This window comes from Triturus cristatus, chromosome 9, assembly GCF_964204655.1.
Source record: "Triturus cristatus chromosome 9, aTriCri1.1, whole genome shotgun sequence".
Taxonomy (NCBI): Eukaryota; Metazoa; Chordata; class Amphibia; order Caudata; family Salamandridae; genus Triturus; species Triturus cristatus.
Genome location: NC_140592.1, coordinates 753516557 through 753577504, shown reverse-complemented (window position 1 = coordinate 753577504; position 60948 = coordinate 753516557). Strand labels below are relative to the sequence as shown.

The window sequence follows — 60948 nt, the reverse complement described above, 5'->3', positions numbered from 1 at the left end:
CATGGAGGAGAGGCGAGACAGCAGTGGAAATCGTCTTTTCATTGGTTCGCAAGTTTGTGGTGGGGGGGCGGGGACAAGTTGGGGGGGTAGTGATAACGTGTAAATGGATATGCCTCCGTCCAGTCATTCATCCATCCATCCATCCATCTACACACTCAGTCACTCATCACCTATGAACTCGAATACTCCTCCAGGTACTCATGCATCCATCCATTCATTCATTCATTTATCTACCCTTCGACTCATTCTTGCATTCTCCTATTCACACATGTACAACACCATACACACAGCCTCAGTAAAGATGCACTTCCTTATATCAGCCAGAGCCACTGGCTTTGGAGAATGTGTTTTGTGTTTGTTTTTACTTTGCATGAATATTCGGGTAACTTTGAGGCTCGAGAACACAGCTACACTGGAGCTGTGAGTAGGCACGTTTGTAGGGCATCTGTAATGCAGATGCACATCCCCCATAGCCCCCCACGGACCTGCTCTCTCTCATCGTCAAAATGAAGGTTTGGAGGCCGTTCGGGTTACTGGTTCCTGGATAGATGCGAAAGTGAAACCGAAAGAGTCGTGAAAACAGGGAAGGCAGAAGGCCCCAGTGCTGGCCGTGCACTTCAGGCTTTCCCTCTCATCATTCAGTAACAAACATCTGCACGTTCCCGCTGTCCATGTTTATGATGCAGCGCCAAGCGCAAATTTACATATTCTCCCTATGTCACAGATTCGTAATCACAACAACTCATCCTTACACTCATTCATTGGTGGGGCCCATAACACCAACACGCACTCGTCTCATTCAAATCCGGACACCGGAGAAAAAGCGCTGGACATGGGGGGTACCTTATTACTATCAGGATTACATTTCCTTACATTATATACATTATATGCATGTGTACCTATAGAATCCTGACCTTAACATCAAGGCACACCACCACTTGGTCGATGGACCAATTAGTTGGACTGGTTGATGGTGAATTAGAACCAGCTAAAACACAATTAAAGCCTAGGAAACATTTGATTATTTTCTGTACTCAATTAAAGAATCACAAACTCATTTCTTATTAATTAAAATGTTGTTTATCGGGGCGCTAGGTGGCGCCGAACCAAGATGGCCGCACGGATGTGAGGCTCTGGACGCCCGACCCCGATATCCGACAATAATCCGCGTAAAGACCCCTCGCCCACGAGTACACTGCATGGTAAAGTGGACTCCCCGGGCAAATGCAGACTCGCTGAAAGTTTGGTGGCGCTACGCCATTGTACGGCGGAGATATCGAGCCCGGACCTGTCTTGGGAGAGTAGCGTACCTCTCTGACGGACGACCACTGCGGTTGCGGAGGCAACTCGAGAGCCGGTGCGGCCATGCGGCTCTGGGCCTGCCGATGAATTGTGCATGATACGCCTCTCCCGGATGGAGTGATCGCCGATGCAACAGAGAGGTGATAAGTGGGTGACGAGGCACTGACTGCCCCGAGTAGAGGCTTGAGAACCGAGAGTGCGGCGTTCAGAGCGGGCCCGCCCTGGATAATTTTGGGGACCCAGACAGTACGGAGAGGCAGCGGTGCCTGGCCCTCGGGCTGCAGGACATAGACTTGGGAGGCCTAGTGGAGATTTTATCAGTGCACGGTGGTGCTGTATTGCACATTCTCACCTCCTGATTGCAATACCGGCAAACCTGAGGGCCTCGGTGTGCAGGGCGGAAGCCCCACAAGGTGCAAAGCAACACGCAAGCACAGCGAACATAGCAGGAATGCAGTGGGCGTAGTGGATCCGACGCATTGGATGTCCCGTGAGCCCCAGAGGCGCTGCTGGGCCTAGAACGATTTGCTGTAGGGAATGGGTTTGCTGCATGCAGGGCACCCCCCCCCCCCCTTGGACATAACAGACACGCTGCCTGACCAGCGGGAGGCATCGAATTGGTCGGGGAAGATAGGCGAGGCACTTACAGGCGGATGGTGGCGCTGTGTAGCATATCCGCACCCCCTGCATACAGAGCGGGAAACACCACGACAACAGAACCAAATCACTGCCCAGCAAGAACACATCGCGGAGGCGCAGCTTGCGTAGACGGCCGGAGCGGCGGCGAACGGCTGACGCCTGGGAACGGGGCTCAGGAGGGCCGGTGCGGGAGTTTCGCTGCGCTGACGAGGTCTGAAGCGTCCTGCTGCACGGGAAGTCCGAGAGGCTGTCATCATGGGAAAGGCGGAGGCACGACAGTCCAGACTCTCTTTTGACTAGAAAAAATCGACTACGCGCCCTGTTACTGAAGAAGCGGGCGAGCCCGCCCCGGGATCATCGACCCCTCCTGTGGCCGCCCCAGGTGACAAACTAAAAACCATGCTCATCGCAATGCAGCAGAGCCTAAATGCCCTCTCGGGGAAAATGGACACTATGAACACCTGGTTGGACTTTCTGGTGCTGAAGGTGGATAAGCACGATGAGCAGATCAAAGAGGCAGAAAAGAGAATCTCTGCCACTGAGGACAGCTCCACAGCAATGGCTCGCCAAATGGCTCAAATGGATAAGCTACTGAAGGTGATTGCAGCTAAAAGCGAAGACTTGGAGGCACGCAGTCGACGAAATAACATATGCCTGGTGGGAATACCGGAATCCACGGCCACAGGGAGGATGGAAGACTACGTGGAGAGACTACTCACCTCCTCGCTGGGAGCGGACTCCTTCTTGGCGCATCTGATAGTTGAGAGGGCACACAGGGCGTTGGGCCCACGACCTCCGGCTGGCACACCGCCAAGACCGATAGTGGCAAGACTGCTTAATTATCGGGACCGTGACGTTGCCCTGCGCAGAGCGAGAGAGATTCCGAAACTGAAGTACGATGGCAATCCGTTCTCCATTTATCCAGATTTTACCCTGGCTGTCCAAGAAGCTCGACGGAAATATATACCGGTGAAACAGAAACTGCGTCAGGCGAACGTCGAGTATGCTCTGTTATACCCAGCCAAACTGCGGATACGACACCGTGATCGCACGACTATCTGCACCAACCCACAACAAGCGGAGGACTTCCTCAAGACCTTGCGACGACCGTCTCCGGCACACGGCGATAACGCTGCACGGTCAGGTTCGCAATCACCCAGCACTGATGATTGAAGGACACGCACCAACATCATTGATGAACTAGAACAGACGCAGTGTTCCACAACTACGCGCTACAACGACGCTAGGGGAAAGGACACCCCTGTGGCGCCTGGGGGCAGAAATGACGCTAAACGGTTTGGAAGGCGCCGGAGTGCTGCGCTGAGCCACCAGACAACTGCCTGAACGGAAGATGTCCTGTGCTTGAGCTGTCGTCGACAGATGAGTACCTTGCATTGTGTTTGCGAAGTCCTTTTAAGATGGTGTACTAGGGGGTTCCCTGGAGCAGCATAGACTGCGCTGTTCAGGTTTATGTCGAATTGGCCTGAACGTTAGCCTGAACTGGGCTTGAAGGGGTCTGCTTCACAGGGACGGGCTCCCTCGACTCTGACCCTCCTCCATTCCAACTTCACTGGGGAGGGAGCAGAGAGTTCTACTGTACGGTGGGACACGAGGGTTTAAGAGGCACACTAGCACCCCACTGAGGGAGGTCCCCTGCACCCACAAGTTACGGGCTAGAAAAGGTCTTGTGACCCGATTGCTCTTATTTTGTTTGAACGCTATTGTTTTTTTTTTTTTTTTTGATTAATGTTATGGGGGGGCTGAGGAGGGAGGGTTTTGGGATGCCGGCGCATTTGGGGCTCCGATGTGGGAGGGGAAGGGGGAGGGAGGGCTGCGGGAGGGCCTCACGGGGCAATGAGAGCTGGACACGATAGAGATAGACTTGGACACACTTTAGAAGCGTTGCTACACTGCATTACAGCGGCTAGTGCGACAATATACTGCACAACTCTAAGTATTGATGCGCCATGCTATGGACTAACACAGACGCTCCTCCTGGACACTGCTACACGACCATGGAGGGAGGTCGACGGAATAGACTGAAACTTTTATCATGGAACGTAAGGGGGCTGCGGGATCCCAGGAAGAAGCGGCAGATACTTTCTTACCTTGACCGACACGACATCAGCATAGTGGCATTGCAGGAAACTCACACTGACCCTGGATGTTCCCCCACCTTTGGTAGCAGATGGGCTTCTGATAGGATATTTTCTGCTTACTCCACATACGCGCGAGGTACGGCCATTTTGGTTAAGAGAGGGACCCCCTTTAGATGCGCTGGAACGCGTAGCGATGGGGAGGGCAGGTTCTGCATGATGTGGGGCGCCCTGGGCGCACAGTCAGTGGTTATTATCAGCTATCATGGCCCCAACATCGACAGCCCGGACACCTTAAATGTACTGTGGGGACAGATACTTGCAGTGGGGGCCACTCACATACTCTGGGAGGGAGACTTTAACACAGTCTGCGACCCTGTAATGGACCGCTCTTCACACCTGCCCCATCACTATACGAGAAGCCAGGACGCATTGAGGGGACTGCTGGAGGACGGCGGGCTAGTGGATTTGTGGAGACACAGACACTCAGCGAAGCGGGAAGGGACATTCCATTCGACAGTTCATGAGTCCTGGTCGAGACTGGACTACTGGCTCGGGTCCAGAGGAATGTGCCCCTGGGTACAGAATGTGGCTCACCTGGCCCGGACCCTGTCTGACCATGCCCCGGTGTGCCTAGCGGTCGACGTCCCGACGTTGAGTTGAATACCAGTCCCAGATGCTGGAGGCTTGCCCCGGAAGCGCTGCTTGATGAGGTGTTTAGGACGGAGCTGGGAGAGGCAATAACAGATTACTTTGAACGGAATAGGGGATCGGTCGAGCATATGGGCACACTATGGGAAGCGTTTAAAGTAACCATACGTGGGGTATGCATGGCCAAAAGCTTTGGAGTGCTGCGCGACATCCGCAGAAGGCTACATCTGCTGGAGGAGGCACTCAAAGATCTGGAGGCGGATATTTGGCGGAGGGGTAACGGAGAGGGCAGGGCCAAGATGAGGGAGCTACTGAATGAATACATGGACGCGGCGGACAGAGAGGTGAAGTTTAGAGGGAAATACGCCCAAGCGCGGCGATACGGAGAGGGGGGAAAGGCCCGGGAAAGCCTTGGCGCAAGACATCAGACAGCCTAGATATGCTAACTACGTACTAGAGGTGGAGGACGAAGAAGGTAATTGCCAGAAGGATAGTGCCTGGATACTGCAGACCTTCACTGATTTCTATGCGGAGCTTTACCGCTCCAAGGGGACCAATGCGGCGGACTTCCCGCATTTTTTGGGGGACATCACGCTGGGATACCTAGAGGATAATCAAAGAGAGTTCTTATGTGTCCCCTTTACGAATGATGAACTTAGAGAGGCGATTCTCCAATTGCGATCTGGTAAGGCGCCTGGGCCGGATGGGCTGCCGAGCGACTTCTACAAGTTGTTCATTGACCAGTTGGCCCCCATTCTGCGGAAGGTGTATGCAGAGGCACAGGAGACACAGGCACTGCCGCCCACAATGAGAGAGGCCCTTATGTCTATTCTGAAACCAGGAAAACCGGCTAACAAATGTGACTCTTACCGGCCATTGTCCCTAATTAATGTGGATAGTAAAATTCTCACTAAAATGATAGCTAATCGGTTGAACCTCCTGATGGATAAACTAATCCTGCCTGATCAGGTGGGATTTATTCCCGGGCGATCCACGTCCCACAACTTGCGTACCCTTTTCTCGATCGTCCAACAGGTTGCCCCACAATTGCCGTTGGCGGCTATCTTTTTAGATGCCACCAAGGCATTCGACTCGGCGGAATGGGACTACCTGCATGCAGTGCTTCGCTGTATGGGGTTCCCGGTTGGCTTCTCTGCCTTGATCAAACTGCTTTATACTGACCCGGTGGCCCGTGTACAGATCAACGGTCACACGTCTAGGGCGATATCGCTGTCGCGAGGCACCAGACAGGGGTGCCCACTATCGCCACTGCTGTTTGCCCTGGCGATGGATCCACTGGCGGCCAGGGTGCGCCAACACCATCAGGAGAAGGCCCTGAGATGCCTCTTGCGTCCCAGTCTGATTTCACTATATGCAGACGACGTCACCCTGTACGTAAAAGACCCGCTGCATAACCTCAATCCGCTCCTACGGGAATTCGTGCGGTTTGGAGGGCTTTCTGGCATACACATTAACTGGGCGAAATCTCAGATCCTGCCCCTCACTCCGGCTGCCGTCCCCTTTGCGGTTGATTTCCCCTTGGAATGGTGCGACTCTTCTGTTTGGTACCTGGGGGTGATTGTCACTATGGATCGGGAGGAGCTGATCCGCGATAATTATGGCGAAGCCATTGACGCACTACGCGATTCAATAACGAGGTGGATAGCTATACCATTGTCCATCGCCGACAGGATCTCCCTGGTTAAGATGACTGTGCTGCCTAAGTTTCTTTACTATTTCCTGAACATCCCCTATCACCCGGGCCGAACCTTCTTCTCCACATTGCGGACAGAGCTCCTACGCCTTATATGGGGCGGCAAACAGCCACGGATTAGCTGGGAGACACTGGCCAGTCCCTATGCGATGGGGGGCTTGAGATCACTAACTTTGAACTATATTACATTTGTGCACAAGCGCATTATGCGCATTACTGGTTTAATGGCCCGAAATATACGGCCCATGTGGCTACGGAGCACTGGCTGATGGAGCCCGTCCCGCTGGACACATCAGGCGGGGCAGCATGAACGAGATCCCACAACTGTAGACTGCACGGTGCGAGCATGGAGGTGGATTGCGCGCAAATTGCAAGCCCCAATGATCTACTCCCCCCGGCTGCCACTGACGTTTCATCCCCAACTGACCCTCCTGCAGGAAGGTATTTTTAAAAAATTTCCTGCGAATGCGGGGGACCCATACGTGGGGAGATATATACAAAGGTGGGAGGTTTGCTACCCTCCAGCAGCTGTGTGCTGAGCCCCCCGACTGTGATAGAAACATTCCTTTATGCCCGTCTGCGGGAGGGAATACGGGCCTGTACCCCGGACTACCCGCAGGAACCGCCTGTGCTCCCCCCAGCTACATGCCCTGTTGGGAGCGAAAACTGCGTCCCACTTGGTGTCCACCCTATACCGGTCTGTATATGTCGAACTTGGCACCTCCCATAGCCCAGCTCGAGCTAAGTGGGCTAGCGAACTAGGACAGGACATCACGGACCGGGAATGGCTCTATTGCTGCACACAAACGGAGAAGGTGTCTGCTAGTGGCAGGTTGCGCATCACGCATTTCAAATTCCTGCAACGATACTATTACACCCCTGCTAGGCTGTACAGATTTGGGCTGCGGGAGGACGCAAGATGCGCTAGATGCCGGACAGATAGTGCTGATATGCTGCACTTGGCCTGGAGCTGCCCGGCCCTTCAGCAATATTGTGAATAGGTTTTTGAGGCAGTAGGGAAAATGTTAGATACTTCGCTTCCGCCGTCCCCACTGATGGGCATATTGAGGTATACGGAAAAGCTCCCAATGCAGCATAGGAAATTCGCCTCGGTTTGCTTCCTCCTCGCTAAGTGGAGGGTGGCCTGTCGATGGGGCAGGGGGAGGGCACCTAAATTCAAAGATTGGCTAGAAACGATGGCAGGATCAGCTTGCCCTGTACTCTGACCTTCTTCCGCCTGTCTCCCGACCCCGGGACATATGGGACCCCTTGAAGACGTACTTACTGCTGAACCCGCTGCTACCTGACGAGGCGGTCCCCCTTCTCCCCGATTAGATAGGAGACTTAATAACGTGCAGAGGGGGGAGGGACGATCTTGGGAGTCCCTGAGAACTGGCTGCTGGTTGAGGAAACTAGGGACTCTTTTTTGACCTCCTGGGTTGACGAGAATACACACTGCTCTCACAGGCTTCCAATGCCCGGACACCTGCAGGGGCTTACTGGGAACTAGGAGACTTGGGGAACTCGCGTGGCCTGCTGTGGTTTTGGTGTGTTAGGGGGGCTACATAAAGAGTTGATTATGCTGTTGAGATTTGCACGGTAACGCTTACGCATTTAAGATTGAGTTCAACTGACCCAGATGCTCTCTGACTTGCTACGAGTTTTTTCATTCTCGGACTATTTTCTCTTAACGTGAGGCTAGTTGGTAATGTGTTATTTAGTCGTTATTTCTGACTATTGGGTTACTGTACCCTTGTTCTACTAAGTTGCAAAACCCATATATATTGTGACGTGGCCTGCCCTTTGGGGATGTTGGCAAACCGCTGTGTACATTTCTACTCCTTTGCCTATTATGATATGCTGCCGGCCCGACGTGGTTGTAGGCAAAATGCCATGTGATGACGTTATTTGCTAAATAAAGGTTTTGGGGGAAAAAAAATATATTAAAAAAAATGTTGTTTATCTAATAATAATTTTCTCTGCATTAGCATTTATGCACTACAGGTTCATATTATAATTTCGGTTTATTTCAAAGAGATATCGAACATCTGGTAAATGAGCATAGATTTAGAAAACACATTTAATAGTTACCAAATATCAAACGTTGACGACCCTCTGAGAAAAAACTGAGAATTATCTGCATTCTCTGGTACAATCTCCGGGATAAATGTCCGACCCACAGCAAAGATGAAACCATCAGACGAATCACTTCCCAAAAATCAAAGAAACCCAAGGCGAACCATGGAAATCTTCACCAGCTCACTGCAGACCCAACGCCATGAAAGATCAGCCCAATGAACCACCCCCCTGAAGAAATAAAAACCTTTTTAGGGGTTCACTGATACGCCTGGTCCTTTAACCCAACAAAGAAGAGATTGGCACAGAAGCTGTAATATCAAAGAGAAATATTTATTAACCTCACATGAGGGAGACTGCGTCAATACGGTACCCTCAGGCCAGTGTAGGAGGCAGTCTAAGGAGTGCAAAGAACAGGGGTCTTTTATACCCACATAGGGGGTCAAAAGGAGGCGGTATAAGTACACATGAGAAGAGTTACACAAATAGATGGTCATACAGAAAATGCACAGTCAACAAGTAGGAGAAGTAATGAGTTGCTGACATCAGCTAGAACAGCCTGACAGTTACAGTCTAAGGCAGGTGCATGAGCAGCTACAGACTCTTCTGAGCATCTGCAAGGCTCTGGCCCAGTGCTGAAAGAGTTAACTATATCACATGACACAAGCAGAATGCAAGGGCAGTCAACAGTGAAGAGGGAGAAAGCACATGGCGAGCACATGGCTAACTAAAATGGCTGCCACAAACGAAATGGCTTCAGCAGATGCTAATAGCTATTGCAGCTAGTTTTCCACAGATGGTCGTTTTAGCATCAGCTGAAGACATCCATTATGATCTAGAAGGAATATAGGAAATATTTTGCACATTTATTCTCATAAATTCATTAATATTCTGATCCATTGCTAGGTAGGCATTTTCATTCCTAAACATTTCATTAAGTGGGTATATATAAGGTATAAGCAGGAGTACAAAGGGAACAGAGCAGTGGGTCATAATTAACACACAGTTACCAGGAGAAGACCTATCTAATAAAAAACATTTTCAATAGACTTTTCCAATGTTCTTTTTATGAGGGCTAGAGTATCACTTAATATACTTAGGAAGAGGGCAAAGAAGAATTTATCGATTGTTTAGCAAAATGTTTCTCTTGCAGAATAAACATTACTAATGCAAATATTAAAGAAAATACAAAGATCATTACAAAAACAATCTTTGCTTGAGGGGACCAGGAGGACCAAATGGGGCTACGGGAATTAGGGCGAGGAGCCGCAAAGGGCTGCTCCTTCTCAAAAATGGGACGACCAAAGAGGTACATTGCTAAGAAAAAGAAGTCCTTAGGAAATTGAAGCCGCTGTACAACCAGCCAGAGGGGAGTATTCTCCCTGTGTCCGTTTGAGCCTCACAGGCAGGCTCCTATTGTTCATCCAACGGTGGAGCTGCACAACTTGGAACTCAAAAAAAAAATCGCGGCCCAGTTTTAAGGGAAAAGTTTCTTCTTTCAGGATAGGGCAATCACCTTCCGGGGCAAATGCCCTCAGCAATCCTGTCCAGTGTCTCAGGCAGTGCACCAGTTTTCTTCACTTTAATCTAACAGGCACCAAAGGCACAGCACCTGTACCCTGAACTCAAGTCCTTCCCTAACTCCTGTGTTCCTCCTCTGGCACACTGCTCTTTCGTTGGGGCCACAGATTGCACCCAGTATGCCCAGGCATCTCTTGATCAACAAACAAAGGTGTAAACTATCATTCAGTTTAGGAACAGGATTCAAAGGCCTGAAGCAACCCTTGTTTCAAAGGGCTCACCTCAAGCAAAAGCCTCCTTGCCGTCCTGATCGGTCTGGGCACCACAAACTGCATTCACAAAGGATCAATTCTCCATTCTGATTTTTGACCCCGTCTTTCGCCCAAGACAGTGGCAGGGGTACACACTTCACGTCCCAGTGCTTCCGGCCTTCCACCTTCCTTTCGCGGCCAAAGTCTCAGAACGAATCGTGAACACCCAGCTGACAACCTTCATCGAAGAAAACAACATACTGGACCCCTCCCAATCTGGTTTCCGCAGCAACCACAGCACCGAGACAGCCCTAATCGCGGCCACCGATGACATCCGCATGCTGCTCGATCAGGGACACACCGCAGCCCTCATCCTCCTCGACCTCTCTGCAGCCTTCGACACTGTCTCACATCGCACACTGACCACCAGACTCCACAACACGGGAATTCACGGAGACACCCTCAATTGGATCCGATCCTTCCTTTCCAGCAGAACACAGAGGGTCATGCTCCCCCCTTTCCTCTCCAAACCCACCGACATCATCTGCGGGGTCCCCCAGGGATCCTCTCTGAGCCCGACCCTTTTCAACATCTACATGGCCCCCATCGCCGCCATCGTCAGACAGCACGGACTCAGCATCATATCCTACGCCGACAACACCCAGCTCATCCTCTCCCTCACCAGCAACACCGAAGACACCAGAATGAGCTTCCAGGAGGGAATGAGTGGAGTAGCCACCTGGATGAAGGACAGCTGCCTCAAATTCAACTCCGAAAAGACCGAGGTTCTCATCTTCGGACCCAGCCCCTCGGCCTGGGACGACTCCTGGTGGCCTCCCGCCCTCGGCCCCCCTCCGACCCCAACAGACCACGCTCAGAACCTCGGCATAATCCTCGACTCCTCACTCTCCATGAACCGCCAAATCAACGCTATTGCCTCCGCCAGTTTCAACTGCCTCCGCACCCTATGAAAGACTTTCAAATGTATCCCCTCAGACTGCCGAAAGACTGTCTCACACGCACTCATCACCAGCAGGCTCGACTACGGCAACTCCCTCTATGCCGAAATCAACAAATCACTACTTCGCAAACTTCAAACCATCCAAAACGCAGCCGCCAGGCTCGTCCTAGGACTACCACGCCGGGAACACATGATGCCGCACCTACAAGAGCTCCACTGGCTCCCCATTGAGAAGAGGGTCACCTACAAACTACTCACGCACGCATACAAATCCCTGAACAACATTGGACCCAAATACCTCAACGACCGAATGAGTTTCCACAAACCCAAGAGGAACCTTCGCTCTTCCGACCTCGCCCTGGCAGAGGTCCCCCGCATCCACCGAAGCAGAGCCGGAGGGAGAGCCTTCTCCTACACCGCCGCCACAGCATGAAACGCTCTCCCAGTTGAAATAAGACGCTCGACTACCCTACTCACTTTCAGACGGGCACTCAAGACCTGGCTTTTCAACTGATCAGAGCTGCTAGACCTACCCCTCCCCCAGCGCCTTGAGACCCTTGTGGGTGAGTAGCGCGCTTCACCAACCTCTGATTGATTGATTGACCTTCACTGAGGTCCTAGTTGCCAGCAATGCTTGTGCTGGTTCCCTTCACCTTGGCTTCAAGCTGGACTGGTGCTGACTCCCCAAGCTGGATCTGATGTCCGGGCCCCTCTGGCAATGGTTGTAGGGCAGCAAGTATCTATTGGTGGACAGAACAAAAGGTCTTTAGACAAGGCATACAATTAATCTATCAACAGAGAGGATAGTCTCAGAATACCTTCTCAGTCTTGGGGCACCCCATACATTAGCAAGGCACCCAAGAACCACTTCATCTATCTAACATAGTATGCTTAGGACCATGCTCTCATGTTATAGGCGCAGTGGGAAAATCAAATACTGCTATTTTAACAATGATTCTTTTTACATAAAGAACTAAAAAACTCAACGTAGTGGGTACATACATTTCTCCAGCAGAACATGTTGTAACAAACAAACTCCTATGAAACAATATTTTCCTTAAAAAATGTTCGCTGAGGATCACATGGGCGTCTTCCCTGACATTATAATCCTTATGCATTCTACTTTTCACGATGTGGACTATGCAACATCATTTTCAAAGGAAAAAACCCTATTCACCAGCTCTAATAAGGGCTGTCAGCTCAATTACACAGACTAACTAATAAAAGACTAGCAATGCCCTTGCAAAACTGTATGTAGCATGAGAATAACATATAGTTTCCCCTTAAAGGTCAAATAAGGGAACAGCAATCTAGATTACTCATCCTTTCATAATTTCATCAGACAGGATGGGCAGTAACATGACGTATTTTTTATTCATTTTATTAATTCTAACAATTTTAAAACAGTATTACTGAATAGCCAATGAAATGTCTCATGGCCGTTTCATAGACAACTTAGACAGGCTCAAAAGAGAGTGAGAAAAAGAGAGAGAAAACATAAATTTGCTTACCCTTAATTTGCCCAGGAGCTAACCTCCTTCCCCCTATTTCAACAGTAGGAAACCTGAAACAGGTTAACTTCTGTCGACACTATCAGCTGGCAGCTGGGCACAAACAAACTTGTAGGAGGTAAATAGCACATTGAGCTAGCTAGAAAACATTAATAACCAACTACCAATTCCTTTAGCAATTGTACTAGTGTAACATGAGGGCGCATGAATGCAAACTGAATACCATTGCCTCCTTATTGTAGCCCTTGCACAGTAATCTTTAAACTAAAAGCATTAGTGCTATATACATGGCAGAGCTATTCTCTGCATATGACCTTCAAACGCTGCTATCCCTTGATAATGTTATTCAATAGGATAAACCCCATCTGTATATCTCCTACACTTGTATTATGTCTCAAGAAAACAGTGATATCCCCATGTGCTCTTAACAGAATATACAATATTTCCTTTAGCTAATGTTACCAAAAACAGATCTGTAGTGCTTTTCCCTACAATGTGAGAATCAGGACTGTCACAGTGGCTCACTGCGTGGAAATTTCATGTTCACTAGGGCCGGTCAGTTTCTAAAAACAGACCTTGGCCTTTGACCCTTAAACCTGTTGTCCCCTGTCAGTAAGGCTATTCCATGCGGTCTTTACAATTCAAAGCAACTCTGAAAAATCACAGCTGAAAGGCAGTCCTGTTCCGTACCTGTGGTCTAACAATTTTAAAGGTAGGATAATAACTTCTGCTGGTTTCTTTATACTTATTTTCATTTGTGTGCAGTGTGTGGTGTGCTGTCTAGCAGTTTAGAGGTCAGCTGCTTGTTCTATACTTGCATGTGTGCATTACTGAAGCCTGAGATCAGTTTGAAAACTGCCCTGAGTGGCAGAACTGCTTTTAAAAAGTAAATGTTGCCCAAATTCGACTTTGGTGGTAGGGGCACTTAAAAATGGATAACCTACAATGTTGTAGGATATTAGGGACCCCCAGGTTGTTCCCTAGATATCCCAGGGGTGGGGGATCAGAAATGTATAAGGTACACCCTTAAAAAATGAGTTTTTATACGCCTGGGTAAAGTGAAATTTCACTCCCTACATTGTTAAGTGCTACTTAAATTCAACTTTGATGCTAGGAGCTTATATTTTTCACAGTATGATTATTAGACATTACAAAGAAAAACGAATTTAGTGCAATTATCTTTAATAATTAAATTTTTTTCTTCATATAGTAATTTTTTTATTTTTTGTTTATAATGATCACCAACCCTTTTGATGTTTCCACATATGAAAAACAAGCCTCATTCCTTCCCTTTTGCCTTTAAATGCATTTATTTATAACACTAAGCACAGAAGCTTTACTTAAACCTAAAATAGCTTGCACCACTTTTTAAAGAGCAGTGATTATTTTACCATCAGATCCACAGATGTACTTATGTAAAAAGCTACAAGAAAGAAAATCCCTACTTTTAATCCTTTCACTGTTATCCAAAATAATGAAACAGTATTTTCTGACTTTTAAAATCAGCAGTTTTATAATGCAGGCTTTCAAACTATGTTTGCACTAACTTAAGATCTAGTTGACCCAACATTTTTCATTGTGGCTTGTGACCAGGAATAGCCATGTGTTATTTACTCAGCTGTGCTCTTTACGACCAGCAGGCGTCAACTTCTTAAGCTTTTTCAGGAGATAACCCCTTTTACTGTATTGTAATGTCCTGAAAAAGTTTAATCTCCTTTTGGTGTGTCAGACAGCTTCTTCTCAGTGAGACAGCTTAAACACATCTGTTTGAAAGCTCTTTTTCTGGCGCTGAAATGTAAGCACAGTCACAGTCTATTTTGCAAGCCAGTCAAAATCTATCGTTCTGAATGTTTGTACAAAAGAGGTGCTTTTATTTAACCAGCAACTAATTACTCAGATAATGTGAATTCCTTTTAATATCTAATACATTGTATCTAAGGAGAATGCTGTAACATTTTATATTGAGTCCTAGGTGTGTAAAGCACACAATTTCGTTTTTTCTTCCTTTCTATGAGGCCTATTTTATTCCTATTGATTGTGAATTCTAATTTATCTTTACCATTGTGGCAATTTGCACATCCAGACTTTGTTACTATTTTACTTCGAATGTGCTATTTAGCATATGTTACATAATTCATTTCTTGAATTTTAAAATGTAATTCTTTCAATGACATTTGCATAACAGAATGACAACAAAAACCCAACTGAACTTATTCCAAACATTTTCAACAAGGAAGTCATACACTCAGAACACACAACACTGCTTGGTTAAAGCAAGCCATTCTCACAAAAAAACATAGTCTGCTTACTGAAACAAGTACTTTCAAGCATGTCAGTCCACAACCAGTTACAACAAAAAAAATGTAACCCACAAATCAGCACTTAGTACAAAGCAAGAGACAGCCCTCAGAGTGTACTCGAACCAGACCATTTGTAAATACTAAGAGGCCCATTAGGATGGCGGGCGGAAAAATACCCCGACCGCCATGGAAGTGGAAAACCGCCCGCCGGCACCGTGGGAAAACTGGCAGCCAAATTAGAATTAACCGCAAAAAAAATCCGACCGCGGTGGAACGAGGCCAAGGAAAACCGCCCGTAGCGGGCGGTGATGGGCCAAATCCGTCCGCGGCGGTCGGAATCGCGGCGGAAAAACAACAACCCGCCGCAAGTATAGCGGAGACACCGCCCTGGAAATTAGGATATTCCTGACGGTCCCGCGGTACGTACTGCTGTCTCCGACCGCCGCGGTCGCACAATGGGATGAACACAGTCACCACGGCAGACGAACCGTCAAAAATATGGCGGACGAAGCCAAGACACCACAAGAAGGCCAAAAAGTGCACACAGAAAACTAGCCATGTCCCCCAAATACACAAAACACACCCCAATGACACGACCACATGGCAAAACGAAAAATACAAATCTCAGGACAACACACCTGTCAGCAACACCCCAATTGGACACACCCACATAGTTGAGTATATAACCAGCCCCTTCCCTGACCACAATCCCTTGCAAAACTCCAGGAGAGAAGGAACACATACCCCAGCTGACAGGAGAGGCAAAGGACACAACATCACTAGCCACACCACACACAGCACCATCACCACCTCCACACCAGCACAACTAACCCCCCTGCACAACACACATCATACACAGCACAACCACCACTCACACTCCTGCACCCACAATCACTTTGCACACCACGGCCACACAGAAAATGCCCAAATTCACTGAGAGTGAGTTGAAGGTCATGGTAGATTAGATAGTCAGAGTGGAACCACAGCTTTTTGGTAGCTTGGTCCAACAGACACCATTAGCCACAAGGACACAAATGTGGGCAAGGATAGTCCAAAGGGTCAATGCAGTAGGGACCACCCCAAGATCAAAAAAGGAGATCATGAAGCGTTGGCATGATCTGAAGAGGGTGGTCAAGGAGAGGAGGAGGAGCAAGAACCGTGAGCTGGCTCAGAGGACTGGCGGTGGCCCTCCCATTCCACAAAAACCGTTCACACAATGGGAGGAGAAGGTGCTTGCCATACTGCATCCAGAGAGTCTCACAGGAGTAGCCGTGGAAGTGAAGGCTGGTAAGTACAAACAAATGACTACTGCCACTCTGCCATGTACTTGCTTGCACAACTACAAAGCTACACCACCTAGGACACATACCATCCATCTGCACCATACACTCACAAAAACATGGCTCACAGATCCAACATTCACCCACTCCCATTCACCCAAAACATAGCTAACAACATAACCATGGGGGCATGTGTACAGGCAGACAGCACTACAACTCCCACCAGGCCCCCTGGCACACAGCATCAGCAAGAAGGATCCCTCCCCCCACCCCACTCAGAAGCATGTGTCAGCCATTACATAACCCACATCAAACTCCCAGGTAGGTAGCCATCTTCCCTGGGAGGGTGTCTGGGGGTGCGAGGCCTGTAACACTACTCCCACCATGCCCCCTCTCCCACACCTGAGCAGGATGGAGCCCTCCCGCACCCCACCCAGGAGCAGTTGGAAGCCATTGCAGTACACCAAACAAACTTACAGGTAGGTAGCCATCTTCCCAGGGAGGGTATTTGCGGGTGGGAGGCCTGTACCACTACTCCTACCATGCCCCCTCTCCCACACCTGAGCAGGATGGAGCCCTCCCGCGCCCCACCCAGGAGCATGTGTCAGCCATTACACAACCCACATCAAACTCACAGGTAGGTAGCCATCTTCCCTGGGAGGGTGTCTGGGGTGGGGGGCCTGCACCACTACTCCCACCATGCCACCTGTCCCACAGCCTAGCAAGATGGATCACTCCTCCACCCCACCCGGAAGCATGTGTCAGCCATTACATTACCCACACCTGAGCAGGATGGAGCCCTCCCTCCCCCCCCAGCATTTGGAAGCCATTACATCACCCTCCTCAAACTTACAGGTAGGTAGCCATCTTCACAGTGAGGGTGTCTGGGGGTGGGAGGCCTGTACCACTACTCCCACCAGGACCCTGTCCCACACCTCAGCAGGATGGAGCCTTCCCCCCCACCCCACCCAGAATCATGTGTCAGCCATTACATTACCCACACCTGAGCAGGATGGAGCCCCCCCAGCATTTGGAAGCCATTACATCACCCTCATCAAACTTACAGGTAGGTAGCCATTTTCACAGTGAGGGTGTTTGTGGGTGGGAGATCTGTACCACTACTCCCACCATGCCCCCTGTCCCACACCTGAGCAGGATGGAGCACTTCCTCACCCAGAAGCAGTTGGAAGCCAGCACAGTACACCAAACAAACTTACAGGTACGTAGCCATCTTCCCTGGGAGGGTGTCTGGGGGTGGGAGGTCTGTACCACTACTCCCACCATGCCCCCGTCCCATAGCCTAGCAAGATGGATCCCTCCCACCACCCCACCCAGAAGCATGTGTCAGCCATTACATCACTCTCATCAAACTTACAGGTATGTAGCCATCTTCACAATGAGGGTGTCGGGGGTGGGGGGCCTGCACCACTACTCCCAATATCCCCTCTGTCCCACACCTGAGCAGGATGGAGCCCTCCCCCACCCCACCCAGGAGCATTTGGAAGCCATTGCAGTACACCAAACAAACTTACAGGTAGGTAGCCAGTACGTGCACCCACCCATTTTAAAATAATCTAATGGTGCCATATGACAACACCAGCCCTCTCATTGCACAAAGAGGCATACCTACTCCAAAGCCAAGCACAGTGTGCACACAGGTAAGCTAAGGAAACTGTCACAGCTACCAAAGTGTGACACACCAATGCACAACTAGAAGAAAGTCAGGGCACAATCATGCACAGCACCTATTGACAGGTGCATCGCCATGGGGCCAGAGCAAAAAGGAACATTCGAAAAATAAGACTGCATGTGTGGTGGTAGAAATCAAGATATGCACATGACAGGACAAAGGGATGCAGGAGATGACAACGGCCAGTCCATGGCCAGATGTGACGTCTGCCAGATCAGACAAATAAACAATGAGTTTTCAATTAAACACATGTTGTGCAAGGCCCTAGACGGCAACAAGTCCTTGTAAACCTCAATTGTGCACAGGTTGCATGATATGCCTTGACGCCTCACATCATGGACAAGTAATGCCTGTACTACTGCATCATGTCAGGAAGCACAGTACTGCACATAGTCAACAATGTGATGATATGTCAATTGTGCAGTGTACAAAAAGTGAATGACACACAGCTAACACAAAACTTGCTGGGTGCACTGCAATGACCATTTCACATCTGACCCACAGGTGACTAAGAACTCACTGCAGAGGACAACACCAGCAACCTGCAGAGCCAGTGTCCATCCCCGGTATAAGGACTCTCGGATGTTGACTCCCAGGATTCCATGGGCGATGAGCTCGAGGCCGGCCCATCTGGTGTGCCAGGGAGCAACAGGTCCCAGGACCCCATCGTCCCCCCACCACATCTGCAGCAACAACAACTCCACAGAAGACCCCTGCTGACACGGCCTGTGCGGCCACCGCCACAACCACCTCCACCACCAACACCACCAGTGCTGCCTGCAACACCCTCCCTGTCCCAGAGGAGGACCCGCACACACCACCAACGGAGGAGGGCAGGACGAGGATGCGGGTGCCCACAGTGGTGATGCAACAGTTCCGTGGCAGCAGGGCAGGTGGGAGGGGCAGGGTCACCCAGGGACACCACGAGGCTAGGACCCACTCCCTGGAACACATCACCAGAGTCCTGTGTGCATACAAACAGGCCCAGGGACAAACGGGCCGGTCGGACCAACTGTTGCATGAGCTCATCCTGCTGATGAGGTCCATCGACACCCGCATAGGACAAATCGGGGACCTCTTGGGCCAGCAAGTGGCGGTACTGAGGGAAAGGCATGCGCCACAGACAACACCTCCACCTCCCTCTGGTGGGCCGCACAATGACAGTTCACCATCCTCCCCTGTGTCCACAGAAAGGGGTGAGTCCTCAGACCCCACTGGCCCTGCAGCAGGGCCCTCCCCTGCCAAACGACAGAGGGGCCATCCTAAGAAGACCCTGGGAGTATCTGGAGGCCAAGCACCTGCCAGACGCCAGTCACAGAGCCAGCCATGATGGCAACCCTCTCCACCACTGCATTGACGTTTTGGACTGCCCTTCCACACACTGCCTTGTGAATGGTATCTGTCTGTTGGACTGGGTCACCACAGCAATGTGGTGACTACTCGACTATCTCATCTACCACAACTGTCAACTCACTGCTCCACCCCCCCCTCCAATGGAAATGTACATCCCCCTAGCATCTCACCATTGTAAATAAAATATCCTCACATACATGTTGGCGTGTCCGCTCCGTCTTTATTGTAGGATGTACAGTCTTCAACATGATCACAATGTACCAGGAGCATGGGCTGTATGTAGGCAAGGATAAGTCGAAGGCACCTAGGGAAACACAACAGAACAACTGTCACTGGTCTGGGTGTGGCATCACAGACATCACACAATGGCCAACAAGTGTCAACATACACGTCCTGTAGATGTCCCCGAATTACATGTCCCAGAAACATTTCCAACCGCCACTGAGTCTACAACTGGCTGATGCTACAATTCTCACATGCCCCATCATGACAACAGCAATATAATTGGACAATGGGTACGTTGCACATTGACACCCACCGTCAAGTGAAGTAGCGGGTGATGAACTGTTCACGCAGGTCAACACCTTCCTCCTCTCCATTGTCCTCATCACTGGACACGGCTTGGTTTGCAGGCTAGGGCCTTGGGTCCTCACCATCATCCAGGAGCAGGGGAATCTCTTTGCGAATGTCTAAGTTGTGGAGCATGCAGCATGCCACAACAATCTGACACATATTCCCGGGCGAGTATGCCAGTGCACCTCCGGTCTACCACATGACGTGTCCTCCCATGGGCCTCGTTGTAGCGGACTTCAGCTGGGGACCTGGGATTCCGCAGTGGGCTCAGCAACCAGGGACGGTTGGGATATGCAGAGTCACCTAGGTATGACAAACACAAATAGACATTGCAACCTCGCTGAGGCCAAGGGCAGCAGATCACACACACAGCACGCCACACAACTAGGCATACTCACTCACAATCCATGCATGCCCGGGAAGAAGATTAGCCATCAGCTGGGGCACTATGCTGTTCCGCAGGATGTAGGAGTCATGGGCCGAGCCTGGGAATTTGGCACACACCTGTGAAATGGTCATATCTGCCAGGCACACCACCTGCACATTGATGGAGTGGTAATGCTTGCGATTGCAGTATATGTGCTCACTTGCCTGTGGTGTCACAAGAACGATATTGGTGCAATCAATGGCCCCAACAACATTGGGGATGTGTCCAAGGGAATAGAAGTCTCCCTTCACAGCTGGCAATTCAGCACCCCTTGGGAAATGGATGCATCTGTCCTTGTATAGCATCATGGCGGACAGTACATCACGCAGCACCATGCTGAACATCAGTTGTGACATCCCACCAGCGCTGGCCACAGTCTCCTGGAATGATCCAGTGGCAAAAACATGCAGGGCTGCCATCACCTTATAAGTAGGGGTGAAAGCTGTTGGATATGCCCTGCGGGGCTGCAGGTGGGGCTCCAACAGATCACAAAGGGATTTCATGGTGGCTCTGTCCAGGCGGCATTTCCGTATGATCGCAACATCCTCCATGTCCTCCAGCAGCATCAAGTGACGAGTCAAATTTGGACTCCTCCTATTTGAGATGGTAGCGGACACATGTCAATGCAATACTTAATGAGATATGCACTGCATATCACATTCTGGATGACAACCACAACAATGACTGACATCTACAGTGACTAACAGACCAACTGACATGGAGTGACACCTTCAGCTACGCAAAGGGCACACGTGTCAACTTACACAAGACAAGTACCTCAAACACCACCTTGGTCAATGTGAATGCACATAGGGATATGGCCACAGTGCACATGGGCACGCCTGGGAGTATAGCATCCAGCATATGTGAGCTAATCAAAACCAATGTCTCATACCTAGCTGCTGTACCTGTCACACCTTGATGCGTCATTGCAACCTGGCACATATCCACCACACAATGACCACAGTCGGCGCTGGAATGACGAATGTGTTTATGAGCAGACATGAGAGGCAATGCTAAATATATGACCATTCATTGAGACGAGCATTGCTGTTATTGCCACTGGACCTCAACACATTGACATGTGTACATATTGTACAGTCCAGAACCACACTGTCCTGCCTACACCAACATCAAATACATAAGTGACATGTGAGTGGGTACAGGCAAATCTACGTTACACACGCACAAATATTGCATGTGTAGCCATCAGTGGACTGAATTGAGCATTGGCATCATGTGCACAATGATGTGCCATTGAACATGTTGGCACTGTGCACTGTTGATGTTGGACAGATGGCCATCGCCATTGTATGGCACCCAAATCGCGGTAGCTACCGCCTGGCCCCGGAGGTGTGTCACCAGCACCCCCATTCACACAAGTGCGGTAGTAATAGGCATTTAGACATGCCCATATGGCGGTTGGCATGCTCAGCCGCCTGAATGGCGGAGCCTCGTGTCAATGCATGGCACCCATATCACGGTAGCTACCGCCTGACCCCGGAGGTGTGTCTCCAGCACCCCCATTCACACAAGTGCGGTAGTCATAGGCATAGAGACCTGTGGAAATGGCGGCTGGCATGCTCCGCCACTAAAATCGCGGTAGTGCACACAAGGCCCCTGCGGTGTGTCAACGCCATGGAGCTCGCCCTAGAGCCAATGCGAAGCTCGATAGCGGTGGCATGATGCAATTTTGAAGATCGCTGTAGGCGTGCTCTGCCACCGCGGAGGCGGACATTGGCTGCATTTGAAAGATGCACCATCGCGGTAGCGCACCCCGGGCCCCAGCGTTGTATCACCGCCATGGAGAATGCCCTTACAGCCAATGGGAGCCATGACTGCGGTGGTATGATGCAATTTTGAAGATCGCGGTAGGTGTGCTCCGCCACCGCGGAGGCGGTCATTGGATGCATTTGAAAGATGCGCCATTGCGGTAGGGCACCCCGGGCCCCAGAGTTGTATCACCGCCATGGAGCATGCCCTTACAGCCAATGGGAGCCATGATTGCGGTGGCATGATGCAATTTTGAAGATCGCGGTAGGCGTGCTCCGCCACCGCACAGGCGATCATTGGATGCATTTGAAAGAGGCAGATCTGGACCACCAATTGCTGCAGCTTGGCACCTTTGAAACGACCCCAGGGGGCTATATATGTGGGAGTGAGCCTCACATTGCCACAGAGCCTGCTGCCTGAGACCCCTCACCTGCTGCTGCCTCCAGGGACTGCTGCCCGAGACCCCTCACCTGTTGCTGCCTACAGGGACTGCTGCCTGAGACCCCTCACCTGCTGCTGTCTCCAGTTACTGCTGCCTGAGACCCCTCACCACCAAAATCCCCTGCTGTTGTCTCACGTCCACTGTGATGGCAAGGACAGAGAAGATCCGTGCCAGTCCCTTCACGAGCAAGGAGCTGGAGGTCCTGGTGGAAGAGGTGCTCACACAGTACCCAAGGCTATATGGTGACCCAAATGTCATGGTAAGTCTTCAACAGTGGTGGGGTAGGGCAGGGGGGCCACACATGTAGTTGGACTGATGCAGTATGTGCCTGGGAGTGTGGGGTAGTGTCATGCACTGCCTGACATGCTGTCTCCAGTGGGATGGTGTGTGTACCCAATGCCACAGCTTTCACTCCCTGCACATGTATGTATGAGTGACCGGTGTTGTCTTGTCAGCCATACAGTGACACAGAAGGTTGTTCATGCTGTAGTCAGGACAGTGATTGCTTGGCTGGATGGCTGTGTGTGCCCCTGTAGTCCATCTCAGTGTGAGCCCAGCTGGCCTGCACAGTCCCCACCTACAAAGACAAGGACAACTCACTTACAGAGTATGACATCAGTCTTTTCACATAGCACTCCAGCTATGGTCCATCTCAGCACTGTGGTTTGCACACAACTGCCCTTGTGAATGGCATTTTGTATTTGTGATATCATGTCCCTCCATGTGACCACCATGACACATTAAAATATTCACAGGACAGGGACATTGATGGCTGCGCAGTCTTGGACACAGTGAGTCCACCCCCAAACACAGGTTGACATGTGATGTATGTGTTGCTCAAGCCAACAATGGACTGGAGATGTGGGCAGGCTATATGGGTGTTTCAGTGCTGGCATCCTGCATGTGTGTGAGATGTGCAGGGACTGTGTTCCCCCTCACACCTGCATGCTTTAGCATCAGCTTCTCCCATGTGGGCTGTACTATAGTCTCTGATTGACCTATCGTTGGATATGTGATTATTTTGTATCTTGCTGCTATACTGATAGATGTCGGTACATGACACTGTGTCCCTGATCATTTCTCCCTCTTGTCTCCCATGCCTGCAGCTCAAGGTACACCAGCATCAGGCCGTGTGGAGGGCCATTGCAGCGAAGGTGCGAGCCCTGGGGGCCTCAAACCGATGGCGCACCCACTGCCACAAGAGATGGGACGACATAATCCGGCTGGCAAAGAATGTGGCGGAGATGACCTTGGGGCTGCCTCCTCGCACTGGGCATCTGGCACGGCGCAGTATGACACCACTAATGGGGCGCATATTGGCGGTGACACAGCCTGAGCTAGATGCATATTTGAAGGAGCATCAGCAGCAAGCCAGGGGTGAGCATTTAGGGAGTCTGACTTTGAATGGGAGTGGCTGCATGTGTACAGAGCCTGTGCCAGCGCTGGCCTCTGTGATGTTGGTAGTGTGATGCTGTGGCATGAAGTGGCTGCTGGCCTGGGTACCTATGGCAGTACCTGTACTTGCAAATGTGATTCGGATGCTGTGCCTTCACATTACATTCTGAGTTGTGCTCTTCTGGTTTATTCTGCATTGGTGTAGTCTTGGGAATCACATGGGAGAGAACGGCGGTGTGCCCAATCTGACTGTGCGTACATCAATGCCTCCATTGCATGCACCCATATTGGGGAGGCCTACACATCTTACAGCAATGTGCAGCATTATATTGTCCCCAAGGTACGACATGGTGGGTGGCATTGGCTAATGTCCATTGTTGACTGTCATGTTGTAGTCTGGGTCTGTGTTGTCCCATCCTGTTCCATCCAGTTCTGTCATTGGCAACAAGTAGTGTGCCCCCATTATGTCCCTAGGTGTGCTCAGAACTAGTGCTGTGTCTGTTTGAACAGAGCCACAAGCAGGGTGTTGTGCTGTGTGGTCATCACATGGCTCACTCATGACTGAGTATCCTGTTTCCACGCACTGTTTGAGTCTATGTAGTGAGTTGGCACAATGTGATTGCACAGGGTGGTGTGCAACATGTAGATTTGGTCAACTTTTGTCATGCATTGCTTGCATATGTTTGTTCTGTTGCTGCCACTGACCTGACCCTACATCTCTCTCTCCCATGCAGCATCACCTGTGGTTACGGAGGGACAGGAGACGGACACCAGTGGGGGTGAAATTAGCACCACAGCTGCCCAGGAGCCCAGTGACACAGATGTCACCAGCGCCTCAGAGGGGGACAGGAGTCTGCTGGAGGAGTCCCAGCCTGAGACGCAAAGCACCACATCATCCGATGTCAGCGGGGATGCATCCATGTTGGAGGGCACAGGGAACGGGGACTCTGCATCGACTTCCACCACACAGCGGCCATTGCCCACCCTCCCAGCCACTTCCTCTGGTGCTGCCCGTATCGGCCTCAGTAAGAGGGGAAGAGTGTCCTTCACCCCTGGCACTGCTGGCCCTGCCCCTGTCCCACCTGCTGCCATCAGTGCTGAGTCTGTGGAGCTTTTGCGCCAGCTGTGTGTAGGCAAGACAGCTCTCCTCAATGCCTTCATTGACCACGACAAGAAATTGGCCCAGGTGGTTGCTTTCATGGAGGGCATACATTCCGACGTGGGTGGGCTGCACCGGACAGTCCAGGCTTTGTCATCAACAGTGACATCTGCCCTGCAACAGGCACATACTCACAGTCCAGCTCCAGTCCCTTTGTCCACCCCCCAGGCAGTGGCCACGTCTGACGATAGTGACCACGGTCCACATACATCAAAGTCACAATACAGCACACGGAGCACACAGCAGCAGCAACCCAAGCGGTCCCGGGCGCAGACACCATCCCCACAGAAGACCAAAGGCACCCCAGAGCGCAGGGAGAAAAGCCCGTCAGGCAACACCAGTGGACAATTAGCAAAGCAGCAGACCTCAGGCACACATGCCTCAGTGGCATCCCCATCCAAGGACTCTCATGCCCCTAAAGCATCGCGCAAAGATAATCGTACCGTGTCTGTGCCCACCAAGGAGGTGGTGCATGCCAAGGGTACACCTAGGAAGGGCTCCAAGGCAGTATCACCAACCACCTCGACTCCCATTCCAAGCCCAGTGAAGCAGGGGCCGGAGGGCACTGTTGGGGTAACACCTAGTACACAGGGGAAGGGGGGGGCAGAGGTGAAGCAAGGCAAAGCATTCTGCTGGGTCCAGAACATCACCAGAGGGGATGCCTGCACCTGCTGCAGCAGCGGTGGTGAGTGTGCCTGTTGTGCCCACACCACTTCCCATTGATCCACAGTCAGTCAAGCCATTTAGGATCCCCAAGAAGTGGAAGGGCACCCCTCCACAATCTCCCAGCCACACTGTGACTCCAGTCTGCATGACTCCACCTCCACGTGCCACTACACCACCTGGTCCAAGCAGCCCTCCAGCTTGCGAAGCCACTGATAACTCTACCTCAGCTGTTCCGCTCTCTCCCCCGTCAAGTGCCCCGACAGACCCCGAGACATAGCCAGCTCCCAGTCCGCCTGACAGCCAAGTCTGAGTGGTAGTCACCCTCACACACCTGTGTCTCACACAGGTGGGCCTGTACTGCACATTGTTGCCCCCTGACTGTGTTGCTGACCACGGAAAGGTACAGTCGCACACATTCCCTGTGCAGCTTCTCATGGACTCAGTCTGCAGTTTGTCATGCCCACTGGCCTTGTCGTTCACTGCTGTGTGCCCCCTGCCTCTGCAGCTTCTCATGGACTCACTCTGCACTCTGCCCTGGCCTGTTTTGCCCTTGCAGCTTCTCATGGACATGCTCTGCACTCTGCCCTGGCCACTGGCCTTGTTGTTCACTGCTGTTTTGCTCTTGCCTGTGCAGCTTCTCATGGACTCACTCTGCACCTTGGACTAGCCACTGGCCTTGTTGCTCTTTGCTGTGTTGGACCCTTCCCTGTGCAGCTTCTCATGGACACAGTCTGCAGTTTGTCATGCCCACTGGCCTTGTCGTTCACTGCTGTGTGCCCCCTGCCTGTGCAGCTTCTCATGGACTCACTCTGCCCTGGCCACTGGCCTTGCTGTTTTGCCCTTGCCTGTGCAGCTTCTCATGGACATGCTCTGCAATATGCCCTGGCCACTGCCCTTGTTGTTCACTGCTGTTTTGCCCTTGCCTGTGCAGCTTCTCATGGACATACGCTGCACTCTGTCCTGGCCACTGGCCTTGCTGTTTTGCCCTTGCCTGTGCAGCTTCTCGTGGACATACTCTGCCCTGGCCACTGGCCTTGTTGTTCACTGCTGTTTTGCCCTTTCCTGTGCAGCTTCTCATGGACATACTCTGCACTCTGCCCTGGCCACTGGCCTTGCTGTTTTGCCCTTGCCTGTGCAGCTTCTCATGGACATACTCTGCACTCTGCCCTGGCCACTGGCCTTGCTGTTTTGCCCTTGCCTGTGCAGCTTCTCATGGACATGCTCTGCATTTTGTGCCTTACTCTTCTCTTCTCATGGTGCCGATCTGTGCAATATGTGAATAAAGACAGTTGCTCCAGTTGTCTTTTTTGTCAGTGTCCTTACTGAATAAAGTTCTTTTGATGTGTGTAAATGGTTTGCTTTGCCACATGGTCTGTGTGGCACTTCAACATAGTCAATGTTTGGGCTCACTTACTCTTTTTTTCAGGGGTGACAGGGTCTTCAGTTCTTCTTGGCCCAGATACTTGTGGTGGCAATGGTGTCAATTTCGAATGGTTAGCAGTCGTCATTTACTTGATTCATTCATGTTGGCTATATTGTACACATGTCAGGTTGGGGGGCACTGCCAGCACAGAGTGGGTTTCTGCACACAGTATTGCAGGCAGGTTGTCCAGGGTCATCATGTGTGTGTTCTTCCTATATGTGTGCCCAGTGGTGTATGTGTGTGGTCATCTTGTGATGGCCAGTCATCCTAGTCCCATGGCTTACTTTCCATTTGTGCTCTTGGATGGCCAGGTAGTGTGCAGTGTGAAGGGGGTGAGTTTGTGTGGGAGTGTTGATGTGTGCATGCTCTGCAATGTCAACTACACACATGTCACCCAGGAGTTGTGTGCCTGTTGTTTTGATTGTTCATCCCTGTGGATGTGGTTGTATGCCCATGTGTGAGTTGTATGTTGTGCACTGTGCAGTGTGTTGGTGTGTCCTTGCAGTTCTGTCTGACTCCTACTTGTTGTTTTTGTCACCTGTGAGTATGCAGAGTGTGTGACTGGCAAGTCAGTGTTGTGTTTTGTTGCACATCCATGTGTCTTGTGGCTGTTTGTGGGGACTGTGCAGACCTGTTGTTCCACACTGCCATTGTGGTTGTGTTTTCTCATGCATTGCTGTCACATGGTGCCTTCTTGCCTCCAGTGTGGCATGTTGTGTGTGTTGTCATGACGTCCCCTATCTGTGCTTCAGCTGCCTACCCATTGTGGGTCTGCACTCCCTCTCTTTGTGTACACTCCTGCCATGTCCCCTACTGACATGCAGTACACTTCACTTTGGTGGGAGCTGTCCCCTTGGTTTGTAGGTGTGTGTACCTCCCCATGACTTCATTTGTGCTACTGTGCTTTGTGGTGCAGTTCTTTGTCCAGGGTCAATGTGTCACTCAGGGCATTTCCCCAATGGGTAATGTGTGATGTTCTGGTGCTGTTTGTCAGTCTTGGTTGCTCCTATGCAGTTCAACTGTGTGTGCTGCCCAGTCCTGTGGTCAAGTTGTTTCCACCTTTGTGTCCCAGGCTTGTGCATCTATTGGGTCTTGTGTTGTATGTATATGTGTTGTTTGTGTTATTGCTTCACTTCCTGGGTGTGCTGTTGTCTTTGTGCTGTGCTGTCTGGTGTTGTGTGGGTTGCTGTTCTGTCACTGATGTCTGTGTGTGTCTGGTATGCTTGGTGTGCACACACATCTTGTTGTGCATGCAGTGCTGTGTGTGTATGTTGCCGTGTGATTGCCTGGTGTGCATCATCTGATGTCCTGCTGTGTTTGCTATGTGATTGTTCTGCCTGTGCATCTGTTGTTTGTTTGCTGTGGCTGTGTTGTTCTATGATGGTGCATTTCTTGTGTGTGTTGTGGTATGTTGTCTGTGCATTGTTCCTGAGTGATGAGGTTGTGCACTCCTGTTGTGTCTGTGCTCCCATTGCCTTTCCCCAGTTTAGCTGCACAGGGCGTCTGTTGTTGTTGTGGCTCTGTGTGGGTTTCTGTTGGGTTATGTGTTTTCTGTTGTATTTGTTTCCACATTTGTGGTGGCATCCCTGTGTGTATGTGTGTGATGTTTGTGGCTGAGCCCAGGGTGTGTGGTTGTTTGTGTGTGTATTGCCTGTCAAGTATTGCCAGCCTTCAGTGTGTTTGGCACTGGTGTTGGGTGCTGCTGGTGTGAGGGGGGTATGTGTGTAGATTCTTACTGGTGTTTGTCAGTCCTGAGGTGTGTAGATGGGCCCTGTGTGTAGTGCTGCTGGTGTACTCCTGTGAAGTAGTTGTATGGATGTGTGGCTGTTCCCAGTTTGACTTCAGGGCCTTCCTTTCATCCTTTCTTCCCTGTGCCTATACATGGTTTGCCTTGCTGTCTCCCTGTGTTGTTGCACTGAGCTGTCTGTGGTTTGAGTTCACTGACTGTGCCAGCCATGTGTGCTTTGATGGTGTGAGGGTGTTGTGCTCTGTTCCTTGTGTTGATGTGTTGAACACATGCTTGGTGTGTCTCTCCATGGCCTTCCATTTGTGTGCAGCCCACTTTTGTTTCCCTATTTGTTGTGCTCCACTGCTATTGGCATGTGGGGTGTGTAAGTGTGTGTGTGTCAGTCTGTGATATGTATGTGTGACTTTGCAGGCTGTGTGTCCATTTGGATGTTGATTCCTTAAGTGTTCATTTGTTGCTTGTCCTCATTGATATTTCCCTGAGTGTGGTGTTGTGTGTGTTTCCCTGGCCCTGTGCTACTGTACTGTGTGTTGTGTGTCCCATTCCAAGCCCAGTGAAGCAGGGGCCGGAGGGCACTGTTGGGGTAACACCTAGTACACAGGGGAAGGGGGGGGCAGAGGTGAAGCAAGGCAAAGCATTCTGCTGGGTCCAGAACATCACCAGAGGGGATGCCTGCACCTGCTGCAGCAGCGGTGGTGAGTGTGCCTGTTGTGCCCACACCACTTCCCATTGATCCACAGTCAGTCAAGCCATTTAGGATCCCCAAGAAGTGGAAGGGCACCCCTCCACAATCTCCCAGCCACACTGTGACTCCAGTCTGCATGACTCCACCTCCACGTGCCACTACACCACCTGGTCCAAGCAGCCCTCCAGCTTGCGAAGCCACTGATAACTCTACCTCAGCTGTTCCGCTCTCTCCCCCGTCAAGTGCCCCGACAGACCCCGAGACATAGCCAGCTCCCAGTCCGCCTGACAGCCAAGTCTGAGTGGTAGTCACCCTCACACACCTGTGTCTCACACAGGTGGGCCTGTACTGCACATTGTTGCCCCCTGACTGTGTTGCTGACCACGGAAAGGTACAGTCGCACACATTCCCTGTGCAGCTTCTCATGGACTCAGTCTGCAGTTTGTCATGCCCACTGGCCTTGTCGTTCACTGCTGTGTGCCCCCTGCCTCTGCAGCTTCTCATGGACTCACTCTGCACTCTGCCCTGGCCACTGGCCTGTTTTGCCCTTGCAGCTTCTCATGGACATGCTCTGCACTCTGCCCTGGCCACTGGCCTTGTTGTTCACTGCTGTTTTGCTCTTGCCTGTGCAGCTTCTCATGGACTCACTCTGCACCTTGGACTAGCCACTGGCCTTGTTGCTCTTTGCTGTGTTGGACCCTTCCCTGTGCAGCTTCTCATGGACACAGTCTGCAGTTTGTCATGCCCACTGGCCTTGTCGTTCACTGCTGTGTGCCCCCTGCCTGTGCAGCTTCTCATGGACTCACTCTGCCCTGGCCACTGGCCTTGCTGTTTTGCCCTTGCCTGTGCAGCTTCTCATGGACATGCTCTGCAATATGCCCTGGCCACTGCCCTTGTTGTTCACTGCTGTTTTGCCCTTGCCTGTGCAGCTTCTCATGGACATACGCTGCACTCTGTCCTGGCCACTGGCCTTGCTGTTTTGCCCTTGCCTGTGCAGCTTCTCGTGGACATACTCTGCCCTGGCCACTGGCCTTGTTGTTCACTGCTGTTTTGCCCTTTCCTGTGCAGCTTCTCATGGACATACTCTGCACTCTGCCCTGGCCACTGGCCTTGCTGTTTTGCCCTTGCCTGTGCAGCTTCTCATGGACATACTCTGCACTCTGCCCTGGCCACTGGCCTTGCTGTTTTGCCCTTGCCTGTGCAGCTTCTCATGGACATGCTCTGCATTTTGTGCCTTACTCTTCTCTTCTCATGGTGCCGATCTGTGCAATATGTGAATAAAGACAGTTGCTCCAGTTGTCTTTTTTGTCAGTGTCCTTACTGAATAAAGTTCTTTTGATGTGTGTAAATGGTTTGCTTTGCCACATGGTCTGTGTGGCACTTCAACATAGTCAATGTTTGGGCTCACTTACTCTCTTTTTTTCAGGGGTGACAGGGTCTTCAGTTCTTCTTGGCCCAGATACTTGTGGTGGCAATGGTGTCAATTTCGAATGGTTAGCAGTCGTCATTTACTTGATTCATTCATGTTGGCTATATTGTACACATGTCAGGTTGGGGGGCACTGCCAGCACAGAGTGGGTTTCTGCACACAGTATTGCAGGCAGGTTGTCCAGGGTCATCATGTGTGTGTTCTTCCTATATGTGTGCCCAGTGGTGTATGTGTGTGGTCATCTTGTGATGGCCAGTCATCCTAGTCCCATGGCTTACTTTCCATTTGTGCTCTTGGATGGCCAGGTAGTGTGCAGTGTGAAGGGGGTGAGTTTGTGTGGGAGTGTTGATGTGTGCATGCTCTGCAATGTCAACTACACACATGTCACCCAGGAGTTGTGTGCCTGTTGTTTTGATTGTTCATCCCTGTGGATGTGGTTGTATGCCCATGTGTGAGTTGTATGTTGTGCACTGTGCAGTGTGTTGGTGTGTCCTTGCAGTTCTGTCTGACTCCTACTTGTTGTTTTTGTCACCTGTGAGTATGCAGAGTGTGTGACTGGCAAGTCAGTGTTGTGTTTTGTTGCACATCCATGTGTCTTGTGGCTGTTTGTGGGGACTGTGCAGACCTGTTGTTCCACACTGCCATTGTGGTTGTGTTTTCTCATGCATTGCTGTCACATGGTGCCTTCTTGCCTCCAGTGTGGCATGTTGTGTGTGTTGTCATGACGTCCCCTATCTGTGCTTCAGCTGCCTACCCATTGTGGGTCTGCACTCCCTCTCTTTGTGTACACTCCTGCCATGTCCCCTACTGACATGCAGTACACTTCACTTTGGTGGGAGCTGTCCCCTTGGTTTGTAGGTGTGTGTACCTCCCCATGACTTCATTTGTGCTACTGTGCTTTGTGGTGCAGTTCTTTGTCCAGGGTCAATGTGTCACTCAGGGCATTTCCCCAATGGGTAATGTGTGATGTTCTGGTGCTGTTTGTCAGTCTTGGTTGCTCCTATGCAGTTCAACTGTGTGTGCTGCCCAGTCCTGTGGTCAAGTTGTTTCCACCTTTGTGTCCCAGGCTTGTGCATCTATTGGGTCTTGTGTTGTATGTATATGTGTTGTTTGTGTTATTGCTTCACTTCCTGGGTGTGCTGTTGTCTTTGTGCTGTGCTGTCTGGTGTTGTGTGGGTTGCTGTTCTGTCACTGATGTCTGTGTGTGTCTGGTATGCTTGGTGTGCACACACATCTTGTTGTGCATGCAGTGCTGTGTGTGTATGTTGCCGTGTGATTGCCTGGTGTGCATCATCTGATGTCCTGCTGTGTTTGCTATGTGATTGTTCTGCCTGTGCATCTGTTGTTTGTTTGCTGTGGCTGTGTTGTTCTATGATGGTGCATTTCTTGTGTGTGTTGTGGTATGTTGTCTGTGCATTGTTCCTGAGTGATGAGGTTGTGCACTCCTGTTGTGTCTGTGCTCCCATTGCCTTTCCCCAGTTTAGCTGCACAGGGCGTCTGTTGTTGTTGTGGCTCTGTGTGGGTTTCTGTTGGGTTATGTGTTTTCTGTTGTATTTGTTTCCACATTTGTGGTGGCATCCCTGTGTGTATGTGTGTGATGTTTGTGGCTGAGCCCAGGGTGTGTGGTTGTTTGTGTGTGTATTGCCTGTCAAGTATTGCCAGCCTTCAGTGTGTTTGGCACTGGTGTTGGGTGCTGCTGGTGTGAGGGGGGTATGTGTGTAGATTCTTACTGGTGTTTGTCAGTCCTGAGGTGTGTAGATGGGCCCTGTGTGTAGTGCTGCTGGTGTACTCCTGTGAAGTAGTTGTATGGATGTGTGGCTGTTCCCAGTTTGACTTCAGGGCCTTCCTTTCATCCTTTCTTCCCTGTGCCTATACATGGTTTGCCTTGCTGTCTCCCTGTGTTGTTGCACTGAGCTGTCTGTGGTTTGAGTTCACTGACTGTGCCAGCCATGTGTGCTTTGATGGTGTGAGGGTGTTGTGCTCTGTTCCTTGTGTTGATGTGTTGAACACATGCTTGGTGTGTCTCTCCATGGCCTTCCATTTGTGTGCAGCCCACTTTTGTTTCCCTATTTGTTGTGCTCCATTGCTATTGGCATGTGGGGTGTGTAAGTGTGTGTGTGTCAGTCTGTGATATGTATGTGTGACTTTGCAGGCTGTGTGTCCATTTGGATGTTGATTCCTTAAGTGTTCATTTGTTGCTTGTCCTCATTGATATTTCCCTGAGTGTGGTGTTGTGTGTGTTTCCCTGGCCCTGTGCTACTGTACTGTGTGTTGTGTGTTCCTGTGCAGCCACTCCTGCGTTGTGTGTCTCCATGATTGTTTTTTGTGTGGTGCAGGGTGTGTATTGCCCTGGCTTGTTGTTGTGCATGGGTGCATAGGAGAGGCACATGGCATGTGCCTTCATGGGGTGTGCCAGTGTGTGGTGGGAGTGGGTGTGGCCCTGTGGTCTTTGTGCCCTGCCCATGCCTGGCAATGACCCTGCCTTCTGCATTGTGCGCATGTATTTGCTTGTGTTCGCCGCTGCGGTGACGTGACCGGTACATTGCTGCATGGTGGCGGTAGCTGTGTTTCCAGGATCCAGCGGGGTGACTTTGTGGCAGGTGGGTGATGTGTGGGTGCCCTTGTTGATGTGTCCCTGTCCCCCCTAGGGTGTCTGATGTGGATTTGGACCCTGTGTCAGGCCGTGTGTTGTGTGTTGTGTTGTTGCGTACCTGTGGCGGGGTCCGCGGTGGTCTATGAGTTCCTGGTGATGTAGCAGGTACAGCACCGGAAAGACGTATAGAGCTGGGTCCATGGCGGTCGTGACCGGGACTCTGGTTTTGCGCTCCGCTGTCGAGCTTCCGCCGTCTATGGTTGGGCAGTGTCTCCGCTGCGGTGCGTCTGCTTGCTTGAGTCAAGCTAATTTGTGGAGCGGGGCGGACGTCATTCCACACGGTGGATGGTCTCTATTGGGTCCCACCGCCGCGGTGGTGGGCGCACTTTGATGGCGGTGCGCGTCGCACCACGGCGGTCGGGAATTGGCCTATGTTTGACCATACTAATATGGCGGGCGTGATGTCTGCTGCAGGCGGGCGGAAAAAGGCATTTTTCCGCATTGCCAGCGCCGCGGTGGTCACACGGTCCTACATCCTAATGGACCCCATAATGTAAGTCATATTCACAAAAAGAGCTCTCAAAAACAAAAAGGTACAGAAATTACACCAAGAGAAATAGACAGCCAAAAGACTGCTATATTAAAAACCCAGGCGCAAGCCTCAGACCTTTTTCAAAAATACACCAAATTTCTAGTTTGGCAGAACACTCAAAAGCGCTCTGCATATCACCACTTATGAATGTTACTAAATGCACAGACCCAGATCCTTTGTATTTATATATATATTTGATTCCATGGTGTACTAGTCACCAGGGAAGAAATACAATTTTTTTAATATACCTAAACCTATTTAGGTATCCCCTCTGAGGGGAGTCAGCTGAGTACTTTCAAGATTCACTTTGGTACCTCCAAGAGAGCAGCACATTCTACAAAGTGCGCTTGAAATAGGCATGCCAAGAATATTGTAAGATATACAATATTATACACAAATTAGCACTTAACTCAAACTGTGCCGTTCAAGTGGCAATTGCAATTTGCATATTTCCAAACAAGTCAAAATTTTGGCCAAACAAGAAAACAAATGTCGACGACCTTACCAAGCACAAATCGCCAGCCTCTCACTGCCAAGTTCTGAGTGACCTAACGGTCATTTTAGAATACTCACCCCAAAGAAGGTCTCAGTCAGGAGCGGCTAACACCTGGAGGACCAGAGCAAGAAAACCAGAACCACATGGGTCTGCAAGGACAAAGAATCCGTGCGCAGGGTACCTCCACAATAGATTCCTGTCCTGTCCTCCTCAGTAGATTCCTGTCTCCTGTCAAGACCACTCCCTTGGATAGCCGCTTCTCCGATGAGGTCCCGATTCGGGCGCCATTTGAAGAAATAAAAACCTTTTTAGGGGTTCACTGATACACCTGGTCCTTTGACCCAACAAAGGAGAGATTGGCACGGAAGCTGTAATATCAAAGAGAAATATTTATTAACCTTACATGAGGGAGACTGCATCAATACGGTACCTTCAGGCCACTGTAGGAGGCAGTCTAAGGAGTGCAGAGAACAGGGGGCTTTTATACCCACACAGGGGCTCAAAAGGAGGCGGTACAAGTACACATGAGAAGAGTTACAGACATAGATGGTCATACAGAAAATGCACAGTCAACAAGTAGGAGGAGTAATGAGTTGCTGACATCAGTTAGAACAGCCTGACAGTTACAGTCTAAGGCAGGTGCATGAGCAGCTACAGACTCTTCTGAGCCTGTGCAAGGCTCTGGCTCAGTGCTGAAAGAGTTAACTATATCACATGACACAAGCAGAATACAAGGGCAGCCAACAGTGAAGAGGGAGAAAGCACATGGCGAGCACATGGCTAACCATAATGGCTGCCACAAACAAAATGGCTTCAGCAGATGCTAATAGCTATTGCAGCTGGTTTTCCACACCCCTTTGGTGGATGAGGGCATTTTATACCCTTTTTCCCTCTTACTTCATTTTAACACGCAACATTTTAGGGGTAGAGAAATGTTCTGATTGGACAGTCCGGGGTTATCTGTAATTTTTATTAAAATGTTTCCCAGGGTAAACTCGTTCTCCATGAGACTTGGCATAGGAAAGCGCATATTTTATACTATTCATTTGGTTCTCAGGCAAAAGTTTCTAAAGTAACGTTTGGAGGAAAAGAAAACAGTTCAGTATAGGTTCTGCATTGTCCCCTTTGCTGTTCACACCGTCCATCAGTTGGCAGGCCACCACGCTCATATCCTTGACAAGGAACACGGTGTCACGAAGCTGAGGTCACTTGGAGATCTCCAGAGCCATCCAATTCTGCACAGAAGTCATCGCGCTCACATGATGGCGGCTTCATAGGGACTCCATTTTAGGTACTGCGGCCTAGTAGGCCTGAATGCCAACTTAAGTAAAAAAAAGACATAACAATAATTAAAATATAGAAATAGAGATTCTAATGTTTAACCCCACACTAATCCCAATGTATATTAGTATTTACCTAGCTGGTAGCAACATTTTAAGCAATAATACTCACCATTTTGTAATACTGGAAGCACAAATCATCACAAAAGCAACATAAATCATGCAATTTTCTATTTCACCACAATCTAAGTTAGTTTGCGTACCACAGTTAATTAATTAGCTGTTCTGCCATGCAATTAGCATTTTAGTCCCACGTGTATCTTGTATTTATCAAGGTGTAAAGTTGATTAGTATATTTCACTTCAAACCACTTAGTACGAGTTAATTTTAGAATGATTACGTAATTAATTTCATGCAAATTAGAGGAGGTATACAACATTTTGTTTTACCTGCTCCATCAATCCCCCCTTTGGTGATTTTAACATCAACACTAATCACTAAATTTTCGAAATTTTTCTACGGAAATGGTTTTATTCAGTCTCTTGCATTTGTTAGGTTAAATCATAGTGTTTCCCATATCATTCTCTTTTGTTTTCTTGTACATATTTTCTTGCAACTCTTTTAATTCTATATCTTCTATTTCTCTTTCTCTTATTTCTTTCTCTTTTCTTTTCATATTTTCTCTTTATGTCTTATTTTGTCATTTTCTTCTTTTAATGCTCACACATCCTAATCTTAATATTAACACGAAGATAATCACAAAGGTCACATGTATCAGTATTTTACCCACAAAGGTACTACCTAGTTTTGTTAATAAATTCTTAATAGTGGAAAAACCCTTACCAAGCTTCTCCCATACACCTTCAACCTCCAGTGGAACAATTTCTTCATGCAAATCAGTTATATTCTTAATGTATTTCTTAAGGTTCTGACTTTCATCAGGAATGTAAGTACAACAATGTTACACTTTCAGCATTCCACAGACTCCTCCCTCTTTTGCCAATATAATGTCAAGTTGATAATATCAAAATGGGGTAACCCAGTATCCCTCAGAACCTGGGCGGGTAATCAAAATAGTACAAACGGTTCTGTCGGGTAAACAATACTACTTCAAGAAACAAACTTCATTTGTATGTATATACGAACACACATGGAGACCATAAGTAGTTTTCAAAAAGGCTTTATGAATTGCATCATTCATAAATAACTAATGACAATGGCTGTCAAATGTAAAACACAGTTGTGACAAAGTGGCATGAAGTGACACAAAGTGCTCAGTGCTGTGGTGAAAAGTGCGTAATATATACAGTGTGATTTTTGCAGGTACTGATAATTTGCAAAGGCCAGTTTAAGCGAATGATCGAAACAAACTGCAGATCGATTGAATCAGTCTTTTGTGCAGAGTATTTCCAACTGATCCTTCAATAAGTGACACTTATTGAAGGATCAGTTGGAAATACTCTGCACAAAAGACTGATTCAATCGATCTGCAGTTTGTTTCGATCATTCGCTTAAACTGGCCTTTGCAAATTATCAGTACCTGCAAAAATCACACTGTATATATTACGCACTTTTCACCACAGCACTGAGCACTTTGTGTCACTTCATGCCACTTTGTCACAACTGTGTTTTACATTTGACAGCCATTGTCATTAGTTATTTATGAATGATGCAATTCATAAAGCCTTTTTGAAAACTACTTATGGTCTCCATGTGTGTTCGTATATACATACAAATGAAGTTTGTTTCTTGAAGTAGTATTGTTTACCCGACAGAACCGTTTGTACTATTTTGAATATAATGTCAAGAGCAAGTCGATTTTGCATAATCATAGCTCTCATGGCAACCATTTTGGTATTTACCATTAAGAACCCTCCAGCTGTGGTTGTTGATAACCGATCCACAACTGTAGACAATTTCCCAATTTTATGTGCATTCAGAGATATTCCAACTGCTCCAAAAACATCACCTATAATTTCTGACCAACTCTCCCTCCTTCTACGTGTTAGTGGTCTACCTATTTCGTGCAAACCGTTCTCTCCACTTCCCACATGAAATATTTTTGGGAAGACCAGGCCTAGGTAACATGTCCCATACCAGTGGTCCGGTAACCTATAATAAGCTTGGTTCCCACAAATGTAATATATACCAGGGAATACCGGATAATTTCCTCCTTTGAATCCCCATCCTCCCATGATTTTATATAAGTCATGGCATTCACTTGCACCTACAAAATAATTATCTCTTCTCTACTGATGCACAATTTCCCTTTCTGGGGCCAATCTAAATCCATTGCTGTATTTGTTTCTCCCTTTAAATGATTTTCCTTTCCAACATTCCAAAATGCTGTTTCCATCGTTTCCCCAGACGCTTTCCTTTGCATCTTAACTCTCCTCTACCATGTTCAGGAAAGTTTTCTCTTCTTTTCTCAAACTACAAGTAAGGTTATTCTTAAACACTTCTTCTAAAGTTAATTCTCTTATTTCCACGAAAAATTCACCTAATATTCTACCAGGAATCACCTTGTTTAGTTCAGGAACTACAGGAATCTGTGAAAAAATATTATCTACATCAGTGTTATAATATTCTAATTTTCCTGTTTTATAAAACAAACTAGCTAAGACACTACAAGTTATCCCATATGTCAAAGGAAGGCGATGATAAGTGACACCTTCTGATACAGATGCAGGTAACTGCATGCAAACGTAGCAGTCTCTAACCTCCATGGTTTTTACATACTCGTACAATAATTTTGAAAAAACATTATTAGAAAAATTATTTATGGACTTATCTTTGTGAAGTTATGTTCTATCTACCAGTTTGGTAACATGACTTTCATCAACCTTTTCCTTATTAGTTCCGTTCACTGTGTGTTCTTCTATATTTTCAAATGTTACTCTAAATGAAATTGTTATTGCTAATATGATCCAGACAAGCATTAGTAATCCTGTACAACAAAAACACATTTTACACCATCTTCGGAGAAACCCAAATGCGGGATTTCTATTTTCTCTGTTTGCCATTTCAGTAATGATCAGTGTCTTTTGACTTAGCCTCTTTTCTTCAACAATTTACCTTTGTCTAAACCCAAGGCTCTGATTGCCTACTTGGTTCTTTTCTGGCCACGTGTCTTGTCCGGGTTATTAATTCCTTGTGATTTCCTTTGTCATTTCAATCCATGTATGAATCGTCTTTGCCTTCAGGTTCTCGATCTTTGTTCAGAACTTCCTGATCATCCGTTTCTTCTCTGGTGTCAGACAAGATATCGCTCAGGATATCCGAATCTTCTTCTTCAACCACTTTCTGCACAGTCACTCTTAGGTCTCCTTGGCTATCCGCTTCCTCTTGTATATCAGGAAGTGCCACATATGTCCATTCCGGTGACTTGTACTTCTGGTTCGGTTTCTTTATCTTCTTCGCTCTTTGCAAGTGTTTCTGAACAGTGTCTTCTTGTTTTTCTTGACTAGACACTTCATTCACTTGTTCAGCATTAGAAGATTTTATTCTCGTTAATCGGTATCTCAACCTTTTGATTCTGTTGGGCCAAATCTCTTCTTTTAACGGCCTTTTTAGTTTTGTTCCTTTCCCTTCTCGCTCTGTTTTCCAAGCTCTTTTCCTCAAAGTTCTTCCACCTTTGCTTTCTTCTTCACTTTCTTCAGATTCTGTATCTGTATGGATTTTACTTTCTTTGGATTTTATCCTCAAGACTTCATGTTCACTATCTGTATCTATCCCTCCTCGTGTTTCTTCCACGCAATCTTCCTGCTGACTAACTGTCCCTTTTTCTACCTGTGTGTGTTGTGTCCCTACACCTCCTTGGGGGTCTTCCGCAATCACCTCACCCTCACTCTCTGTATCTAATTCCTCACCTTCTATCTCTATGATTTTGGATGGAATTTCTCAGGTGCTTGTACTCTGGACTTCCTTTCCAAAGATTACTTTTTCAGTTTTTCCAGTATTCTCAATTATTCTTTCTTGTATTCCCACTGGTTCTGTCTCCGATTCAGAACTGGTATCAGAGATTTCAAGTCGCCTTCTTAGTGGTATATTTTCTTGCCCAACAATTTGACTTAAACCCGTTTCTCCTGCTTCTGGGAATTGTCTTGTTCTCTTTTCTTCCGATTCTGATTCTGAACTGGTATCTGATGCGTCTGGTTGTTCCTCTTCAGATTGATCTTCCGGATTTGGGACTCGAAGAGTGTGACTGGCATGAATCCAGTTCTTCACCCCTGCACACTTTACAGTAGTCGTTGTTGTCAGAATCACTTGTCGTGGTCTTCCCCAGAGTGGAACGAAACAATTTCTCCTTCTGTGTACTTTGGTGCGGACCCAATCTCCAGGACTTCAGTCATGAGCTGGCTTCTTTGTAAGTGTGCTCGCATCTAGCCAACCTGATGAAACACAGAATGTACCATATCAGCCAATCCTTTGCAATAATCCAAGACGAAGTCATCAGATATAGGCAGCAGTTTGTTGACAGGAATGAAAACATGTCTCATTGCTCTGCCCATGATAATTTCATGGGGACTCAGACCAGTCTTCCTATCAGGAATTGACCTAATTGTCATGAGGACAAGAGGCAAGACATCTGGCCATTTTAGACCTGTGGCCAAACACATTTTTCCCAATTTGTTCTTTATAGTGCCATTTATTTGCTCCACCACTCCAAAAGCCTCTGGTAGGTAGGCACAATGCAGTTTCTGTTGTACATTCAATGTTTCACAAATCAATTTTATAATTTCATTTTGAAAATGTGTTCCTCTATCTGTTTCAATCGTTCCTGGGAAACCAAACCTAGGAATGAACTCTCTCAGTAGGAGCTTTGCTATAGTAACTCCATCATTCCTTAGGGTCAGGTAAGCCTCCACCCCACGTGAAAACAGACAGACAATTACCAGTACATATCTTAGCCTGTTATATGAGGGCATTTCAATGAAATCAAGCTGCATTCGAGTGAAAGGACCTCCCTCCCATCCTATGGTTCCCAAGCACACCACAGTTTTCCTTCCTGGATTTTATTGCTGGCATATAAGGCATCTCTGACAAAGGCTCTCAGCTATGAGCTGAAATTTTGCATTATACCAGGTCTGTTTAAAAAGTCTAATCATGGTATCCCTGCCTATGTGAGCCTGCCCATGGTACATCCATGCCATAGTAGAGATCATGCTATCAGGCATTACTGGTCTTCCATCGCAGTAAACCCAAACTCTGTCTGCCTCTCGTGGTGCACATCCCCATTGTTTCTTCTCCTCTTCCCCTGCCCCTTCCTGTAACTGTCTCACTTCATCCCATGTACTTACAGTGTTAGTAAAAAGCAAGGGACATGACTCCATTTCCTTCTCCCTATTACGATTTAATGAAGTTTGGTTTCGTGCACAATACTGTGCTAGATCATTGGCAAACTCATTGCCGGCTGACACATAGTCAGTCCCCTTTCTATGTGCGGCACATTTTATAACGGCGATCTGTTTAGGCAGCTGTATCGCCTCAAGTAATTTTCCAACCATTTCTGCATTTCTGATTGGAGTTCCACTTGACGTCAAGAAACCTCTTTGGGACCAGATCTGCCCAAAGTCATGCACCACTCCAAACCCATACTGACGGTCAATAACCACAGTGACTCGCAAATTCTTTCCCAACTTGCATGCTCTAATCAGTGCAAACAACTTGAGCAGATCGTACTCCTCTCAAACAAGATGTTTCTAACACAGTCGCTACAGTACACACCGCATAGGCAGCGCTCAAAATCCCTTCTCCAGTTCTTAGGCATGACCCATCCACAAACATCACATAGTCATTCTCTTTCAGAGGCCCATCTTTTATGTCCAGACGCGGTTTGGTGCAAAAATCGAGCACTTCCAAACAATCATGATCAACATTATCTTTCACTTCCGCATTCACAGCATCAGGCAGTAATGTCGATGGGTTCACATTAGTGCACCTTACAAGACTCACATTTGTAGCACCCAGAATCACCTTTTCATATTTAGTTAGACGACTATGCGTCATGAACTGTGTTTTACTTCTTGTCAAAAGGATTGCCACATCATGGGGCACAAACACTCTCACAGGGTATCCCATTACAATTCCTTCACTTTGTTCCAATCCTTTACATGTGGCTGCCACGGCTTTCAAACAACCAGGCAAAGCTACAGCCCCTGGATCTAATACAGCTGAAAAATACGCAATCGGTCATCTCAATCTTCCATGTCTCTGCACTAATACGGAAAGGGCACACCCATCTTTCTCACTGCAATAGAGCTCAAATTATTTTTCGTAATCAGGCATTCCAAGAGCTGGTGCTTCACATAAGCTGTCTCTCAGTTGTTTAAACGCTTTCATCTCTTCTGTATTCAGCTCAAGGGGATCTTTCACATCACTTTTTGTCAAGCGTACCAGTGGTTTTGCAATCAGCAAGAAGTTGCTGATCCACTGTCGACAATATTCCACCATTCCAAGAAACATTCTGACTTCTCTCTATTTTAATTCTGTCCACAGTCACTTTTCCCAGGCCCTTTTCAATCTTATGACCTAAGTATTGTACTTCTTTCTGACAAAACTGTAATTTTGATGGGGATACTTTGAGCCCTCCATCGGCCCAATTATTCAACAGTGCAACTGTGCCAACCACGCATGCTTCTCGCGTCTTCGATGCCACCAATAGGTCATCGATGTATTGCACAAGTACTGAACTTTTGGGCATTTTTAAATCTTCCAGTGACTTCTTTAGAATCTGATTAAATATTGATGGACTTTCTGTATACCCTTGAGGGATACGGCACCATGCCAAAATACGCTCACCGAACCGGAACGCAAAAATTTGTTGGCTATCAGGGTGCAACGGAAAAGAAAAGAAAGCATGACACAAGTAAATGACTGTGTACCATTCTGCATCATGGGGAATCTGATATAGAATTACCGAAGGGTTCGGCACAATGGGAAAGCATGGAACAACAATTTCATTCACCTTTCTCAAATCCTGTACTATCCTAAAGGTCCCATTTGGCTTTTTCAATATCATAATCGGGGAGTTACATGGACTACTCATTATCTCTCTCAGAATTCCTTGTTCAATCATTCTGTCTATTACAGGCGTTACTCCTGCAATTATCTCTGGTGTTAATTTATACTGAGGAATATTCGGGTAATTTACTCCTTCTTTTACAATTATTTTCACAGGATCTACTCTTTTAATTAATCCAACATCCACGCCTGTGAAATCCTACACTTCGGTTTTCACAGTTTTCTTCAACTCTTGAGGCAATCCTTCCAGATCAAATACGACAAATGCCTCAGTTATTTCAGGTTCTAAGTTTGCCATCGTCATTCTATACAATATGTCTTCATCAGGAGTTTCAAAAGCTATACCGTCAGGGGAACAGAAGATGGTGCAATTCATCTTGCACAACAGATCTCTCCCCAACAGATGTACAGCACTAGTGTCACACACGACAAATCGATGCATATCAGTGAATTTCCCTATTTTAACCTTTACAGGATCAGTAAGATGAGCTTTTATCTGTCTGTTTGAAACTCCGACAACTTGGATCGTTTCACCCGAGAGAGGAAGATTTTTAACGTCAGCTGATCTAACAGTTGAACGAGTAGCCCAGTATACACTAGGAAAGTAATGTTCACTTCATTCACCTTTCCATCCACAAAGGATCCTGTCTGGTCTACCTCTAGAGTTGCGCCAAGTACGCACTCTTCTTCCTCTCCTAGGCACTGTAAATAACTCTCTTCTGACTTACTCTCATCGCGTTGCAGCCAATACTGTGAAACGGCACCAGCACACGGTAGCTTTGTTACCTGTTCTTCGGTGTAGAATCCTGTCTCATTACTGTATCTTTGAGGATTTACGTGCTGTGAAAAAGGGGGTTTGGGCACCAGACACTGTTGGGTAACAACCTGCTGCTGTCGCGGCGGTTGGCAACTCACCTCATTCTGCACCTGTGGATTCAATGATGAATTATCACCATTAGCTCTTGGTGGCAATTTACACTCGGATTTCCAATGCCCTAATTTTCCGCAATTATGACATGGCCATTTCTTTTTAGCTTCCTCTATGCTGATCTGTCCTTTTCCTTTTCCAATATTAGGTTTTTGTTTTGCTTGCCCCATACCATTAGCCTGCTTGATCAAATGGGCTTCTTGTCGCTCGGCTACCTTAACCTGTGCCCGCATTGCCTTTTCTTTCAGTTTATGCTGTTTGGCTTCAATTTCATCACTAAAATATTTTGCATGCCGTAACACTTCGTCTATCTTTTTGTTCTGCAAATCCACTGTATGCTGTTTAATCATTTCACTAACCTCAGGCTTTAAACCATAAACAAATCTGTACACAAAATGACTCAAATCCTTTTTGCTTAATTTCTCATCTCCACTGTATTCTTTAAAAGCCAACAATAACCTTTCATAATACGCATGTACTGATTCTTTAGCCTTCTGATGAGTTCTTTCAATTTTTACCCAGTCAGTTTCTTTCGGAAGTACTTTATTTTTCCAAAAAGTAATTACCTGATCATATTTTTTCATTACTTCCGGATCAGGGGCTCCCATCTTAGGATCCCTAGGGTACTCTTGCGTTGGCCAATCTATTGTAATTTTACATTCTGCCCATAAATCTGCAGTTACAATTATATCAAAAAGACCGTTCAGATCTATCCACAACACCTTTGAAAGTTTGACAAACCTTTCTACCTGTCGGTACCATTCAACTGGTTTTTCTCTTAACCTTGGAAAATCATATGCAAATGACAACATATCCTGTGTAGTCCATGGAACATGCACATATCCTCCTCCAGGAATTTCTCTCATGGGACATTCTGTTACCAATGACTCTTTTTCCCTCACTGGGAAAGCTGAAAAGGCCATATATGTTGTTTCCTCTCTCTTTCTAAACCATCTACTTTTCCATTGATCCACATCACCCCATTTCCTTAGTAATGCAATCAGTTCTTTAATTTGGGTCAACCTCCCTGCAGTATTCAAGTTTTCAATATCCTTTTCGGAAAAATCTACCCTATATAGCTTTTGTAATGACCTTATTTTCTCAAAATCAATTCCCATTTCACTCGCTGTCTTTTCTAACTTTTCATGCAAAGTCCTCGCTCTCCAAGTTATACTTTTGCAGAGAACATTAGTTCCTCATCCTGATATGCTTTTAATTTTTCAGTTGGAATGGTTCCTACGATTAACTCTTCTAATGTTACTTTTAATTTTGCTACATCTAAAGGTTGTGGCTCTGTATCTTTTTTCTGTAAGCTTCTTAACCAATCACTTAATTCTTCTGATGTCGGTCCTACAGGGTTTGTCTCTGTTCTTATTTTATCTATCATTCTCTCTGGGGTTTCGGTTGCTGATTCTGTTGTCATTGGTGTCTTACTCGCTGGACTTTGATTTATAGTTAAATTTTTAGGGGTACTTAATCCTGATGTTTCTGCCATACCCTTCCATTCATTTCCTCCGGAACCACTCTTTTCTTTCTCTTTTTGCATACCACAATTATATGGGACTGTTAAACAATGCTCACTATCCTTTTATTTATCAAAAACAGGTATCACCGGTCCTATAGTTACAAGTACTGTCACTGCTTCCATATTCTTAGTTAATTCTCTAATTTTCTTAGTTAATTCCAGCATAGTTTTAGCTAACTCTGCTGAATTTTCATTTCCAGTTCTAACGGGTTGTGACATTTCTGAATCTTCAAATGGATTAATTTTTCCCAAATTAGGTGGCATTTGCTCAAAATTTTTATTCATTACAGTTTCTTTTGCCAGTGCACTCGGCGTCATTAACGTGGAATTCGGTTGATATGGAGGTGGGTTTTTATAAAACATGTCTTCCAGCACTTCATCTTCTAATTCACTCACTCCATCTCGGTAACCTCCTGACCCTGTGTTATTTCTCTTTTCTGTACATTTAATGCCACTCGTCTCTTCAGCATTTCTCAGAGGAAACATACCATCAGTCATATTCGCATTCCGCCATCTTCTCATTCTGTCATCATGACTTTCTTGACCACAATGTCTACCAAACATGTAATTATACCTTCTCCCACTCCGATGCCTTTCCCTTTCATACATCTCTTCTTCCCATTCAGTCAAAGCCTCGAAATGGGTAGGTCTGGGTTCTAACCTCATCATCCTATCTCTTCAATTTTGTAATACTGCGAACTAAACGAACCATTTTCTGGAAATGCTAGTACTCCATCCTCTTTGGTATACTTTGCCCAATTCTCTAACCAGATACATGTATGATACCCATATTTCGCTACCATGAAAGATGCAGGAGATTTCGGTGGAGGAAGTATCTGTCCTTCCCTAGTCACAATCGGTTTATCCTTTTTAAATAGGTCTTTAATTTTCCCAAACCATGATTTTTACTCCTTCTCAAGTGGATCGTAGTACATCATTTTTATTTTTATTTTTCACTTTTCTTAATCAACTAAGCTTTGCAAATCACTTCCTTCACGGCTTCTCCATATTCCGTCCAATCCCAACGCCTCACACTAACGCATCAATCCTGGGCGTCTACGTCACTCTTGAAATTCTCCAATCCCAGCGCGACTCACACTAACGCACCAATCCTCAACATAAAGTGTTAAACATAAATTAATAATCACCAAACCAATGCAATAAAACCATCAATCTGCTACCAAGAAAATCTGATGCAGCGCCAAGGGCAAATTTACATATTCTCCCTATGTCACAGATTCGTAATCACAACAATTCATCCATACACTCATTCATTGGTGGGGCCCATAACACCAACACGCACTCGTCTCATTCAAATCTGGACACAGGAGAAAAAGCGCTGGACATGGGGGGTACTTTATTACCTATCAGGATTACATTTCTAACATTATATACATTATATGCATGTGCACCTATAGAATCCTACCCTTAACATCAAGGCACTCCACCACTTGGTCGATGGACCAATTAGTTGGACTGGTTGATGGTGAATTAGAACCAGTTAAAACACAATTAAAGCCTAGGAAACATTTGATTATTTTCTGTACTCAATTAAAGAATCACAAACTCATTTCTTATTAATTCAAATTTTGTTTATCTAATAATATTTTTCTCTGCATTAGCAGTTATGCACTACGGGTTTATATTATAATTTCGGTTTATTTCAAAGAGAAATCGAACATCTGGTAAATGAGCATAGATTTAGAAAACACATTTAATAGTTACCAAATATCAAACGTTGACGATCCTCTGAGAAAAAACAGAGAATTATCCGCATTCTCTGGTACAAGCTCCGGGATAAATTTCCAACCCACAGCAAAGATGAAACCATCAGACGAATCACTTCCCAAAAATCAAAGAAACCCAAGGCGAACCATAGAAATCTTCACCAGCTCACTGCAGACCCAACGCCATGAAAGATCAGCCCGATGAACCACCCCCCTTTGGAGGATGAGGGCATTTTATACCCTTTTTCCCTCTTACTTCATTTTAACACGCAACATTTTAGGGGTAGAGAAATGTTCTGATTGGACAGTCCGGGGTTATCTGTAATTTTTATAAAAGTTTCCTAGGGTAAACTGGTTCTCCATGAGACTTGGCATAGGAAAGCACATATTTTATCCTATTCATTTGGTTCTCAGGCGAAAGTTTCGAAAGTAACGTTTGGAGGAAGAGAAAACAGTTCAGTACAGGTTCTGCATTCTCCCCTTTGCTGTTCACACCGTCCATCAGTTGGCAGGCCACCACGCACATATCCTTGACAAGGAACACGGTGTCACAGAGCTGAGGTCACTTGGAGATCTCCAGAGCCATCCGATTCTGCGCAGAAGTCATCGCGCTCACATGACGGCGGCTTCATAGGGAATACATTTTAGGTACTGCGGTCTAGTAGGCCCAAATGCCAACTTAAGCAAAAACAGACATAACAATAATTAAAATATAGAAATAGAGATTCTAATGTTTAACCCCACACTAATCCCAATGTATATTAGTAGTTACCTAGCTGATAGCAACATTTAAAGCAATAATAATCACCATTTTGTAATACTGGAAGCACAAATCATCACAAAAGCAACATAAATCTTGCAATTTTCAATTTCACCACAATCTAAGTTAGTTTGCGTACCATAGTTAATTAATTAGTTGTTCTGCCATCAATTAGCATTTTAGTCCCACGTGTATCTTGTATTTATCAAGGTGTAAAGTTGATTAGTATATTTCACTACAAACCACTTAGTACAAGTTCATTTTAGAATTATTACGTAATTAATTTCATGCAACTTAGAGGAGGTATACAAAATGTTGTTTTACCTGCTCCATCATTTATGTAGCTGTTCACTTCCGGGTGGTCCGTGGGTGAAGGGCTTGGTGACTGGCACGGATGGCTTTGGTGTTCAGCAAGCCACAAACTGACAAACTGCCTCACGTTTGGCCTCCGCTGAAGCGTGACCAGTTGCTTGCGTCATGCCACCCTGCATACCGCTCACTGATCTTTTATGCAAATGAACGTTTAACTGTGATTTAATGAATTGGGGAATGGCCAAGATGGGCTGCGTAGCAGGGTTACAAGGATGACCTGTCCTTTATAATATCGGGGCTTTTCGTTAAATGCATCCATGTATTTGTTCAGCTGTCATGGTGCTGCATGCTAACATCCCCTCCTCTGTATCTGCATTTCCCCATGGCGCCCAGTTTACTCTCCACACAGATACATCTTGGCAACGCGCATGCGTGGGCCTGCCTATAGAAAGGCGGCTTCTGATGTGCATTGTTTGCTGAGAGAGCACTGTGTTTCTCTGTCTATTTACACTCGGTGCTCCCATGCTGTTTTACAGCCAATATCTTCATCATTGTAGTGGGGGGGTGGACATTTTAAAATGCAAGGTGTAACGGTCTAGTTTATTTTAGTGCACCCCCTTCCCGGAAACCATAGCACACATTGTATCACTCTCTGGCCAGGCGTGGCCAGAGAGCTTAAATAAAGATGCGGGGGTCACTTGTGACTTCCGGCGAGTTATACCCTGCATGAGTATTAGTGTCTATATATATTATCTACTGGCGGTCGCCAGTAGATAGTTATAGTTAGGACCGTGTTTCCATAGGAAATCCGCAACATTCTATTTGGAATACCTTTGGCGCCGATTGACGAATCCTCGCGAAATTCTCAAAATAGGTGGGGCGCTCCGCTCTGCTCCTTCCCTGAAAGTCTCGGGGGGATTCGTCAAGCGGGGGCTGAGAAAAAGGGGGGGTCCCAAAACGCGTTTTCCCCATGCATCTTTCCATAGGACCTTTAGTCCGAGCTACAGCCCGAACGGCTGAACAGAATTAATTGAAATTTGGCAGAGAGGTAGCCCTCAGGTCAGGGATGTGCCTTTTGAAGGTCTCGTGTAAATCTGTTCAGTATTTCCTGAGAAAATAGCATTTAAATCAATATATATATCTATAGGCGAGCTCCGAGCGCGTACCGTACGCTTACCGTACGCGCACGCCGCCGGGCACGAGCGCGATTCTGATTGGTTGTTAGATCTTAGTAAACATTCGAATCGGTCGAAACCAGGAAGTGTCGGCCGCCATTTTGTCTCTCGCAGTCTGAGGGGGTGAAAAACAAAGGTGGAGAACGTGAAAAGGGGGCAGGGTGGACAGTTCCTGACCCCCTAGCTTTTGTCAGGGGGTCCCAGAAGGACCCCCAAGGGCAAAAATTAATTGTAATTTTTTTTCGAAAAATCGCGGCATGCGCGTAGCGTACGCGCACGGCTTAAACGGAAAAATTCCGCGAACTTCGCGTAACTATTCCGCGACTACGCGTACCGTATGCGCACGGCAAAACATTTTTTTCAAAAAGGAAAGCTTAAAAAAAATTTTTTTAAAAATTGTGAGGTAAGGTTGGCTCTTAAAAGAGCCGTTGTGTTAATACAGGGATAGAGGAAAGAAAGAATGGGAATATTATGAACGTCTACAAACGTGCTGGTCTATCTTATTATTAATAAGGGAAACACTGGTTTCCCCAAAAACAATAAGACCACAACACGTTGTACACCTCATTGAAACCCTCTGAAATCGAGGGTTAATGTCCAGAGGAGCAGAAGAAGGTGATGCTCCCACCTCAGAGGAAGGGCTCAGCTGAGCTGCCGATGATGTACTCGGCTGAGCTTCTGAGGTTGGGCTCCGGTGACTTACTGAAGAGTTTTCTTCAGTATGTCGAGCAAAGGTCCTGGGATGTTTATCCCTAAGGTGTCTCATCATAGAGTGATTTCCAAAGGAATACTTCTTCCTTGGATCTCCTCTAGATAAAACACGGTCACAAAGTCTGCAAGTGACCAATGGAGCATTGACCTTTTTCTGCCCCTCTGGAAAAGTAAAATACTCCCACACAAAAGAATCCTTTTGTTTCCTCCTTCTCTGTCTGATGATGGTGCTGCTAGGCTCACTCTCAGAAGAGGACTGCTGCTCTGCCATTGTATCTCAATGTCAATTCAGCTCCTTCTCCTAGGGGATCTCAAGCAGTAATGAGGGGAATGGGTGTGGTGTGGGAAGTTTCTGGAACTGAAAGTAGTTTCAACCAATGAAAAGTGTTCTTTGTGGCTCACATGACCTACCGTGCGCGCTCCGTAAGCTTACGGTACGCGCTTGTAAACCAGTACACATGCGCAAACGTGACGTAAATATGCGCTTCCGGAGCGCGTACGTAGGACGCACTCGCGCATGCGCATTACATGCACCCGCGTAACCGCGACGTTGGTTCCACGCAACGCGCATGCGTGCACGCGTACGTCACATACGTATCATGTAAGCGCACCGTACGTATGACATACGGAGCGCGTAGCGTCAGCTTACCGTATGCGCACGGCAAAAAATCCATAAAAAAAAAAAAATACAAGTTTCAAGGGATGTAGAAGATAACTGTGATGTACAACTGTATGTAAACATAATTTTTTTTTAAATTAACCATTTCGTAATGCAGGATATAGTACATATATTATTTTATACATAGGTTGGATATTATTTTTTACCAAAAGTCTCCAAAAAAAATTTGCATTTAAAAAACCTTTGAAATTCACTGAAAAAACCATAGGTTTCACACACGTTATAGTTAGGAATTAGCATTTAAAAAACCTTGCAAGTTCACTGAAAAAACCATAGGTTTCACACATGTTATAGTTAGCAGGACATCTCACTCGTGAAAAACCAATGAAATTTCCCCGTTATAGTTAGTGCAGGCAACTATAACTCACGCGACCGCAATCCTCTGCTCATGACGTCAGATATTACATCACTGATGACATATGTGTTTTTCTGAAAAAAAAATATTTGTAATATATGTATAGCTAAAAATTAATGGAAGAAGACATGGGTAAATAAGTGTCTAAATACAGTGATGTAATATCTGACGTCATCAGCAGAGGATTGCGGTCGCGTGAGTTATAGTTGCCTGCACTAACTATAACGGGGGAATTTCATTGGTTTTTCACGAGTGAAATGTCCTGCTAACTATAACATGTGTGAAACCTATGGTTTTTTCAGTGAATTATATATATATATATTACCGCCTTGCGACGCACGACAGCATAGCGCGATACTGGGTGAGGCCTACCTGACCCACGACACTGGTGACGAGGGTGGCATGTGCCATTCCCACGTCGACAGGAATCACCCCCGACGAGAGCCGGTCTACCAGAGCAGGAAGAACCCTAGCGCTGCATAGCTTGGGTGAAGCGGTTGCCAGCACCGAAGAAATCCTGCCGAGTGCGAGGGAAGTAGGCGCCGCAAGCCGCCAGCATCAATCAAGCCGCCGGTGAGTGCTCGCAAGTGGAGACCCCAGCGCCTGCTTGCATATCCAGGATACGACGTGCTGAAGCTCCCGAGTCAAGCCCGGTGGAGCACGCGTCAGGAGGATCAGCGCGCGCACACGCAGTGGTTCCCTGCTACTCCAGGCCTGAAAGAAAAAAAAAAGAAAGTGCAAACACGAGCGCATCGTCAGCGCTCCAGAAGCGGCAGCACAGCTGACTTCACACGGTGCAAAGGACAAGGAAGGGGTAAACAAACAAGCCCAAGCTAATACAAGGGCAGAAACAGCTAATAGAAGGGCAGAAGCACCCAGAAAAGCCAGCCTATGAAACAAACAACTAGGGGGCATTAAGCATCATCAAGCACTGGCAAGTGCAAGCCCGAGGCCAGGAAATTAAACCATACACATTTGCTCAAAACACACAGTGGCCATACCAAGATAGACTCACATCAGGAAGAGTGCACAACAACGACCAACCATGGTTGACCAAGCAGCAGCAGCGCCAGCACAACAGCCAATTGCCCCTGCAGCTGCACCTCAACACCTGCACACACAAGTGAGCGCACTTCCTCCGTTCAGTGAGTTAATTGACCCTGCAACAGCGTCGCCCAGGTGGAAGGTATGGATTGGCCGGCTTGACAATTACTTTATAGCCACCAGGGAAACAGATGGAGCAGTAAAAAGATCACTGTTGCTACACTTCGCAGGGGACGAAATATACAAGTTGTTTGGGCATCTACCGAACACAGGGCCACAGACGGACTACGCCGCAGCGGTCAGAGCCTTAAATGCCCATTTTGACCCTCAACTTAACCCTGATTATGAACGTTTCAAACTCCGACAAGCTCGCCAGAGGGAGGGGGAGTCTGTGGACACGTTTCACGCACGCCTACGTGAGTTGGCAAGCACATGCACTGAAGATGACCAAGCAAAAGAAGTATGGGCGCAACTTATCCAAGGATTCTGCGGACCCTCATTCTTCGACAGCCGTGCATATCTCTCGAAGACATACTAATCATGGCTCGATCGCATGAGCTCTCAGATGTCCGGGCGTCCGCCATGGAAGCTGCCCTTAACGCCACGACTGAACAAGCGGTGACTGTCAAAACAGAACGAGTGGATGCCATTCGGGCAACGACTCGCGGTGGGCAAGGAAGATGGCCCAATAGGAACTCACAACAACAACAGTGCGGATACTGTGGGAAGGAGGAGCACCCCCAAGACAGCTGCCCAGCGAAGGGGAAAACCTGCACAAAATGTGGCATTCCCAACCATTTTGCGAGTGTATGTCAAGGTGGTACGAGATACAGAGGAACTTCAGGGCGGAAACCACAATCCAAACCAGTGAGACACCTTACACTGGAGGAACCTGCCACCTCGAAGACACCGATGACGACAGCGCACCGTCGGCATTTCCTAGAGGACTCAGATGACGAAGAGGAATGCCACCTCATCTCCTTTGTGAATGATCTCAAGCGAAGACGTCGGCCACAACCAACATGTGCCATCGAAACAGCTGGGACACCAGTAACAGCCCTCATTGACACAGGAGCATCAGTGAATGTCATGGGGTGTCAACATTACAAAAAGCTAAGTCCAAGGCCAGAATCCTCACGTACGGAAGCCAGACCCCACTTCCTCTGAAAGGAAAGATGTCTGTGCAAGTCAAATCGGAAGAACACAAAGTCACCACAACTTTCCACATAGTGGACAGGGAAGCAGACATATTAGTTGGAAGTCATACTGCCGAAGACCTGAGCCTAGTCACGTTTGCCAACGCAGTAAAGTCACTTCAAACAGAAGACATACTGGAGCTATTCCCACAGTTGTTTGAAGGCTTAGGGAGCATGAAAAGACCACCCATAAGACTACACATCGACACAGCTGTGAAACCTGTTGCCCTACTGCATCGGAGAATACCGTTTCACTTACGACCACTAGTGGAACAAGAACTCTTGAAGCTTGAACAGCAGGGGGTAATAGAAAAAGTGACGGGCCCAACACTTTGGGTGTCCCCCATGGTCATCGCCGAGAAGCCCAGGCAGCCAGGAAAGATCAGGGTCTGCATTGATAGGAGGATGCCGAATCAAGCGATCAGGAGAGAAAGGCACCTAACACCTACTGTTGACGACATACTGTCTGACCTCAACGGATCGAAGTATTTTTCTAAATTAGACCTAGATGCCAGTTACCACCAATTGAAACTAGCCAAGGAAAGTAGGTACATTACCACATTCTCAACTCATCTTGGTCTGCGACGCTATAAAAGGCTAAACTTCGGGATATCTTCAGCAGCTGAAATATTCCAGAACTAAGTGAAAGAAGTTCTGTCGGGGCTTCAGGGAGTCATTAATGTCAGTGACGACATTTGAATACACTCAGCCACGATTGGAGAACACCACCGCCAACTCAAAGCAACCCTAAAGCGTCTGGCAGAACATGGAGTAACTCACCACAAAGAAAAATGCCAATTTTTTAAAAGATCCATTGAATTTTTCGGTTATGTCTTCAGCCAAGACGGAGTGAAAGTGGACCCCAGGAAGTCGCAGGCTATTCAACTCGCCCCAGCCCCCACTACGGCATCCGAAGTCAGAAGCTTCTTGGGCATGGCGACATACTGATTCATCCCGATCGCAGAACCACTGCGTAATCTGGCAAAAAAGGAGTCTGCCTGGCGCTGGACTCAGGTGGAAGAGGAAGCATTCCAGAAAGTAAAATCAGCATTGCTGGAGAGCACAACTATGGTGTACTTCAACACGACTCGGCCAACAGAACTGTTAGTGGATGCCAGTCCAGTGGGGTTAGGAGCTTTACTAACTCAAGAAACTGAACCAGGTACCTGGGTTTTCCGCTGGCCTTTGCTAGCAAAGCACTGACAGCGACCAACACTCGCTACTCTCAAATTGAACGAGAAGCACTAGCTATTAAGTGGGCCTGCAATCACTTTCATTTATACGTCAGCGGTCACACATTCAGAGTAGTAACAGACCATCAACCATTACTCCCGCTCTTCAAAGGGACTGCACCTCATCCCCCACCCAGGATCGAGTGGTGGGCGATACAACTTCAGCACTATCAACTTGAACTAGTGTACAGACCAGGCGCCAAGAACCCAGCCGACATCCTGTCACGTCACCCGGCACAGCCAGCGGAAGCAAGCTCTGACCAAGAGCTGAAGACTAAAGAGTTCATCAGCATGATCTCCCAGTGGTGTTTGCCCACAAACGCTCTCAATTGACGAGATCAAGAATCACATTGATACAGACATGGTAATCAAAAGGGTAACAGAAGCAATACAGAACGGGTCTTGGGAAGGCTTTCTCCAAAATATCCAAGGATGGAACACTGTCGACAGGTCCCAACTAGGGAAGATATGGAGAATCCGAGATGAATTCAGCATTGCTGAGTGTGGCATACTGCTGAGAGGGTCACGTATCGTTATTACCCAGAGCCTCCAAGAATGCGCAACTGCGTTAGCGCTTGAAGGCCATCAAGGCACAGGAAGGATGAAATCCCGAATGAGAGGAAAACTGTGGTTTCCTGGACTAGAGGAAGCTGTAGACAATGTCGTAAGGAACTGCCGGGCCAGTCAACTCACCGGAAATGCAGAAGTACCAGCTCCTGTGATAACCGAGGACCCTGCTCCATCACCCATGTCATGGGTGAGCCTTGATTTTGGGAGCTTCCCAGATGGCAGGGTCACAGCAGTTCTAGTCGACAGCAACAACAAATATCCCTGTGTTGATGTGCTACCGTCCACAGCGTTCAACCACCTAGAGCCAGTGCTGACAAAGATATTCGCACTATTTGGTCTACCACATGTGATCAAGACAGACAATGGTCCCCCATTCCAAGGTAATGAATTAAAAAACGTCCTCACCCGGTTGGGGCTAAAACGTCACCGAATCACAGCGCAATGGCCACAACCCAATGGTGAAGTAGAACGTTTTATGAAGACAGTGAATAAGATTTTACGGATAGCAGTCACTGAGCAAACTGACCCAGAAATTGAGGTGCAGAAATTCTTACGAGAATACCGCAGCACACCTCACTGCACAACCCAGAGATCTCCGTGGTCCCTCATGCTGGCAGGGCCTCGACGAGATAACTTCCCACTAGCTGATAAATGGGAGCCCAAACCATATGACCCTGCAAGCACCCAAGCCAGAAGAGTGGCTAACCATGAAAAAGCGAGCCACCGGAGGCGAGCACAAACTCGAACCAAGGTGTGGAGTCTTGATAAGAAATCGCAAGAGCGGAGGAAAGTTCCGTACTCCGTACGAAACGGGCCTGTGGACTGTGAGGGCTATCCGAGGGACAGCTGTGACTGCAGAGCGGAACTGAGAAGTAATAACCAGAAACATCTCATGGTTTAAAAGAGTGCCCAGGGCCAACGTCGAGAGTCAAAGCACCGAACTCACGGGGTGTGACGACGTCACCCTGGGAGAGTCCACGCCCAGTCACACTAATGGGGTATCTCCGAGCCAAGTGTCATCTACTCCCACTGCTGAGTGTAACCCGCAAGTAGTGACCAGTGGGGGAGGAACAGTTAGTCCCACAAGGGGCCCGAGTCATCATCAACACCAATACAACCTCAGGCCTAACCCTCGGCCAAACCAAAGGCTGGCAGATTTTGCATGCTGATTTATTTAAATGCAAATATTGAAAAGAACTGATTTGGGATGGGATGTAACGGTCTAGTTTATTTTAGTGCACCCCCTTCCCGGAAACCATAGCACACATTGTATCACTCTCTGGCCAGGCGTGGCCACAGAGCTTAAATAAAGATGTGGGTCGCTCGTGACTTACGGCAAGTTATACCCTGCATGAGTATTAGTGTCTATATATATCACCGCCTTGCGACGCGCGACAGCATAGCGCGATACTGGGTGAGGCCTACCTGACCGACGACACAAGGCACACGCAGTGTGATTGGCTGTAATAAAATCCCCTTCCGAAAACTGATGCGAGTGCAAGCACGCTCAGAGGTGTATTCTGTGTCATCAGGCTGTGTGCACTACTAGGCAGTGTGTCCATTGTACATAGTGCTTGCACATCACACAGAAAAGAACCCGTACAAAGAGAGATCTCAAGTGCTTATCTGGTGCAGCTAAGGGCTCTGGGACCCATCCATGCTACTTTGACACACACTGGAAACCGTCTGTCCCTACTGCAGCAGCAGCACACTGGTAGCTGTAATTATTAGTTACATCAGATTTGCATCGGTTCACGCTTCTGATATTACACTGGGAGCTTGTCTCGTGTTGGTAACATTAGGCTGGGAGCAGACCCCTCTCGTGTACTTACAGGACGTTAGCATCTCCAACCTCTTTGACTGCACTGTGTCTTTACAGGGAGACCTGCACCAGAGACTGTCCATACTGCAGTGACCGCGCAAGGCAGCCAGCCTTTAATGCAGTGACGTCACACCGGGTGCTAGTAACAGCACACTGGGAGCTAGTCTTACCCTGGTAATATTATACTGGGAGCTTTCTTTTACTGCAGCACAAGCGCGCTGCGCTCACTCAAGGCTCATCACACTGGGAGCTAGCCCCTGCTGCTGTCACTGCGCACAGGATGTTGCCCCCTTACTTCAGGGACATCACACCGAGAGCTGCACTTACTACAGTCCATCACACTGAGAGCCCCTGCTGTAGTCTCCGGACAGTGACAGCGGTCTTTACTTCAGTGACTGCTTCATGTGTGCTATTACTGCAGTCACAGCGCACAGGATGCTATCTCTAACTGCATTACACTGGGCACGCCCTCCGTTGCATCAGTGCCCACACTGCAAGCGGTCTTCACTGCACTGTAATTACCCTTTGCTGCCCACCCTGCAGTGAACGGATGCCCTTTCACGCCAGTGACACCGCACCTGAGAGTGTTGGTCATAGCAGAGAGAGACAAGACTGTTCTACGCTACTCCCACCCCAGCAATACCAGGAGCATCCCCCCTGTGACACCTCTGCACATCTCCTCTGGGTGCCACGTGCCCCTTCTTTACCTTTTCCCCAGAGTAGATCTCACCCTCTGATCCATTACCCTCGTAGATCTCGCTCCTGCAGATTCCCTTGCAGGGCACATCACCCATGGAGATCTCTGTCGCAGGACACCTCCCACCCTCTTTGTCTCCTCTACATTTCATACCGTTTCATACCTGCAGATCTCTTGCCTGTTGATGTGTTTATTCCCAAGCAGTGATGGTTGCACAGAGATGCTGTGTGCAGGGACACAGAGGCGAAAATTGAGTGGGCCGATTGCGATAATTGTGTGTTTTTTTCAATTATTATTATTATGAGGGATACACAGTCCCGAGTATACCCCTTATTCCATTAATTGACAAATTAATCCGCGCGGATTCGGTGTTCAGTCCATGCAATGATAGCACGAGTGAGACCTCAGTCCATGCAGTGACATACTGCTATAGCACAGGAATGACTAAGCACGGACGGAATGTAGCACAGGTATGATCTTCAGTGCTTTCAGTGACAAAGGAGTATATAGTTCAGTGGGCTCTTAGTCCATGCAGTGTAACACGGGTAAACTGTTCGGTCCTTGCAGGAATCCAGTGAGTGAAATCGGATGCAGATGCCTGGTGATGAATACTACTAAACAAAAGAGGGCCCCTGAATATCCAATTATGGGGAGAGGAGGGCAGGGTAAATCACTAAACAATAACAACAAACCTCCCCCTATTCAATAATTAATAGGTGATACATCCAAGGATAATTGAAAACATCATTGTCCCACAGAAAATATTTTCATCTTAATTTATTTTATCAAAATAGTTTTAAGGACAAGTTATATCTAAGTATATTCAATTATAACAATTCCAATAGTTTCTCTACATAAAAATCACAAAAACAGCCCCACCAAAACATAATACACAATAAATACAAAAATAACAACCTCAAAATACACAAACACAACATGCATACAAAACATACTTAAATAAAGAAAAAAGAAACATACATCTAATGAACAATAATGACAAATATCACAATTTCAATCTTTTCACAAATGTCAAGCTGAAAATAGCAGACAAGAAACGTCTTTTCAAAGTTGTCATACTACAAATAGCTGACAAGAAGCTCCGACGTGCGTTTCGGAGTGGACATAAAGACCAACAGTTCCTTCGTCAGGGCGCAGGAAGTATAAATCATCAGGTGGTCAAAAATCCCATCCAGAATTTCTTTATATATATGAATATATACACACGTAGTGTTGTCGGGGGCTCCTTAATAACAATATTTATAACCGCATATATATAATCTGATGACAATAATGAGAAAAAGAGCATATATAAATATAAAACACACTACCAAATATATCTTGGAGCTTACATAACCATATAGGACACCCGAATGGTGAAATCAGAATCGAAAGTGGCCAATAGGATAGCCAAGTAGAATATATAGACAAGATGTGAATAACTGACTAAAGTACCCCAGTGAGGAAGAAAAAAGAAAAGAGAAAAGATGTAGAGGACCAACATACCAGAATATTCTTCTGTGGAATTAAGAAGGCACAATAAAGAAGCATAGATTGTGCATTATGATGAAGATAGTGGACATATGAAATTCTATATCTATACCTACTTTGTTAATACAGACAGGCCGTAATAAGCCTATGGTTCAAAGATGAATCAGATCAGAGATAAGATACTATAAAAGTGGGGCCCACTGAAAAGGACACATAGAGACACAATATAGGTATCAGAAAATACGTAAAGAAAAAAATGATTCTAAACAATTTAATACTTGTTGAATAAGTATACTAAGGAGATAAAGTTATCTCCCAGCGATATATTATTCCAATGATTCACTATTCTAGTGCGGAGGCCCATGACTAGAATCTATCATGGACACAACTATAGAAAAAAGTGGTAAAATGTCAGCATAGGGATCAAGTAACAGTACATTGAACAAAATATGGACCAGAGAAAAATGAACCAAATCTAAAAGACGAACTTACTGAAGTTCTATGGCCATCGACGCGTGGAAGTGTCCAAATGTTGGATCATGCGACTACTGCCTATCCGACCCAAGAATAAATAAAAATAACCTTAAAAAACAACAAAAAAGAGTTTCAGTATCTTTTATGGAAGTCCGCCGTTTGTACATACTTATTGTTACGGGACTAATGCCATAATTCTAGTAGAGAGGTGAAAACAAGGTCAGGCGCGAAGATGACGCTAGAGTTACTTACTTCATATATATATATTGGAGTGCCAACAAAACCCACAGTGAGATGGGGGTCATTCGGTATAAGGGCATCTCGAGAAAAAAAAATTCAAGGCTGGAGACAAACGTGACATGAATTAACGATAGTATCTAATGGGAAACAAGTTACGCTCTTAAAGAGACATTTTCTAAGTTTTCGCTATGCCCCGTTAAGATTTTCACATACCGGGTAGGTCCTTGTAATAATCCAACGCATAGAGTCCAAACGTCAGTCAGGAGATCCGTGACTACGGTGTCGCGCATGCGTACATAAATACCGAACCAAATAGGACCCACCTGATATGGGTGTTCACACATCAACGCGGAATGCTAGTCTGCATCTCCAGAGGCGCCATGTTGTAAATATGGCTAAATATCGTGGCGCAAGAATTGTTCGGGGCCATATAATTAGAGGTATAGATAACAGTCCTCTAAAATACATATACAACCAATCACTAGAAGACACATGAGTCTAAATATCGATGAATTAAATTGTATTACTGGATAGAGAGGGCTGTCTGACATGGACTAGAAATAGAAAACAGACAACCCTGAAGGGAACAACGATCTTGATTGTAAGGATCAAACTGGACTCCCAGAGATGTAAATACATAGCACTCGCGAAAGTAAAGAATAGACCAATTCAGAAAGACTATGACCTATTGGGTCATTTAAAAAAAATATATATATTTTTTTTATATATATAAATATTCCACTGTTGGTCGAAGACAAAGGTAACCACTAAACTAAGTAAAACAACAAGAAAAGAATATAAAAGATTACAGTGACAAAATACCAATAAGAACCATAGGCTAACACAAAGAATTCCCTATCATGAATCAAACAGATCCAAAAAGTGATTAATGCAGGTATACATAATATGGATCGGGCTACATTGTCTGGAAAGATTGGTGGAGGGTGAATGACAATGAATGAATC

At 47.3% G+C, this 60948-nt stretch overlaps 1 protein-coding gene across 1 annotated transcript; it reads left to right on the top strand.

The window, feature by feature from the left end:
• The first annotated feature begins 23607 nt into the window (after nt 1-23607).
• LOC146798767 (uncharacterized) lies at nt 23608-27011 on the top strand. Its single transcript, XM_085628000.1, has 2 exons — nt 23608-23937; nt 24690-27011. The coding sequence occupies exons 1-2, from the start codon at nt 23805-23807 to the stop codon at nt 25835-25837; spliced, it is 1281 nt and encodes a 426-aa protein (XP_085484126.1). The 5' UTR covers nt 23608-23804; the 3' UTR covers nt 25838-27011.
• Nucleotides 27012-60948: the final 33937 nt, after the last annotated feature.

Bases quoted from the DNA above. Each gene is read 5' to 3' on its own strand.
- LOC146798767 (XM_085628000.1), top strand. From the start codon at position 23,805: ATGACCTTGGGGCTGCCTCCTCGCACTGGGCATCTGGCACGGCGCAGT. The intron at 23,938-24,689 runs GTGAGCATTTAG...TCTCCCATGCAG, and splicing joins GCATCAGCAGCAAGCCAGGG to CATCACCTGTGGTTACGGAG.